The 68,680-nt window shown below is 57.2% G+C and overlaps 3 protein-coding genes across 3 annotated transcripts; 1 reads left to right on the top strand and 2 right to left on the bottom strand.

The window, feature by feature from the left end:
* The first annotated feature begins 8,872 nt into the window (after positions 1-8,872).
* Positions 8,873-29,122, top strand: AGRN (agrin). Its single transcript, XM_042781579.1, has 36 exons — positions 8,873-9,020; positions 9,894-9,941; positions 15,502-15,717; positions 16,139-16,363; positions 16,467-16,691; positions 16,838-17,044; positions 18,063-18,281; positions 18,356-18,550; positions 18,627-18,827; positions 18,911-19,059; positions 19,134-19,239; positions 20,077-20,193; positions 20,272-20,436; positions 20,600-20,743; positions 20,851-20,975; positions 21,060-21,165; positions 21,257-21,577; positions 21,651-21,788; positions 22,190-22,317; positions 22,468-22,582; positions 22,668-22,787; positions 22,868-23,212; positions 23,379-23,571; positions 23,707-23,922; positions 24,386-24,612; positions 24,690-24,824; positions 25,074-25,170; positions 25,270-25,434; positions 25,508-25,619; positions 25,800-25,811; positions 26,006-26,122; positions 26,461-26,653; positions 26,735-26,822; positions 28,126-28,350; positions 28,624-28,727; positions 28,965-29,122. The coding sequence occupies exons 1-36, from the start codon at positions 8,873-8,875 to the stop codon at positions 29,120-29,122; spliced, it is 5,805 nt and encodes a 1,934-aa protein (XP_042637513.1).
* Positions 29,123-49,737: 20,615 nt separating this feature from the next.
* Positions 49,738-50,604, bottom strand: RNF223 (ring finger protein 223). The gene is made up of 2 exons (XM_007945496.1): positions 50,559-50,604; positions 49,738-50,450 (listed from the first exon to the last, which is right to left on the bottom strand). The coding sequence occupies exons 1-2, from the start codon at positions 50,602-50,604 to the stop codon at positions 49,738-49,740; spliced, it is 759 nt and encodes a 252-aa protein (XP_007943687.1).
* Positions 50,605-61,011: 10,407 nt separating this feature from the next.
* Positions 61,012-65,132, bottom strand: CUNH1orf159 (chromosome unknown C1orf159 homolog). The gene is made up of 8 exons (XM_007945498.1): positions 65,061-65,132; positions 64,180-64,255; positions 63,331-63,432; positions 63,088-63,153; positions 62,731-62,865; positions 62,579-62,604; positions 62,459-62,489; positions 61,012-61,109 (listed from the first exon to the last, which is right to left on the bottom strand). Exons 1-8 carry the CDS (start codon positions 65,130-65,132, stop codon positions 61,012-61,014), a joined length of 606 nt encoding a protein of 201 aa, XP_007943689.1.
* Positions 65,133-68,680: the final 3,548 nt, after the last annotated feature.

The following is a 68,680-nucleotide window of genomic DNA, read 5'->3' on the forward strand; positions in this document are numbered from 1 at the left end:
TCCTGGTAGGAAGTGAGATGAGGCACTCCCCACGAACAGGAATGGACTTGTCGGCCTTTTGCTCAGCTCAGGCCTTTTGCTCAGCTGGGCTCGCCCGGCCTGGGAGTTGCTGGGGCAGCCTCAGTTTGAAACCACAGGGGTACAGTGGTGGCCAGGGTGGAGATCCTGCTTCCCCCAGTAATTCTCTTTTATGCAGGGAAAAGTGGGCGGGGCTGAGTTGGTGGAAACTGCTCTAGGCTTTTTCCAGACTCCCCTACCCTACCCCCATGGTGGAAGAGAGGGGGCACCTCCATTCTCCCCTGCTCCTGGGCAAATGGAAACAAAGAAAGTGTCCCACCCTCCTCTGTCTACACTGGCTGCCCCCCTCAGCCTCCTGCCCCCTACCTTATGAAGGGCATAAGTGTACTCTGTGGGACTTGCCTATACCCTCAAAGCATCCATGGAGGGAGACTGGGTTGAGTGGAGGTGCCTCTGTCTATAAGGTCACCTCTGGCCATCCCCTTGCTGCTGTGGGCCTGCTGCCTCCCTTCCTTCCTGAAGGATTAACCCCCCAAGCCCCTGAGAATCAAAGTTTGCTATCACAAGCCCCTCAAGGTGGAAAACAGCTGCAAAAGAAGCTGTCCCTCCGCCTGTCCCTTGCCTCCACCTGTGGGAACCTGGCTACCTGTCTCAGTTCAGAGGCTGTGGCTCTCCCCACCCCCACTCTGGGTTCTGATAACTGGTGGGTGTTGACCCCACAGAAACAGTCGTCAGGCCTGGGTGGGGCTGGAACCCTGGCTGGGAACTACTCCCCTTCCTGCCCTGCCCTCCCGCCAAGGACCCCTGTTGGGATGGTAGAATAAGGGAGGGCGTGGGCTCTGAGTACTGCTGAGTCTGGAGGTCTGCCTGGCATAGGCACCATCTGTCGAGTAACCACTGAGGTCCCAGGGGGTGAGCTGATAGTCCAGGTGCACCCCACCTTGGCTCAGGGAGAGGTCACTTTAGAGTCCCAGGCTAGGCTGGACTGCCTGCTTGGCTGAAGGGAACTAGGCCCAGTGGCAGTCTCCAGTGGGGAAGGAAGCTCCTCAAGGGCCTCCCTCCAGCACAGATCCTGAGAACTTCCTCTGAGGAAGGCCCCCTGCCAAGAGCTGCTTACAGCTGGGACCTGGGAAGGGGGAAACCGGCCCCTCCCATCCCCATCCCTAGCCTCTAACTCCCTCCCCCGCCCCCCATGGAGTGGAGGCGTGGGAGAAGGGGGAGTTCTGTCCTCACAGGCAGCCAGCTGTTTCCATCTGTGAGTGGCTGTGTGTGTGTGCCTGTGCTGTGTATATGTGCATGGGTGTACTGGGTGCACCTGCACTGTGCACTTGCATGTATGTGCATGTGTACACTGCATGCTTGCACTGTGCACGTGTTTGTGTGTGCCTGTGATGTCTGTGTATACATGTATCTCCACTGTATGTGCGTATATATGTGTGTGTGCGTGCTTGCACTATGCATGTGCAGATACCTGTGTGTGTGTGCCTGTGCTGTGTGTGTACGTGTCTGCTGGTATATGCGTGGGTATCTGTGATGTGTGCATGTATGTGCGGCTCTGGGGAGGAACTCATCTGTGCACATGTGACTTCTGGTTGGAGCGCAGACTTGTGGAGTCCAGGTCCTGGCTGGCTCTTATTTTCTGGCTTGGGTGGGGTAACAGTAGGCCAGTGGGCTACTGCAGGCAGGATGAGTCTCAAGGGTCAGTGTCCAAGGCCTGTTTTACTGTTGGACTCAAGCCTCCTGGTCCGGCTACGTCCCCTCATTGGACTGTTCCCGTGGTCCCGCTGTGGGCCCTGGTCTGGCTGTGCCTCTGCTTGGTGAGGAGCTGGGCAGGTGTGGGGGCAGCTCCACCTCTGGGAGTGACTGTGGCAGTTTTTCAGTGTCCAGCCAGGGTGATCCTATCTGTGAGTTACAATGATGATAACACATGCTGAGTGAAGCTGTTTGGGGACAGGAGTGCCCTGGGCAGAGCCCACTTGGGTCCACCCCTCATGTGCCTGCTGGACCCTGAGCTGGGCAGGAGGCAGGGCAGCTCAGGAGTGAGGCTGTGCAGGGGAGGGAGCACATCTGGAGATGGCCGAGGTAGGTGTCAATGCCTGGGCCTCCCCCAGCAGCCCCCTCCTCCGCCCTCCACACGGAGAGAATCAGGGAGCTTGGGGTGCCCTCCGGAGCACCTGTCCCTCTGCCCACGTGTCAGATGCGGTGTCCATCTGGGCTGAGTTGGGATGGGGAGTGGGTGTGTGCCCCACTGCTTTCCTGGGGGAGCTGTGAGGCTCAGGCATGGGGGCTTTTCTGTGTCCATTTTCCCATCCACAGGTCCAAGTGCTCAAACGTTAGCAGGGTTTTTTGAGGTCCTGGATGGGGTGGGCCGGGCCTTCCCAAGAGGCCCTGTCTGAGTTGTGTTTTGAAGGTGAAGTGAGAGGCAATGAGTGTAGGGAGCCTTAGGGACTAGAGGCCTGTGTGAGGGTGGGTGGCTTTGGGTGTGCTATAGGGGAAGGTAAGGAGCTCTGGTGGTGTAGTGCCTAAGGCATATGACTACTAACCAGAAGGTTGGTGGTTCAAACCCACCAGCCACTCCAGAGAAGGAAGACTGGGCTTCTGTAGAGATTTACCACCTCAGAAACCCAAAGGGGGTCCCTATGAGTCGAATCCACTCGATGGCTGTGAGTTTTGTTTTGTTTTTGGTATAGGGGAGGGTGCTGGGACCTTGCTGGGGCTGGCTTCCCCTTGGAAACATGGGGACACTTGTCCAATGGCTCCGAAAGGCACCCAGCTGCCTTCCCCACGGTGCCACTGTCACTGCTGCACTCTGCTCTGCTGTGTTTTTTTCCTGCTCTGGAAGCTCCCCACCACCACCACCCACATACACTTTGGTTCCCCTGCTTTCTATGACTCCTGGTTGCAGTGGGTGTCTGTGGGCACTGCCCCCCCCCCTGCCGTGACCCTGGCACTCCTATGCAGCCTCTCAGCAGAGCCACCAGCTCTCCTGAGTCACCAGGCACTGACCTCACCTAGCCCACACCCTGCTGCCCAAAGGGAGCTTTCCTTTTCCTCTTGGTCAAACGTGGCCAGTCTGGAGCTCAAGGTTGGCCCCACCCCCTCTTTTCTCAGGTGCTCTTCTATCCACCTCCAAACAGCTGGGACTGACCAGCTGGCACCATCTGGTGGCTGCACCAGCGTCCTGGTGGCATCCACTTTCCCAACCCCCCACAGATCTACTCACTTGTCCTGTGCCTACTTACCACCTGCCCCTTGCCTCTGTCACTCCCTGGATTCACCATGAAGTCCTCTCCCGCCTCCTGCAGCTTCCTGGGCCCTTCACATCTGCTGTTGCCCTGGATAGTAGATCTTTTCTCCTTGTCTATGCATGAGCTCCCACTGCCCCCTATCTTTTAGATCTTCTGAGTTGTTACCTCTTAGACCCTCTAGGCTGCACGTCACCCAGGCCACGCCTATCCTTGCTTTGTCTGATATTGCTATAGTGTCACCAGTTTGTAACCTTGAGGGTGGAGAGATTAAGGGGCATAGACACAGGTCCCGCACAGTCTAGGGAGTACTCAGTGATGCTGGTGGATAAATGTGGAGGGCCCTGGCTGTGGGGAGCTCATCCAGGCTGGTGAATGAACATGTGGCCAGGCAGGTGGCCTTTCTATCCAGCATGTGGCTGCCCCAGGCAGCCCTGCTGAGCCCCTTCCCACTGTCCTGTTTAATCTAAAGACCCTGCAGAGCAGGTTTTGCCACCAGGGATTAGGGCCACACCAAGACCAAGTGGCAAATCTGGGATTCAAACCTGGGTAGGCCACTGGGCCTCAGGAGTGGGCAGGGCAGGGGTGGCCCAAAGGAAGGCACGTACTGCCCATGGGGTCTGACATGGACACCAGCCCAGCCTTACCTGAGGATGGTGGGCAGTTGTGGTGCCCCAGGCCACTGGGGAAGGCACAGCCCCAAAAGCCAGCCTTCCTCTGGCAGCTAGCCGGGCCCAGCAAGGCCTCCCTGCTGTGAAATGCCCATTGTCCACTGAGGGGGAGGGGATGCCACAGCATGAGACCGGACAACGGGAGGCCTCGGATAGGGGAGTGGGGGTGGGGGTGGGGGTGGAGGTGGGGGTGCTACTGTTCTGCTGGCCCTTCCTCTCCCCTGCCCCCACCCAGGCGGCCAGACACCTGTGGCTTTGGGTAGCTTCCAGGTCCTGTGGAGAAGTGCAGTGGGGGGATGGCAGCTAGACTCCAAGCTTGGCCAGACCAAAGGCCAGCCAGGGTGTGGGGGAGCATGGGGGTGAAGAGCATGGGGGTGAGGCATAGACCCCATGTTAAGTGGGGTGTGTGTGTGTGCATATATGTAGAGGGGGCAGCCTCTCCTCTGGGACCCCTGTGGGGCAAATCTGAAAAATCTAGAGCCCTCCTTAGCCCCCATCCCAACCTTTCAGAAAGAGGGGTAGGAGGGACATCTGCATGAGAAAGGGACCCTTGGTTGCCTGGGGACTTTGCTCCCCACCTCTGTAGTCCCTATCCCTCACTCCCTTCTCAGGTCCCAAGAAATACCTGGTGGTGGCTGTGCACACCCTGTGTGTGTGTGTGTATGTGTGTACCTTGTGTTCTTGGGGGATGATGGATATGCTGTGTATCTGCTAGCAAATGTGTGTGTGTTTGTGAGGGACACCCTGTGTGTACTATGTACACACAGAGGACTAACATGCAGCATGTATGTGACCCTGTGTGTGTGTCCATGGGGAGGAAAGTGACACCCTACACCCAGTGTGTGTGTGTGTGTGTGTGAGCAACAGGGGAATGCTGTGTGTGTGTACCAGGTGAGAGAGAGAGTATGTATATGTATGAGTGAGAGAGAAAGACCCTGTTTGTGGACCCATGTGTCCATAGGGAGGGGAGTGACACCTGACACCAAGTGAGTGTATGTGAGAGGGCCAGGGGCATACTGTGTGTGTGCACCCAGGTCTCCACAGGAAAGGGACGACTACTGACACCCTGTGTGTGTGTGTGTGTGTGTGTGTGTGAGAGAGAGAGAGAGAGAGAGACTATGTGTGTACCCAGGTGTCCAGGGGGAGGAGACTGACGTCCAACATCCAGTGTGTGTATATATGGAGGGGGGAGAGAAAGAGTGTGCTATTTGTGTACACCAAGTGAGTGTGTGAGACCCTGTGTGTGCACTAAGTGTACATGGGGGGACCAACACCCAGTGTGTGGTATGGGGGATTAAAGAACATGCTGTGTGTGTGTGTGTGTGTATTTGCAGATATGTGTGAAGCACATCCTGTGCGTGTGCACGCAGGTATGTGTGTGAGGGCCCATGCCTACGCAGGGGGTGTATCGACACCTAGCATTGTGTGTATGGGGTAAGGGACACTGTATATACACCATGTGGAACACCCAGCATGTGTGTGGGAAAATTGGGCCATGCTTGTGTGTGGACATAGTAGGCAGGTGTGTGTGCCTGCAAGTGAGTCTGTGTGAATGCAAGTGAGTGTGTGTATGAGGAGTAACCCAGTGCTTGTGCAAACCCCAGGTGAGCAGGTGTACGTAAGTGTATGTATGTTGCAGTGAGCATATGCCCACAGACCAGGCTGATCCTAGCTCAGAGCATCCTGTTTGGTCAGGGCTAAGTGATTTGGGATCTGAAGATCCCAAAATAGCCCTAGTAGTCTGAGCTCCCCTCCCCCACGGGGCCTGGGGCTCAATGGCCCTTTGTCTTCCAGAAGGTCCCCGCCCCTGTGGGGGGCTCAGACACTGACTGGAGCTGGGCGGGCTAGGCTGCTGCCACTTCCCCTCCACCGTCCTCACCCTGCCTGCCTGACCCTACCCCAGTGGTGGCCTTAGCCAGCTGGGCTTCCCAACCAGAGCACCCAGGGCTGGCAGACTCCCCCACTCCCACCCCACACATACCCTGGTTCTTCCAGAATCCCCACCCAGAGCAGCCGGGCTGGCAGACCCCCCAGTGCATGCCCTGTTTGTGTTTCCTCTACTGCGGGGTCACCCTCAAAGTCCCACAGCGCTGGTGGCAGCAGCAGATGAGGGACCAGTGTGCAGGGTCAGAGGTACAGGGCCCCTACGGCCAGCGACACTACTGGGCTTGGAGCCAGGAGATCCCTGTCTGCGGGGCCTGTCTCAGGCAGCACCTCTGACCCCCCCCATGTTGGCGAGGCGTGCCTGGAGAGGTGCCAGGGAGGCAGTGCCCCTTTCCCACGATGGAATCAGAAGGCCCAGGTGGCCTGGCAACAGCAGTTTGGCTGGAAGAGAGACCTCCTGATCCCATATGGCGACCCTTCCTCAGAGGCCTGTGTTTAGAGTGTGCAAGTGAATGTATGAGTGTGCATGGAATGTATGTATGTGTACACGCAACTGTGAGTGAGAGCATGTGTGAATGTGAGGATGAGGGTGCAAGTGTGTGAATGGATGTGAGGGTGCAAATGTGTGTGTATATGAGTCAGTGAGTGTGTAAGAGTGAATATATGAGCAAGACTGCACATGTGAATGTAAGAATGTGTGTGTATGTATGAATGTGTGCGTATGCATGTGTGCAGCTAGAATGACAGGTCAGCAACCATGCAGGAGACTAACGCCAGGGGTCTTGGAATGGAGGGGCCTTGGGATGGGTCAGGGTGCAGTCTGGCCCCAGGAGCCCTGGGAAGCTCTAGGTCAGGCTGCACCTGAGGGCAAGAGGATGGTGGGATCAGCGGGAGCAGGGGTCATGTGGGCAGAGGTTGCAAGGTGGAGGATCCAGGTAGGAGGGGCTGCCCTGCCAGGGAGAGGCTATGGGTGCTGGGATCCTCCTGGAGGCCTGTGGGCTGTGTTGGGCTGGTTTGCAGGTGGGGAAATGGGGATAGAGTGGGGGGGTCAATCAAGTCGAAGGTGTTGGTCTTGAAGGTGGTCCCTTAAGGATCCCAGCTAGGGTCATTAGGGCCGTTTGTGAGCGGGATGTGACTGGAGTGGGCTCTGGGTACAGGGTGGAGAATGGGGCGGGAGCTGCAGAGGTGGGTCCTAGCCAGGCTCGCAGGGAAGGGAATGGGGGGTTGCCCTCGTGGGACGCAAGTGGCTAAGCAGGACAATGGGCCGGGGCTCCCAGATGCACCCTGCGCCCCCGCCCCGCTGTGACGTCTTGTTGGTGACATTTCCAGGAGGCCTCTGGGGGGCACTCCAGGCTCGCGGGACCTTGACAGCTATTTACATATCGTTTGTTTGCATGAAACTCATTTGCATGCTTATCTGGCCGGCAGTTGGGGAGTGGTTTGAGATGTTGCTGTCAGTCTCTAGGGGAGAAGGGTGGGCAACGCGATTTCTGGGATTATCCTACTCCACTCTCTGGCTTCGACCCCTTTGGTTATTGTTTGTGACCCAGCCCACTCCCCACCTGTATGCACTTGCAACCCCCCAACACACACTGACAGGGTGGGACCAACAGGAGGGGAACACTCGCAAGCACATAGAGTGACTTGCTGTGCACACACACAGCCTGCCGCCCAGAACTGGGCTCCTTGTGCAGGCCCTAGCCCGTGGGGGGCCTGAAAGACCCTCCAAGACCCTGAGTTTAGACCCTGCCGGCCTCCAGGCCTGCTCACACACTGCCAAGACCAGAGAGGCTGGAGAGGAGACGTTCCCCCACAACTCTGCCCCCTACCTCTGCAGCCCCAACCCCCTTTCCAGTCAGTGTCCAATTACCCACTAAGCGAGGTAAACATGGATTTACTTGTGCTTGTTTAGTAATCTGTAGTGAACAATTTCACATTTTTTCTACACATCAAAGATTCTATTTCTAGATATGGCTGGCATCTGTCTCCCCCAACCTCACAGCACTTTCCTACAGAATCAAAGCCCCTTTTCAATTTTACAGTCCCTGGCAGGGATTGAGTATCCAGTACTAATCTGTAGTGAACAGTTTCATGTTTGTGGTCAAACCCATACGAAATTGTTCACAACAGATTAGTAAGTAAGCACAAGTAAATCCATGCTTACCTTGCTTATTGGATAATCTGCCCCTGTTCCCAGTCCTCACCTCTGACCTCCCAGCCCCAGGGTTCCTGCTTCCCCCACTCCCAGCCCTCACCTGTGACCCCTCCAGCCTCCTTCTTCCCCAGCCCCTACCTCTCCCCGACACACCCGCCTTCCTCTTTGTGCCCCGCCGCCCTTTGCCTGGCGCTCCATCCTTTTTGCTCCTTGCGCTGCGACTCCCCGCGGACACCAGGGTCCCCGGAGGCACCCTTCCTTTGTCTCTGCTCCCCGCTGCCGCCCTCAGCGCCCCGCTCCCCTCACTCACCGCCGCGCCTGGCTTGGAGAGGCCGCGCTGCTGCCTGGGCGGGAGTCGGCGGCCTCCGCGCGCGGCCGACTCTTTATTCCTCCTCCTGACGCGCGTTACCCCTCCCGCCGCTGCCATCGCCGCGCCGCCTCTGCCGGGACTGGAGCCGCCGCGGGAGCACCGCCCGCCGCCGGACCGCCGCCTCCCTCAGAGCCTGCTCGTCCACCCCGAGCGCGAGGAGGGGCCTCCCCACCCTCTCCAAGGGGCCGGCTGCCGGGGCAGGGTCGCGGGACTGTTGGTGATCCCAGACCAAGCAGAGGGGCCAAGCAGAAGCAGGGAGGGTCGCGCACAGCAGGGTTGGCCACTGGCCCTCAACCCCCTTCTGCCTCCCTCTGAGCCCAAATTTGGGATTTTGGCTCCAGGAGAATCAGCTCCTCCCATTACAGAGCTGGAGGCTGGGGAGGGCCCTGTACCCCCAGTGTGAGCACAGCTGCTGGCCACGCCCCACCTGGGGGTCCCAGCATGGGGAGGTTAGCCCCACAGAGGCCCAAGGGCGCCCCCTGAGAACATTCCAGCCCGCGGGGGCCACCCGCCTGTGGCTTCCCAGGCCATGCCTCCGCTGCCGCTGGAGCGGGACCCCCGGCAGCAGCGCCGCGTCTCACTGGTGGTACGCTACTTCATGGTCCCCTGCAACGTCTGCCTGATCCTGCTGGCCACCGCCACACTGGGTTTCGCCGTCCTGCTCTTTCTCAGCAACTGTACGTGGCCCCTCGGGTGGCCCCGGGCTGGCATAATGGCCTACTTCCACCGGCTGAGCCTCTGGCCCCCCAGGGGTCAGAGGGCAGGCTGGGTCCCCATCATCTTCTGGGGACAGGATTCCAGGCCCCTGAGGTCTGCTCTGGGCTGATGGGGACTGCCTCTCTGGTGGCAGGAGCAACTTTCTACTGCAATTGGGGAGGGAGGGGCCCGGGCTGCACTGGGGTGGGGGGTGGGGGATCGAGTCATGCACCTACTGGTCTAGCAAGTGTCAGGCTGTGACACTACAGTTGGAGAGGCAGAGAAAAGCAAGGGCCTCCCTGTCAGTGAGGGTCAGGTCCTGGCCCGTGTGGCTTCCCAGCCTCCGCAGTCTGGACCTCTGTAGGTGGGGCTGGAGAAAGGGGAATACTGGACCAGGCAGGGGCATAGAGGGCATGGGGGTGTATGGAGAGGCTGTGGGGGGTGGGGTGGGGTATAGAGGGTGGGGTGTGGGGGGCTGTGGGAGTAGGGATTTGGAGGGTAGCGTGTGAGTGCCTACGATTGGAGAAGTACAGTGTGTGATGGCAGGGGCTGGAGGGTAGGGTGTGGATGATAGGGGCTGAAAGGCGGATTGCGAGTGGCTGGGACTAGAGGGTAGGAGGGGGGCGGGGGGAACTGTGGGGATGGGGGCGTGGAAGTGGGGTATGGATGGGCTGAAGCTGGAGAGTAGGGTGTTGAGTGAGGTGGGGATGGGGCATGGAAGGCAGGGTATGGGTAGCCAGGGCTGGAAGGCTGTGTGGCCAATGGCATGAGGGGTCCATGCCATGACTGGGCAAGCAAAGGAGTCTGGAAGGTCTTTATTTGTGGATCCTAACTTGGAGATTTGTTTCTTCTAGATAAACCTGGGACCCACTTCACACCAGTGCCCCCAACACCTCTGGATGGTAAGTAGGAACTTCAGCTAAGCTGGGGAGTTCTGTGTCTGTAGGGGAAGTGGTCAATCTTGAGGCATGTTGGATGTGTCTGGAGGTGGGGCCAATGGAAGGGGGAGCCAGGGTCCTCCTGGGGGTCCCCAGCTGAAGGGCAATAGAAGGAGCCTGGGGCCAGGAGTCCCTTGGGCTATACCCCTTGGTCCACTGGCCGTGACTGCTAACTTCTCTGGACTTCAGCCTCCATATGGTGAAATTGGGACCAAGTCCCTGGAACCCACAGGCTGTGAGAGGACATCAGACTGTGCAGATGAAGATAAGACTAGGCAGAGATGGAGACGGACAGACGCTGAGGGTGGAGTCTTAGCAGTATGGCCAGCTGTCTAGGGAGGTGCCTGGCTAGCTTAGGGTCTGTCCCTGGGACTGAGCAGTTCTTGGCTGGGGCAGGGGTTGGGTGGGGTGGGATGGTGAAGAACGGGGTGTGGCTGGCCTTCTTGACCTGCTTTGTGGGGTGGGACTGGCTTTCCTGGGATCTGCTGTGTGTGGGCCACTGCCATTAAGCTAATGTGGAAGGGAAGAAAAGAAGCTGTTCGTGGTGCTATTGGGGTGACAGGAGGGGAGTGGAGGCAAGGGTGGGGCCAGTGGGTCCTAGGGTTGGGGAGGGGGGTTCTTGCCTTGTCCCAGCCCATCCCCTGGAAGCTTCTCAGTTTGCCCTCAGGATCTGCCCCCCACAGGGGCACTTTGCTAGGCAGCAGGTGGGTTCTGCCCAGGTATACAGACTTCATGGGGATGTGGGTCTCACCCTGGTCATGGGAGCCCTGGGCTCTCCTCCCTGGTTTGCATAATCAGTCAGGGTCACTTCTTGGGTCTTGGGATTGGGGGACTTGAGGCTGGCTGGGCCAGGGCCTCCCTCCCTCTGTCCTTTGGTCCAGCCAGGGGCTTCTCTTGCATCCTCTATCTGTCCCCCTGTAGCCCTACAACATCCCCCCCCAGAATCCCTTGAGTTACCCCCACAAGCCCCTGTGGACCCCTCAGAGCTCCAAGGTCAGCCTGTGAGGAGGTACCTGTTTCCAGGGCCAGAGTCACATGGCCAGGATGGAGGGGCTTATGACCTCTGGGGGTCTCCACCTGGGGGGCATTGTCCCCCTCCCCTGCATAGACCTTCCAACTTGCTACCATGGTACACGAGGAGGGTGCAGAGAACAAGGACCCTCCCTTGGCCCAGACACCCCTTCCCTCTTGTAGCCCCAGCACTGGGGGCAGGAGGGTGTGGCTCAGGCAAGTCTGACCACTTGCAGGGCAGTGGAAGGTAGTGTTATTGGTCCCAGGGATAGGGAAGTAGGGCTGAGCTAGTTCCCATAGCCTGTGGGCAAGAAGCCTGGTGAGTTCTAGACTTAGCATTGGGCCCAGGAGCAAGGCTGCCCTCCCCTTTCCTAACACCCACAGCCACCAGAGGCTGGTGGGCCTCTCCTGTCCTTTACATGTACCCCCGCCCCACAGCAACACACCCTCCCATAACGCACATGTGGACTGCTACGTGCCATGGTGTCACCATGCACACCAGCACACCACACGCTCGTGGCCAACGCAGGACTGGGGCATCCTGCTCCATCCTCTCCCCACCGAGACCAGGAGGCAGTTAAATATAGCCCACGCCAACGGGCCGGCTATAAAAAGCCACTGCTTCCTCCTGCATTGTGAGGGAGGCCTTAGCACATGGGCACATGGGGAGCAGGACGGCAGGGGCTGAGTGGCCAGACTGGGGGTCTGCAGGAGGCTGCACTGGGGAGGCCATGCTGGGGCCTAGAGGTGACCTCATAGCTCACAGGTGCCTGGCACACCTCTTGCGTTTACGAGGGCAGTGTGGGCCGTGAATTGGTGTGCGGCCAGAGTGGCTCTGACATTTACCACAATGTGATTGTGTCTGGTGACCTCACTTGTGTGCAAAATGAGCATGAAGGGGCGTGTGTGTATGTGTAAGTGACACATAGTCAATTATGGTATGACATGTAGAACAATGCCTGGCATGTGCAGAGCATTGTTGCTATGATGATCTGTGCTTGTGTGTATACATACATCTGTGCATGTGTGTGGACATGTGCGTATGTGTTTATATGTGTGAACGTGTAAATGTCCATACACATGTTTTTGTGTGTAGGTGTGTCCAGGTATGAGTGTTTATGTGATTATATGTTTGCACATGTATGTGAGTACATGAATACATGTGTACATGCTTTCCCTTGTGTGTATCTGTCTATGTGTGGTCTCAGTGTGCACGTTTTCACGTTCCTTCAGGAAAACTTGTGCCTTTGTGACTCTAGCCTGCAGGGGAGGCAGGCATTGGTGAATAGCCTAGCATAGGAGTGGGGAAGCTTCCTGGAGGCAGTGACTTCTGAGCTGAATTTTGGGAAGGAGGAGATGCTGTTTGGCACAGGGAAGGGGTAGAGTATTCCAGTGTAGGGCAGCATCCCTCTGGATGGCCAAGGAAACTGCTGCCTTAGTTGGGAAGGCAAAGAACCAGAACCCACCCCCACCCATCTGACACCAGGGTTAGTGCTTGAGCTCTGGCTTTCTGTCCCACTGGGCACTCTGGGCCACTCTTTCCTCTCAACTATGTCCAGTCCAGCAGCAACTCCCTCAGAGTCCACTCCCAGGATATCTCTGGCCTCCTACCCCCAGCTCCACCCTCCACATGGGGCCTGGAGACTCACCTGGCCTAGTACGTTTCGCTTCTGCCACCTCCCAGTCACACCCAGCTCAGATGCCTGGTCCATGGCTCCCTTGTTCTCTAGAAGGTCTGCCACAGACAAGCCATGCCCAGCCTTGGCTAAGACAAGTGTGCTCATCACAAGCTGGCTACCGCCATCACAGTTGGCCTTCATTCCCAGGGCTGTCTTGGAGGAGCCACCTCTGAGCAGGGACGTGGGGAATGTGGGTGAGGAGCACACTGGTCATCAGGAGCTGGTGTCCTCAGCCATGAGCTTGGGTATGGGGAGAGAGGTCTGGCTGGGCCTCTGTGTAGCTAGCACTGGAGCCTTGGTGGAGGGCAAGGTGACCAGAAGGAGAGATGGGGCCAGAACAGGGGGACCCACTTGGGGAGCACGGTAGCCCCCGGGGAGCCTGGGCCATGGAGGAGGACTGGCTAATTCGGTGATGGGGCAGCATGGTGACTAGGAGGGTGCGGTCACCAGGTGGCATGGTGACTGGGCAGCATGATGACTAGTGTGGTGACCAGAGGAGGGCTCAGTGACCAAGAGAACATGGTTATCAGGAGGGTGTGGTGACTAAGAAAATATCATGATTGGGTAGTATAGTGTAGTAACTGGGTAGTGTGGTGACTAGGCAGCATAGTTACTGGGTGGCATGGTGATGGGAGATATGGTGACCAGGTATGTGGTAACTAGTGGCATGGTGACCACGAGAACATGGTTACTGGGCAGCATGGTGACTAGGTGGTGTGGTGACTGGTAGTATGGTGACCAGAGAGCATGGTGACCAGCAGGATACTGAAGTCAAATGGAGTGGCCAGCAGGGCATCAGCAAGTGCCTGTTGGATGGTTCTGGGAGGTGCCAGGGGCCTGGAGAGGGAAGACTGGGCAGGAAGAAATGCTTGGAGAAGGGTCAAGGGTGGACACAGCTTTGAGCTTGATCTTTGAGTTTGATCTGAGGTAGGATGGAGGGGGTGATAATGGGGACAGCGGCTCATGTCACTATAGTAGCAATCATTAGTCACTGCCACTGCATCTAAAGCTACATTCTGGGCACCTGGGTGCTTTGCGGATACCAGCTTATTTCACCTCAGCAGCTGTGCAGGTATATCCTGTTGTCCCTGTTTACAGATGGGGAAACTGAGGCACAGTGAGGCATTAATTTCAAATGATGCAGAGGTGGGGTAGCCTGGCAGCCTTGGGCAGGTGGGGAAGGCAGACAGGAGTGTGGAGGGGAGGGGCTGGGCATAGGGGGAAAATCCACCTCGTCCTGCCAGTGGTCCGGTCTCGGTGACCGTCAGGTTATTGCAGGACTTGGAGTAGGGGGTCAGCACGGGCCCCACCCTGTATACATCACCCAGCCTGTGCTGGTGGGGGCGGGGATGCTTAGACAGACGCAGCTGCCAGCTCCAGGCGGGCTGTTACTATGGCAACCACTGGCTCCTGGGCCCGTACAGCCCTCCTCTCCTGGAGATGGGGGTGGAGGCGCCTCTTCCTGCCCTGTTTCCCAAGCTATCTGGGAGGTGATGGGTGGATGGAGAGCCACACCCTACTCCCCATGACTTATTAATGATAATTAGACTCAATTGAACATTTATTGGATCCAGACAGCTGCAGCCCCTAATGGGCCTGCCCCACCTGCCCAAGGGTGGTGGTCAAGCAGGCGCCAGTACCAGGTGGGAGGGGCTGGCACTCAGGCCTATGCACTTAAATATCCGCCCAAGTTCTTTGTCTCGTACTGTTTTTTCTGGTGGCAGAGGTAGCTCATAGGCTCAGTGGGCTTGGCCTCTCAGCCTGGGGACCTACAGCTTAACCTTAGATGCCTTAACCTCACTGAGCCCCCTTCCTCTGCTGACAGATGAGGGTCAGGTGCAGCCCCACTGGCTTGGTGTGGAGGTCAGCAATGGGCCATGGTCAGGTCCTGCCTGTGCCAGCACACTGTCAGCTCTCAGATGATGCCATCTGTTGTCGTCCTACAATGTTAATTAAAATATTCAGAAAGTAGACTGGTAATCAAAGCCCCAGCGTTTGACTCTGCCCCCAAAGGTCACCATGGATGGGTTGGGTTTTGAGTGCTGAGTACCCAGGTAGAGGCAGCAGGACCAGGGAGTTGGCAAGAAGGGGGCTCTGGGCTCCAGGGCTTGGGCTGGGGAGGAGGAGGCCACTGTCATTCTACGGCTGGGGAGGTCTGAGAAGGCTAGAGGGCCAGTTTGGCTACCTGGGAGGGTCCATACCAGATGGCCGGGAAGTCAGAGGAGGGTGGAGACCTGGTGGAGGGTGGCTGGGAGCACAAGGGGAGCACACAGACCTGGGGGAGGCTGGCTGGCTGGTGGGGGGCAGGAGAGGACAAGGATGGCTATTCCTAGTTTAGGGAAGAAGGAAAGAGAACAGAGGCATGGTCCACATGGAGCCAGGGCCAGGGAAGATGCTTCCAGAGGAGAGGCACCTAGAGAAGCAGGCAAGGGTGGGAAAGGGAGGATTCAGGAAGAAAGGGGCTTGCAGAGGGGACAGCAAGGCCCTGTGAGCATGTGCAGCAGTAAGAGCAGTGTGAGTGTGTGCACAGCTGCAGGTCGTGTGAGGGATGTGAGGAGGAGTAGAGGCATGTATAGATGTGTGTTTGACATGCATGCAGGTGAGCACCATGTGCTGTGTGTGGAACATGTCAGTGAATGCATGCATGGTGGTGATGAGCACATACGTGCTCCTTGTGAGCATGTGTGGCCATGAGTGTACATGTATACAAATGTCCCTGGCGTTTATGTGATTGGACTTCATGTAGTGATGTGCTCGGCAGGTGTGTGGACGTGAAAGTGTCCCCTCACATCTGGCAGGGTCTGGCCCTGACCCTTCCCTCCCTAACTCTTCAGTGTGCCGGGGGATGCTGTGTGGCTTCGGTGCCGTATGTGAGCCAAGTGCAGAAGGCCCGGGCCGAGCCTCCTGTGTGTGCAAGAAGAGTGCCTGCCCCAGTGTGGTGGCACCCGTGTGTGGCTCCGACGCCTCCACCTACAGCAACGAGTGTGAGCTACAGCGGGCACAGTGCAGCCAACAGCGTCGTATCCGCCTGCTCAGCCGCGGCCCCTGCGGTGAGTGGGGGGAGAGGCCCAGCATGTGTGGGCGGGCTCAGGGGGCAAGGCCCAATGAAGGTAGGGCTTGGTGAAGGGGCGGGGCCTAGGGGAGGGAAGGCAGGGCTAGGGGCAGGCTTGCAGTGGGGTTTGAGCCCGGTGAATGGGAGGTGGGGCCTAATGAGGGGCTGGCAAGGAGGCCAGGCTGGGGAGGCAGGGCTCAGTGGAAGAGTGTCACCTAGTGATTGGCGGTAGGGCCTGATGAGTTGGGGGGCCAGGGGCCTGGTGTGGATGGATGGGTCCAGTAAGAGGCAGGACCCAGTGAGGGGCCCAATGGCAAAGGTGGAGCTCTGTGAAGGGGTAGGGCCTGGCAAGTGGGGACAGAGTTCAATGCTGGGTGAGGGATGGGCAAGCCTAGACCCCCACCCATCTCTGCCCACAGGGTCCCGGGACCCCTGCTCCAACGTGACCTGCAGCTTTGGCAGCACCTGTACCCGTTCTGCTGATGGGCAGACTGCCGTGTGCCTGTGCCCCACCTCCTGCCCAGGGCCCTCTCGGGGCACTGTTTGTGGCAGCGATGGGGCCGACTACCCTAGTGAGTGCCAGCTCCTGCGCCGTGCCTGTGCCCGCCAGGAGAACCTCTTCAAGAAGTTTGATGGCCCTTGTGGTGAGCACTGCTTCTGTGTGTGGTGTGTGCCTGGCTTGTGAGCACAGCATGTACGGTGTGCAGAGTCATGGTGCAGTGCTCTGACGCTACCCGCTGCCTTCAGACCCCTGCCAGGGCACCCCTGATGACTTGAGCCGTATATGCCGTGTGAACCCTCGCACACGGCGGCCTGAGATGCTTCTGCGGCCGGAGAGCTGCCCCTCTCGGCAGGAACCTGTGTGCGGTGACGATGGCATCACCTATGACAGTGACTGTGTGATGGGCCGTACCGGGGCTGCCCGTGGCATCCTTCTCCAGAAAGTTCGCTCTGGCCAGTGCCTTCCACGAGGTGGGTATGGTTCTGGTGGGGGACCATGGGCCTGCCTGTCCCAACTGCCACATGTTACACGTCCCCAGGCCCACACTACCCCCTCCCCCTGTGTCCGAAATTCAGCTACTCAGTGGTGTCCTTGCCCCGCCCACTCCTGACTGCAGACCAGTGCCTGGAGCCCTGCCAGTTCCACGCTGTGTGCCTGTCCCGCCGGGGCCGGCCCCGCTGCTCCTGCGACCGTGTCACATGTGATGGTGCCTACAGGCCTGTGTGCACCCAGAATGGGCACACATATGACAATGAGTGCTGGCTCCACCAAGCTGAGTGTCAACAGCAGCGTGCCATCCCTGTGAGGCACCGGGGCCCATGTGGTGAGCACCTGCCCTGCCTGCACCCTTCTGGGACCACATCTGTCCCTGTCTTCTCCCATCACATGCCATCTGCATCCACTTCACACCCTCCTTGGGCCCTAGTTGTGGGGTGGGCCACTGGGGGCTGGGGCAGGGAGAGGCTATGAATGGGGTGCCTGGGATGCTAGCGAGGCTGGGAAGGGGTAGGGGCAGGGGTCCTCTTACAGGCTCCTGCTGCCTTCAAGTTCTCTGGTCAGTCTGTCTGTCTACCTTGTGCTGCAGCCTCAAGAGAGTGGGTGGGGGTGGATGGGACAGGGCCTTGCCCTCTTAGGAGAAGAGTCTGGGGTTGGGCTTGCAGCGTTTCCTCGTGGGCCGGGGGAGGGGCATCTCTGCCCACCGCCCCTTTCCTCTGTCTTGGGCGGTCTGTCCTTTCCTGTCTTTCTCTGTGTCCGTTTGTCTCCGCCCCGTGGGCCTTCCTCCCCTCTTGGCTCCGCCTCTTGTGTCTTCCAGCCGACCTACTGGCAGGAGGAGGTGCTGCACCTGCACCCCGGAGCCTGCAGCCCGAGGTCGGCCCCTGGTGCGGCAGGGGGGAGGGGTGCTCGCTGCTGCCTGGCCTTGCAGTCCCCAGAGCAAGTTGACAGACATGCCCCCTCCCCATGTGGCCCTGGGTGTGACTCGGGCTGTGGCCTACCCCCACACAACAAAGAGCCCCTCTGCAGTGAGTGTCAGGGGCTGAGGGCAGGGCCATCTAGGCCCCTCTCTGTGGCCCAGATGGGTAGTCAGAAAGTTCTCTGTTTCTGGGTGCAGCTGCCTACACCTCACGCCCAGGGCTGCGGCTGGTGATGCTTAGGTCTGTGTCCCTGTACTTCTTTGTTTGTCATGTGTCTGTCCCTCTCTCTGCTGTATCCTATGCATTTGGCCCCTCCCCTTGGCCCACGCTCGTCTGCTGCCGTCCCCCAGCCGGAAGGGTCTGCTGCGTGGGAGGGCTTTCTCCCTAGCTAGGGGCAGGAGTCACTAAGTGGCCACATCCACCCCCCAGGCCAGCCCCCATCTCCCTGCCGCGGGGTGCAGTGCCCGTTTGGGGCAACATGCGCGGTGAAGAACGGTGAGGCCGCATGTGAGTGCCCGCAGGCGTGTCCAGGCGTCTATGACCCAGTGTGTGGCAGTGATGGCATCACGTATGGCAGTGCATGCGAGTTGGCAGCCACGGCCTGCGCCCTTGGACGAGAGACTCATGTGGCACGAAGAGGGCCCTGTGGTCAGTGGTGGGCAGGGGGCCTGGCGGGGGGGCGGGGAGCTCCTGGCCATGTGGTGATGGAGCCCCCTCTCCAGACCGCTGTGGGCAGTGCCACTTTGGGGCCCTGTGTGAGGCCGAGACAGGACGCTGCGTGTGCCCCTCCGAGTGTGTGGCCTCAGCCCAGCCTGTGTGCGGCTCTGATGGGCGCACCTACGCCAGTGAGTGTGAGCTGCACGTGGCCGCCTGCACCCGCCAGATCAGCCTTCATGTGGTTTCAGCTGGACACTGCCGTGAGTGGGCAGGGCAGCTGGGCGGTGGATCCCCTCCCGGCCCAGTGACCCTGCTGACCCACATCCTTGCCTGTAGAAACCTGTGGCGACATAGTGTGTGCCTTCGGGGCTGTGTGCTCGGCGGGGCAGTGTGTGTGTCCACAGTGTGAGCACCCCCCACCTGGCCCGGTGTGTGGCAGTGATGGCATCACCTACCGCAGTGCATGCGAGCTCCGCGAGGCATCCTGCCAGCAGCAGACACACATCGAAGAGGCCCGGGCAGGGCCCTGTGAGCTGGGTAGGTTCTGGGGGCCGCTGGTGGGCGCTGCGTGCCCCAGCGAGGACCACTTCGTGACTCAGCTGCTCCCTCCCTGTCCATAGCTGAGTGCGGTTCAGGAGGCTCTGGCTCCGGGGAGGATGGTGAGTGTGAGCCTGAGCTTTGCCGACATCGTGGTGGTGTCTGGGACGAGGACTCAGAGGATGGGCCGTGCGTCTGCGACTTTAACTGTCAGAGTGTTCTGCGGAGCCCGGTGAGGCCCCTCCCCTGGCTCTGGGCGGCCGCAAGAAAGGGCCACGGCTGCCCTCACTGAGTTCCCCCCTCCAGGTTTGTGGCTCTGATGGGGTCACCTATGGCACCGAGTGTGAGCTGAAGAAGGCCAAGTGCGAGTCACAGCGAGAATTGTACGTTGCAGCTCAGGGATCCTGCAGAGGTGAGTGGATGCAGTTGAGGGTGTGTTCCAGGTCCATGTGTGGGCATGCAGGTGTATGTATATGTTTCCTGTGAGTGAATGCTCCAGGGTGCATGTACACACGAGTATGTGTGTCTTGTGCATAATGTGTGCACACGTTGACATGCTTATGTATTTGTGCAGCTGCACCATGTCCACCATGTCCACCAGCTGCTAAGTTTACAGAGCATACATCCAGGCTGGGCCCAGCCTCAGGGCAGTGAACCAAGCAAGGCCTTGCCTCCTTGTGCTGCTCCTCATGGGTGATTACAGAGTGACAGTGACTTGAATAATGTTAATATACACACAAGTGCACATGGTTGTGTGTGTGTGTAGAAGTGTGTGTGTGAATATGCATGGTTTTAGAGGTATGTGAGTAAGTGCTTGTGCATGTATTTTTATGTGTATGCCAGTACACTTATTTGTATATGTGTATATTTGGTTATATGTATGTGCACAGGGCCATGTCAGTCATCCCTGTGTATTCAGTGTGCACAGGATACTGTGTATCCTGTGTATACATGGTCATGTGTTTTCTATATGCATATGGTCCTACATGTTCGTGGTCCTGTGTGTTCTCTGTACACATGACCACATGTGTTCTATATATGTGATCCTATGCGTTCTGCGTGTGGTTCCGTACATGCTGTGTGGACATAGTCCTGTGTATACAGACATGTCTTCCTAGGTGATGTAAAGTCTTCCCCTGGGACACTAGCCCCAAGGTCCCCAGGTTTGCTTGGGAGTTGGCATCAGGAGGGTGCAGGGTGGTTGAGGTAGGGCCAAAGCCCCAGTTTGAACCTTGTGATCCTCCCACAGGTCCTACTGCTGCCCCATTGCCACCCATGGCTCCCCTCCACTGTGCCCAGACCCCCTATGGCTGCTGCCAGGATAATATCACTGCTGCCCGGGGTGTGGGCCTGGCTGGCTGCCCCAGTAAGTACCTGGCCTGGCCCGAACCCAGCCCTGGAGGAGCACGTGGGCATGTGGCCATGTCCTTACCTGGCCTTGCAGGCGTGTGCCAGTGCAACCCGCATGGTGCCTACGGTGGATCCTGCGACCCAGCCTCAGGCCAGTGCTCCTGCCGCCCAGGTGTGGGGGGCATCAAGTGTGACCGCTGTGAGCCCGGCTTCTGGAACTTCCGTGGCATAGTAACCGACGGCCGAAGCGGCTGTACTCGTGAGTGACTGAGGCCAGTCATGCACTTTATGTGTCTACCCTCACTGTGTGTCCTGGGCCAAGGGTCTCTGTCCCACACCTGGCACGGGTTGGGCAGGCACCTAATAGCAGATGGAGACCCATCAATGCTTGGACGTCAGGTGGCTCCCCCACCCCCTCCTAGCCTGCAGCTGTGACCCTCAAGGCGCTGTACGGGATGACTGTGAACAGATGAGTGGGCTATGCTCCTGTAAGCCCGGGGTGGCAGGTCCCAAGTGTGGGCAGTGTCCAGACGGCCGGGCCCTGGGCCCCACTGGCTGTGAAGCAGGTGAGGGCAAGGTCGGGTACTGCCTGGGATCCCTGTGCTGGGGTGGTCCTGGTGTTGGGGTTGGGGTGCCTCAGCCAGTGGGGGGGCTCCTGAATCTGTACCCCCAGACTCTGCAGCACCTGTGACTTGTGCGGAGATACGCTGTGAGTTTGGTGCCTCCTGCATAGAGGAAGCTGGCTCTGCCCACTGTGTGTGCCCGATGCCCACATGTTCAGAGGCCAATGCAACCAAGGTGAGGGTGGGGAGACTTGGGTGAGGGTGGTGGGTAGGGGACAGGTACAATCCCTCTGAGCCTCCTTGGCCTGTGCCACCACAGGTCTGTGGTTCAGATGGTATCACCTATGGTGATGAATGTCAGCTGAGGACCATCGCCTGCCGCCAGGGCCTAGACATCTCCGTCCAAAGCTTCGGGCCCTGCCAGGGTAAGGCCCCATGTCCACCATACTGGTACCAACCAGAGAGGCCTACCCCTGCCCTGACCTCCTGCCCCAACCCCTACTTTGCTCCTTGCAGACTCCATTGCTCCCAGCGCCCAACCAACACCTGCAGCCACCTCTGGGCCTGTCTCACATGGGGCACTGCCAGCGCCCCCTAGTATCCTCCCCCTGGCTCCTAGCAGTAGACCCCACAGCCAACCCACACCTCAACCCTCATTGCGACCATGGACCACAGCCAGCGTGCCTAGGACCACAGGAAGGCTGGCACTGACCGTGCCCCCCACAGCTCCCCCAACGGTGGCCAGCCTGGCCTTTGGTGAATCAGGCAGTGCCGACGGTGGGAGTGGAGACGAGGACCTGAGTGGGGACCTGGAAGCCAGCGGAGCCGGCTCTGGGGGTGCGCAAGGACATGGGACACGGGTGGGTCCTTAGGGTACTGCTAGGGCTTGGCTCACACTGTGTCTCCCCAGGACTTGAGCTCCTGGAGGATGGTGGCTCTTTGACCCCTGGACCACCCATTGAGAGGGCTTCCTGCTACAACTCGCCTCTGGGCTGCTGCTCAGATGGCACAACAGCCTCGCTGGACGCAGAGGGCTCCAACTGCCCTGGTGAGTGGGTAGCCGCGGGGCTGGGGAGCTGGGCGACTCGCTGGACAGTGGTCTGGGCGTGGCTGGTCCACGTCTGCTGATGGTCTTCTGACCTTTGCATATGTGTGAGCATGGTCTTGGCCTCTGCACACATGTGTGTGGTCTTAGCCTCCACACACGTGTGTACCTAAGACTCTGGCTAACACGTCTCTCTCGTCATCAGCCGGCCTAGGGTGTTGCCCTGAGGAGTCTGTGTGGTAACTGTCGCCAGCCCCCACACAGGGGTCCCCACTAACCTCATCACCATCTGACTAACCTCCATACACCCCCTACCCCCATGTGGCTTTTTTCCCACTGTGCCTAAGGCTGGCTGGGAGGCCAGGCAGGTGCTGGGCAGGGCCTCACTCCCCCATCCCCTGCAGCCACCAAGGCGTTCCAGGGTGTGCTGGAGCTTGAAGGAGTTGAGGGGCAGGAGCTGTTCTACACACCCGAGATGGCTGACCCCAAGTCAGAGCTGTTTGGGGAGACAGCACGGAGTATTGAGAGTGCGGTGAGGATGGCGTGGGGTTGCACAAGTTCTCAGGTAGAAGACAGACCCATGGAAGCATAGGGGGTGGGAGGTATGGCAAGACAGCCTAGGGGCAGCTCTCAGACAGGCTGGGGCACCCCCAAAAGCTACGTACCCACTCCCTGTCCACAGTTGGATGACCTCTTCCGGAACTCAGATGTCAAGAAGGACTTCCGGAGTGTGCGCCTGCGGGACCTGGGGCCCGGCAGCTCCGTCCGCGCCATTGTTGAGGCCCACTTTGACCCCAGTGAGCCCCTGGGTCCCAGGGTCCCTCCCAGGAGGCAGTGGGGCTCTGTACCCATTCTGCTCTACTCAGCACCTCTCTTTCTCAGCCACGGCCTTTAGGGCACAAGACGTGGGCCGGGCCTTGCTCAGGCAAATCCAGGCTTCCCGCCGCAGGGCCCTAGTGGTGAAGCGGCCGCTGCAGGAACATGTGCGCTTCATGGACTTCGGTGAGCACTGCCAAGCCCCGCCCCTACCCTACTCACCCAGGCCCCACCTCCTCCATACCCATGTTCCTTTCTCCCCCCAGACTGGTTTCCTGCAATATTCACCCCGGGAGCCACCACTGCCATGGCCGGTGCGACCACCGCTGCCCACCAACCTTCCACCTCCATGACCCCTCAGGCCCTCTACCCTACACACACAAGCCGGCCACTCAGCAGAACCACAGCTCCCCACACCACCCGCCGACCTCCCACTACTGCCCCAAGCCGTGTGCCTGGACGCCGGCCCCTGCTCCCCAGCACCCTGAGGCCCCTGCGGCCCTGTGACTCGCAGCCCTGTCTTCACGGCGGGACCTGCCAGGACCGGGATGCCAGCCAGGCCTTCAGCTGCAGCTGCCCTGCGGGCAGGGGGGGCACTGTCTGCGAGATGGGTAGGAGAGCGGGTCAGGAACTTAGAGGGATGGGTCAGGACGAAGGGTGGGGCACAGTTCGGGTAGGGGGAGTTGTGGGCCTGAAGGCTGGGCAGGGCAGAGTGGGGGACGTGCTGGGCAGGTTCCTCTGCCTGCCCCTGGTCTGACCCTTCCCACCTACTGGCAGTCCTGCGTCCTGTGGTGCCAGCCTTTGGGGGCCACTCCTTCCTGGTCTTCCCCACACTTCGTGCCTACCACACATTGCGCCTGGCACTCGAGTTTCGGGCTCTGGAGCCACAGGGGTTGCTGCTCTACAATGGCAATGCCCGTGGCAAGGACTTCTTGGCCCTGACTCTGCTGGAAGGCCGTGTGCAGCTCAGGTGGGTGGGATAGATGGGGCAGGACAGGGCTCAGGAGCGGCAGCTTGGGAGGGTGGAGCTAGGGCAGGGGAGGGGGCCATGGGGCAGAGGGATGGGGCCAGTGGTCATCCAGAGTACTATCCCATGCTCTCCCAGGTTCGACACTGGCTCTGGGCCTGCTGTGCTAACCAGCTCAGTGCCCATTGAGCTGGGCCGCTGGCACCGCCTGGAGCTATCACGGCACTGGCGCCAGGGGACACTCTCAGTGGACGGCGAGACCCCCGTACTTGGTGAAAGCCCCAGTGGCACCGATGGCCTCAACCTGGACACAGATCTCTTTGTGGGTGGTGTCCCTGAGGACCAGGCCACTGTGTGAGTACCAAGGGGGTAACCCTGACCCCTGACCCTCTCTTGTGGACTTGTGGGTGGTGTCCAAGAGGTCCAAGCTACCCTTGGGATAGCAAAGGAGTGGGGATTGTGTGTGGAAGATGCTGTGAACCTGTGACCTTGATCCCTAGTCATTGACCCTTATCCTATCTATGGGTGGTGTACCTGAGAACCAGGTTGCTGTGTTACCGCTGAGTAGGGGCTAGGCTAGCCCTCACCTTCAGTCTCGACCCTTCACCTTCAAGACCTCACCTTCTGATTCTGTCTTGTTTGTGACACTGGCCACCTTGTGAGCACTAAGGAGGAGTGGGGGATGGAATGGGTGCAGCCTAGACCCTGACCTCTGATCCTGGCTTACTGAGGGTTATTGGGTTGAAGCTGGCTGCAAGAGAGGATGCCTCTAGATTTTGGCCTCTGACCTCTGACCTCTTCTCTTCCTGGATGGCAGGGTGCTAGAGCGGACCTCAGTCAGCGTTGGCCTGCGGGGCTGCATCCGCCTGCTGGACATCAACAACCAGCAGCTGGAGCTGAGTAGTCAGGAGGCTGCAGCCCGCGGTGCTGGTGTGGGCGAGTGTGGGGGAGACCCCTGCTTGCCCAACCCCTGTCACGGTGGTGCCCCATGCCAGACCCTGGAGGATGACATGTTCCTCTGCCAGTGCCCGCCCGGCCGCTTCGGTGAGGATGGTGGAGGGGGCTGGGAGTCTGGGGCGGGGGCTTAAGCCTCATGGGATGCCCCCCATCCATCCCTGTAGGCCGCACCTGCACTGATGAAAAGAGCCCCTGCCTGCCCAACCCCTGCCATGGAGCAGCTCCTTGCCATGTGCTGCCTGAGGGTGGAGCCAAGTGCGAGTGTCCCCTGGGACGTGGAGGCACCCTCTGCCAAACAGGTGAGAGTAGGTCAGGGACAAAGGTCAGATTAAGATAGAGGGTTCACATTCTGGTTCAAGATTGGCTTTGGGTTTGGGTTCATATTTGGATCAGGGTTGGAATTCAGGTTCAGATCTGGGCCAGAATTGGGTGTTGTGGTAGGTTGGCACAGGATCACAGAGTAGGTGGGAGATTGTGGGGGATCTGGGTCAGGCACAAGGGATTGGAGCCCCTGTATCCTGTGTGACCCTGTCTTCTGCCCTTCACAGTCTTGGAGCGGGATGACTCCTTGCCCTTTCTGGCCGACTTCAATGGCTTCTCCTACCTGGAGCTGAAAGGCCTCCAAACCTTCGAACGGGACCTGGGGTCAGTGGGCTATGGGGGTGGGGGTGGGGGAAGCAGCCAACTTGTCTTCCCATGGGGGGGATGGTGAGAGGACCCCTGCGTGACCTTGTGTGACCCCAGGGAGAAGATGGCGCTGGAGGTGGTATTCCTGGCCCGTGGCCCCAATGGCCTGCTCCTCTACAATGGGCAGAAAACGGATGGCCGAGGAGACTTCGTGTCACTGGCGCTACACAGCCGCCACCTGGAGTTCCGATATGACCTGGGCAAGGGAGCAGCGGTCATCAGGTGGGTGGCCGTAGGGACACTGGGGTGGGTGGCAGGCAGGCAGGACCTGCTTACGGTGTCCCCTCCCCACTAGGAGCAAGGAGCCAGTGGCCCTGGGCACATGGACCCGGGTCTCATTGGAGCGCAGCGGCCGCAAGGGTGCACTGCGTGTTGGCGATGGGCCACGAGTGCTGGGAGAATCTCCGGTGAGTCCCCGCCCTTCTGTGTCTGGCCCCTCTTGGGCGTGCGCAGTCTCGCCCCTCCAGCTCTTACTGAACTGTTTTCTTTCTCCCTGTCTGTGCCCTGCCTGGTCTGTTGGTCTCTCTCTCTGCTCCCTGCTCTCTGGCTCTCGCTCTGCAATCCCCACCCCGCTCTTCGGATCTCAGAAATCCCGCAAGGTACTGTCCACTGCCTCCTCCTCCCTAGAGTAGCCTCCACCCAACTAAGGAGCCCAGTGGCTGTTCTTTTGACTAACAATCTCCCAGAAAGGCGGGCCAAGCGTATGGCCAGAAGGTGGCGCCCTGAGTGGGCTCGCCTGGCCGAGCATCCATGGCTAGGCCCTACAAGGCCCCTCACCTAGTGTCTCCCCCAGGTGCCGCACACAGTCCTCAACCTGAAGGAGCCACTCTACGTTGGAGGGGCCCCTGATTTCAGCAAGCTGGCCCGGGCTGCCGCTGTGTCCACTGGCTTTGATGGCGCCATCCAGATGGTACCTAGGGGACAAGGCTTGTGGTGGGGGCCTGCCCCGGGGGGGTTCTGTCCTAGTAAGGGTTCTCTCTCCAGGGGGTGAGGGCACTGCCTGTGTGGGAAGGCTCTTCAGGGGGCGAGCAGGGGTATCTGTCCGGTGGGGGCCTTTTCAGAGTGCCCTGTCCCAGCAGGGAGCTCTCTAGGGGAGTTGGGGCCTATGGAGGGAGCGTTTCCAGGGTACAGGGGTAAGGGTTCTGAGGCCTCTTGGGGATCCTATCCTCCCGGGATTCTTTCCTAGGGTAGGGCTACATGCAGAGTAGGTGTCAGCACAGAGCCTCTCCACGCCCCCCATCCCTGTAGGTCTCCCTGAAGGGCCGACAGCTGCTGACGGAGGAGAACTTGCTGCGGATGGTGGATGTCTCGTCCTTTGCAGACCACCCCTGCACCCGGCCCTCAGGCCACCCCTGCCTCAATGGGGCCTCCTGTATCCCACGGGAGGCTGCCTATGAGTGTCTGTGTCCTGGGGGCTTCTCAGGGCCACACTGCGAGAAGGGTGAGCATGTGGGGACACAGGGACGTGGAGCCTGGGGATGGAAAGCCCTGCCGAGGCTCCCCCTCACCTGATGTGTCTCAGGGCTGATCGAGAAGTCAGCAGGGGACCTGGACGCACTGGCCTTTGATGGGCGGACCTTCATCGAGTACCTCAACGCTGTGACTGAGAGGTAACACCCCGCCCTCTGTTGTCTGCCTGGTCCTATCTGCCGCACAGGTGCTCACACGGTCAGGCTCCTTGGCCCGTGGCCATGAGGGAAGGCCTGGCACTGCCCACCACCACACCACCTCTGCTCCCCTCTCACTGTCTATCTCTTTGTTTCCAAGCGAACTGACCAATGAGATCCCAGCGTAAGTAGATCCAAGCCTACCTGCACTTCCACATTCACTTTCATCCATCTGTCTCTTCTCCCTTGCCCACCCAGCATCTCTGTCCTGAGCCCCCATCCCAGATAGAGGAGAGGAGGATGGGCCGGGAGCCAGTGTTTGTGCTTCTGTAAGGCTCTGTCTTCCACCTTGGAAGTGGGCAGTCACCCCCTCTAAGGATTCATGCCACAAGATGCCCATGAGACCCAGAAGGCCCTTCACCTATGGTCAGGGCACTTTATCCACTCTTGCAGCCATTCCCCTTACTGTGGAGGTGCCAGCATGAGTGTGCACGTGTGTGTGTGTGTGTGTGTTGTGTGTACAGTGCATATACCTGTGTGTGCTATTGTGTGTGTACATATGCACTGTGTGTTTATGTCCTATGTCTGTATATGCACACAGGTATGTAAATTTGTGAGTACTGTGCACATGTATGTGACTGTTCAGGCATTTCTGGGCCTCTTCAGGGCTGGTGTCCCCTCAGCTCCATTCCATGTCACCCCCATGCATCACCCCTTGAGCTCTGTGCTGGGCATAGGCCCTGCCCATTTGCTGTATGTTGCATGTGTGTCGTGTGTGTCACCGTTAAGGGTCTTTAGGAGGTAGAGCCAGTGCCCAAGGTCCTGCGTGTCTCCTATGGACGTTGGCTCCTCCCGCTGTCCAGCGTTCACAGCAGGGCATGGGGAGGGTGGTAGCCAGGCTTCTCCCCTGCGCTTTAGCCTTGTCTGTCCCCTGCTTACCTGCCTCCCTCTCTTCCTACTTCTAAGCCCTGAAGCTCCGGATCCCGGGGCCTCTCACAGGTGAGCACGTGGCAGTGCCCAGGGGTCCTGACTGCCGCTCCCTGCCACCCATCACTACCCTCTCATCTCTGTCCAGCCATCATGCTTGCTACCCCTCCACCAGCCACCTGATCTCCCCCTACCCTCTGCATCTGTCTGTCCATCCATGTCTGTTCATCTCCCTGTGTCACTGTCCATGTCCTTTTATCTGCCCATCCACACCTCCCTGAATTGCCCTCCCCAGCCTGGTAGCCTTGGCATTCGTGGCCCTGAGGCTTGGGGATGGTAGTCTCTTTCCCTCTTGAGATTCTGTCCGCTTCTCCCCTAGCGAGAAAGCGCTGCAAAGCAACCACTTTGAGCTGAGCCTGCGCACGGAGGCCACGCAGGGGCTGGTGCTCTGGAGTGGCAAGGCCACAGAGCGGGCAGACTACATGGCTTTAGCCATCGTGGACGGGCACCTGCAGATGACTTATGACCTGGGCTCCCAGCCTGTGGTGCTTCGCTCCACTGTACCCGTCAACACCAACCACTGGCTTCGGGTCAAGGCGCACAGGTAGGCAGGGTCCACGCTGGCTGGTAGAGAGGAGGTGGGGACAGGAAGACCCAGCAGCAGTGGGCCGAGGGGTCCTGTCTGGAAGAGGAGACCCTGCCCTGCTAGGTGCTGGTTGAGAATGCTCCTTGGGACCATTCTGTGCCCCCGGCCACTAGGCCCTTTCCTGGGAGTCATTGTGGCCTCCCAGGGCATCTCACTTGCAAGGTGTCAGGTCTGGATCTAAAGGTGGTAGAGGGACCCTTAGGCCACCTGATGGTTTCTCCCCCACCCCAGGGCACAGAGGGAAGGCTCCCTTCAAGTGGGCAATGAGGCCCCCGTGACTGGCTCCTCCCCGCTGGGCGCCTCACAGCTAGACACAGATGGAACCCTGTGGCTGGGTGAGTGTTGGGGTGGCCAGGGGCCAGCCAAGCACCCCCGGGTCTTGGAGGGACAGACCCTAGCCCCTAGGTCAAGCTGCTGAGGGCAGAGCTAACAGCAGAGCTGGGTGGGTTTGGGCAGGGCTCCGCCCTTACCCACCTCAGGATCCTGCCAGGCAGTGTTGGGTGGATCATTGCAAGTCCGTGACCTGCCCTGTAGGGTTTCGGCAGGTGACTCTCCCTCTGTCTGGGCTGCAGGGGGCCTGGAGAAGCTGCCCATAGTCCAGGGGCTGCCCAAGGCCTACAGCACCGGCTTCGTGGGCTGCCTGCGGGATGTGGTAGTGGGCCAACGCCCACTGCACCTGCTGGAGGATGCTGTCACCAAGCCCCGGCTGAGGCCGTGCCCCGCCCCCTGAGCCGGTTGGGCCAGGAGCCCCCGCACCACTACCACCCACCTGCTGTAATTATTTTCTATTTTTGTAAACTCGTTGCTTTTTGATATGATTTTCTTGCCTGTGTGCTGGCCGGAGGGACTGCTGGCCCGGCCTCCCTTCTGCCAGACAGCCACACTGCAGACAAAACCCAGAGCCAGGACTTTTGGGGCAGAGGCAGCAGGAGGACGGGCTCAGCCAGATGCTGCAGATACACTCCTGCCTTGCCCCCTGCGTCCCACCATGGTCCCTAGTGGCCGTGCAGACTGTCCCTCTGTGTGCATTTCACGTGTTTTCCTGTGCCCCCTGTCCCCAGGCCCATTGGCAGGTCCCTGCACATGTCACTCGTGCCCTCTGGCAGGGGCCTGTGTTCCTGGAGCGGATGGGCCACCGACCTTGCCAGGAAGGTGCTGGGGCTTGAGGTGGGCCCTTTCCTCCAGCCCTACAGGACCTTTCTGGGGATTCCCTCTGAGTTACTCCCCACAGGAGTGCATTGTGGGTTGGGGATAGTCTCACCCTAGGGCCCAGCCCTGCCCTGGGTCTCATGGGCCAATACTGTGACTTAGAAATGTTGTTCCTGTCAGGGCCACACACCGTGCCCCAGAGGCTGTGTCTGCCAGGCCCAGGCCATTCTGGGTGCCCTGACCCTTGCAGGCCCTGCCCTTCCACCTGGTGGATGCACTGGACGTGGCCAGGCTCCCCGCCCCCCAGTCCAGGTCCTAGGATGGAGCATGGCCAACATGGGCGTGAAGTGGTTGACCTCTTGCCTGCCTGCCTGGGCCCATAGCATGTTCCCTTCTGAGGGACTAGGGGTCCAGACCTGGCCACCAATCAGAGTGCTTCATGTATGATGTTATTTAACACTTTGGGGGATGCGTGCTCGGCCCCCTTCTCCTGGTCAAGGGCAGCTGTGGACACCATGGACACCACCTTGTGGCAAACCTTCCAGTTCAAGTGTGAGACAAGGTGCGCTTGTCCAGGAATGCGTGTGAAGGGGCCCAGGCTGTGGTGGTGCTGGGGAGGCAGAGGCAGCCGCAGAGCCAGAACTGCCTTAAACTGCAGCATTGCGTCCATCCTGTCCCCCTACCCCGTGTCCGTCCTCCTGGTGGAGGCTGTGGCCCAGACATCCTCCCTGTAGCTGAGCCGCCCTCAGGCTCAGGGCCCAGAGGGGCAGGGAGTCGCCTGGTGTAAACATTACTAACCCAGTGCTGTCTGCTGGTCACCGTGAAATAAAGTCTAAACACTTCAAGAGAGATGTTCCTGTCTGTCCTCACTGAACCCCTCTCCTCAGCCCCGCCTGCTGCCCACCTGACAGCCTCATGGTGGGGGCTCTGGGTGGAGGGGCTGGGCCTGCACTCTGGGTGGGGATGGAGTTGGGGGTGGCTCCTTTTGACTGAGGATTCCCCGCGGGGCAAGATGACACACACCAGCTGGAACATTGCTGGGTGGGGCGCCATGGGCCAGACCTTTAGGTGGGTTCCCTGGAGGTGACCAGGCTATGGCAAGTCCTGCTGGCTGGCCTCCACTTCATGTGTGTGTGTATATTGGTGAGAGTGGGCAGAGCAGGTCACTAGGAGCCTCGTAGGCAGTGGGAAACGTAGCATAGTGGCTAAGACACTTGCCTGCTAACCAGACGGCTAGTGATACTGCCTTGGAAACCCAAGGAGGGGTCGCTGAGTCAGGTCTGACTCCATGGCACATAACAACCACCACCACCACCACCTCTGGCTGTCTCAGATAAGAACTGTGAGGAGCAGGCCGGCTGGCCAGTGGGTGCAGAATGTGGGTGGAGAGGCAGAGGGTCACAGAGAACTTTGGGGTAACACGACAGACAAGTGCCTGGTTGGAGATTGGACAGAATTGGGAGACAGAGTGGGGGAGCTCCGGAGACCGTGTGGAGGGATGGGCTTGGCCACCTGTGGTACCGGATGGGTGAGTGGAGGACTGCATGTGTGGGAACGGGTGTGCCCCACTGGGAGGAGAGGATGAGGGCTGCAGAGGAGGTGGGGGAGTCTGAGCATGTGCCCAGTGCCTGCAGGCTGAAGCCTCCGGAAGGAAGAGAGGCTCTGGCTGGCAACGGGGCTGAAGGTGAAGGCATCTGAAGACTCAAGGTAGCAGGAGCAGGGTGTGACTGGTGACCTGGACTGAGCAGTGAGTCCCAGGATGGGAGGGGCAGTGATAACCCCGACAAGAGGGCTTGGGCTGGGAGAGGGCCTCACTGAGAGTGGGGAGGCAGCCTTTTCTCTCCCGCCTCTCCCTGGGTCAGTTTCATGCTTTGCTGGTGGGGATAGGGGGAACAGAGTAGAACCAGAGTTTAGGGTGTCAGCAAGAACCCTGAAATGGCCGTGGGTCCGGGAGAGATGGGGACTTCAGTTTCTTGGGGGGGTGGCTAAGGTGCAACAGCAGCGGTCAGAGGGAGTGGACGTGGTCCAGTGGGGGGGGTTGTTACCACAGCAGACCACCACGTCCATCCTCCTCCGCCCCAGCTCAGAGAGCTCAGTCCCTCCTCGCCAGCTGCCGACCTTAGGAGGTTCTCAGGAAAGGGCCTAGACGCGCAGCACAGCGCGGCCTGGGATGATCCACAACCAATCATGTTTAGGCGCGAGACACGCAGGGCTCGGGGCCGCTCCGGACTCGGCCGCTCTGGACTCTGGGCCGCGCCGAGCTCGCCCTCTGGCGTCTTTGAATTCTTTGGCGTCTTGGAAAACTTGTGCTTGGAACCAGATTTCCCTGGCTCTGAGACCAGCAGGCGGGCCCCGTAACGGAAACTCGGGGCGGGGCATCGAGGGGCGGGGCCGGACTTTCTCCTGAGCAGCCTGAGGGCGCCTCTGCCCTATACGCGGACCCAGGAGCACCCCGAGAGCGCGACACGACCTCGCGCTGGTGAGCACTGCCGCCTGGTATCTCCGATACCGTGGCTCAGGGAGATGCACTTCGGCTCGGGAGGGAGTCTAGAAGGGCAGCAGGTGTCAAGACGGGACACCTCATTACCTCCCCGGTGGAAGGGGTTCCATGGGACCTTCCTACACCCCTTGCTCGGCTCCAGGCCACGTGCGGTCCAGTCCGTGGTTGGCCACTCTCCTAACTCCTTCTGAAACTGTGGGCAGCAGCACTGGGATTGCCCCTGAGGGTCATGTCCTTCCGAACCTACCTGCAAGGATCAGCCATTGTTGCAGACTCCCTGGTTCCAGGCTCCTGGGGACCCCTTTGGGGAACCCTTGAGAGGGGTCACAGGTTGGGCCAGCTTCCTACCTCCATAAAGAGGGGAAGTGGGACGAGTATCAGATACTCCTTGTCCTTCCTGCCCACATCCCTGCTCCCTGTGTGTGTGCTAGCATGCATATAGCTGGCAGCAGGGAGTCATACAGGTGTGAACCTTATGACTGAGGCCATGAGTCACCCCAGTCCAGGGTGGGACTGGATAGGGTCTGATCTGTGGGGCCCACCTGGCACCTCCCTGCTCGAACTCAAGTACTTCAGTCCCAGGCAGACACACTCCTGTCCTACCTCTCATCAGCCACCCTGCAGTGCCTGTGAGATGAGGGTCCCCAGGACCCCTAGACCAGGGGAGGCATGGGGTGAGGGGACAGACAGACAGCCTAGCTGAGCAGCCCCTAGCTGCATTTTGGACCCTCAACTTCTCATAGAAAGTACGCAACACAAACTCAATGCACTGCCGATGAATTGCATCTGACTCATAGTGACCCCTCCTTAGGTTTCCAAGGCGGTATCACTACGGAAGTAGATTGCCTAACCTTCCTTCTGAGGAGTGGCTGGTGGGTTTGAACGGCCAGCCTTCTGGTTAGCAGTCAAGTGCCTTAGGCACTATGCTACCAGAGCTCCCTCATAGAAAGTAGAAGTGGGTTTATCTCTAAGAATGTGTCACCCTCCAAGCTCTTGAGTTCCAGATTTAAAATCCAGCTTGAGGGCTGGGACCCAGGGGGGTCTACATCACAGGAAGGGGCCTGATAGACATGATCCCTTGGGGATCCCCCCTCAGTCTCACTCTTATCTGTCCCCTGACCAATTGCCAGTGCTGTTGGTGCTCAGTTAGGAGAATCCCTGTCATTTGCCTTTGTCACTGGCTCTCAGGCCCCACTGCTTGCTGGAAAACTCTGGCTAGGCTGGCCTGACCCTCACTCCCAGGCCCCACCCTGTGATGACCATCTGGCTTGGGCAGGCCCAACTGAACCCCAGCCCCCACTCAATGTCCCCTTCCTGCTGCCTCTAAGCCCTGTGGTTTGTGGGTTGGCAATAGCCACTACCCGTCAGGCTGAGCAGTCCCCACCCTGTCTCTGTAGTTTGATGCTCTGATACTGGTCCCGTCTGGGCGGTGGGGCTAGGCCTGCTGAGCCCCTTTAGGGCCCCTCATGTGCCAGGGGTTGAGATGAAAGACATATTTCTGGTTAATATGATTCTGTCTAGTCAGGATGGACACTGGTTGGTGGGCTCTCTGGGTCTAGGAGGCCGTGAGTGATAGTGAGGCTGGGGAAAGACCTCCAGGTCCTAGGCAGGGAGATGGGAGGGAGAGCTGCCTGGCCTCTGGGGTTCCCCAGCCCTGGAATTCCATCCCAGGACTCCTTCACTGCAGGTATGTCTGGCCCCTGTATCAGGTGTGTGTAGGTGTGGCTGCTACTGGGGTGAGGTCCCAGGGACCCAGAGTTGGAGCTGTGCCTGCTATAGATGGGACACCAGGGCCAAGGCCAGGAAGCTGGACTGGCATGCAGCCATTCTTGGTTCAGGCTGATCTCTTGGGTGACTTTGGCTGCTCCCAGGCTCCTGAGCACTAGGCTGAAGCCCAGCCTTGAGCAGTCCTGGTGCTCTGCGGCCTACCTGCATCTGCCCTTCCTGGGCCTGAGGAGCCTTCAGCCTCTTGACTCTGTCACCAGGGCAGAGCTGAATCACTGACTGCTGTTGGAGCAGGGCACCCTTTGGCACGGAGGTGACCCTGGGCCCTCTGGAGTGGGCCAGGCCTTGCTGAAGCCCTTTCCTGCCCTGAGAGAGAAGTGGGAAGCCTGTACCTCCCTACTCCCTCCCATTCCCATGCCCCACCCCTGGCAAGGTGGTGACACTGGTAGCTGGGCACCTGGCTTCTCTTCCAGGCATGTGTAGAGGGTGGGGCCTGAGTCAGGTGGCCTTGCCTTGGCCTGGGATCTAGATGGTCTAGGGAGGGAAGAACAGTGGTGTGGGGGCAGGGAGGGGCTGTATTAGAGTTTAAACTCCCAACACTTGGTTAAGGGAAGGCTGTGGTCTACAGTCCTAACTCCATTTTGAGTTAAGAGTTTGGAGTTAGGAGTCCTAACTTCATTTTGAATCTTGACATAAGTTCAAACGCCATTTCAGTTCTTCAGTTCTTTCTGACCTTCAAACCAAGCTGTGGCTATGCTTAGACAAGTGCTAGGGTAAACCTGGGGAGGGCCAGCTTGCCCTCAGGAGGAGTGTGGTTGAAAGTAGATTATACTCACACAGAGAACTAGGGAACTTGCCTGGGTGTGTCCTTATCTAATTTAAATTAAGGTTGGGGGTCCTGGTATTGTTTAGTAGCCACTTTGTGGCTATGACTCAGGCCACATGGTCATGAGTCATACTGGACCACCATGTAGGTAGGTAGTCAGGCCCCAGAACCAATCCTGTAACCCCACTCCCCTCTTTTTTTTTCCTGTAACCCTTTTTAATCTTCACATTATTTATGTATCTCAATTATGGTCCTTTCTCCGCTTCTGTACTTCTGCTTCCAACAGTGATGAGTCAATCTCCCAGCAATCATCATTTTGTGATGATTTCCTTTATTTTCAATCATATTTGAATAGCCCATGGCCGTGACTCAGTGGACTCCGTTCAGCTCTCTGTACTGTGTACATGCTGATGGTTTCCCTCATCCTGGATGATTGTCTTTGTCCTGTCTAAGGCTTAATAAAAGTGTTTCTATTGAACCTGTTTGAATGTGGGGTCTCTTTTGCCCTAGCATAGGGGTAACAGTGGCCAAGCAGCTGAATCCTTTCAGCCGTGAGTGGCCCCACCCCTGGAGTTGCCATCCATGAGATTCAGTAGCATCTTGAGGGAGTATCAAGGAAAGTATGCTGGAGGCCCCCTGAGAGGGCAAAAAGTTGTTCCTCACCCTTCCTGAGGTTTTGAGACTTGGTCCCAACTCCCAGTCCTGACCCTACCCTCCAAGGGCTTGTCCAGGTATCCTTGCCTGGCCACTGCCCATCTCAGGCCAAGAGTGCAGGCTTCTGGGAGTCAGTGGAGGGGGCACCTGGGCACAGGATGTGGTTCAGCAGAGTTTTTCAGGCTGAAGTGTGGCCACTCCTCCTCCAGGAAGTGCTCCTGGTTGCCTCATCCTGAATGAATAGCTGGACAATTTAGCTGTAATGACCTCCAGGTCTGACTGACTCCTCTGCCTACCAGGAAGGGAGGGAGCTAGGGTCTGTCTGGTGAATCCCTCTCTTCTTCCCAGGGTCCTGTGTGGAGGAGCCATCCCTCCCTGCTGGGTGGCCTGGGGCAGGTCATGTAAATTGGGCTAGGGAGGACTCTCTGAAGCTTGACCTCCAGAGCCTGTCCTCAGGGAGATCACATCTGGTAGTGACAAATAAACATGGAGCATGGACTCAGCTCCACAGGGGCCAGCTACAGGTCAGGAGACAGAAGTGAAGTGGAGAGCCACAATGTCTGTGTCGATTGGGAGGGAGGGTCCTGAATGTGCTGGTGGCTTAGGTGTGGGCACAGTGAGGACAGCAGCGAGTGGCCCTCAGGGTAGGCCTGAGTACCTGGGAAAATGTCAGTGCTGGAAAAATGTAGGATGGGGGCTTGGGGCTGTTCCTGGGAATTTTGAGTCTTGCAAATATTAAGATAGAGGTGCTGGTATCTTTCCAAATGGGGATGCTGAGAAGAGTTGGGTCTGTGAGTTCGAAGCTCAGAATCAAGTTGGACTGGAGGTGGAAAGCTCACAGGATGTTGCTACAACCCCACGGGGCTGGCTGAGTGTAGGTGACAGGGAGAGGAGATAGGGCTGGGGGCAGTGACGTCCCAAGGGTTGTGTCACCAGTGTGGTAACTTATGGTGTTACACCACCACCACCACCCCCGTGAACCTTCTCCCATACCAGACCATACAGAATTCTTACTAACGTTTATTATTAATTTTAATCATAGAACAATATGGGGTAAATATAGTTGTAAATTGCTTAAATGTACTATTTCTTAGATTTTATGAATACTAACAAAATTGTTTTGTAAAATCTTTCTAAATTGAGTTACAACATTATTAAAAAAACAAAACAAAACTCACTGCCGTCAAGTTGGATCTGACTCATAGTGACCCCTCTTCGGGTTTCTGAGGCAGTGTGACTATGGAAGTAGATTGCCCAACCTTCCTTCTGAGGAGTGGCTGGTGGGTTTGAACTGCCAGCCTTTTGGTTAGCAGTCAAATGCCTTAGGCACTATACCACTAGGGCTCCCACAACATTATTAGTAATTGTTGTTGTTGTTGTATGCCATCGAGTCAGACCCGACTCATAGCGACCCCTCCTTGGGTTTCTGAGGCAGTATCACTATGGAAGTAGATTGTCCCATCTTCCTTCCGAGGAGTGGCTGGTGGGTTTGAACCGCCAGCCTTCTGGTTAGCAGTCGAGTGCTTTAGGCACTATGCTACCAGAGCTCCCTATTAGTAATTAGTAATTTAAAATTTTTTCTCCTTGTAGCTCAATCATGGGAAAATAGAAGGGCTGTGTATGCACAGGGAGACAGCTGGGAGGGCAGAGGGAAGGACACGGAAGAGGTGGCCATGGGAGGAAGTGGGAGGAGAGTTGTTGCATTGTGGTGAATTGTGGTCAATGTCATGAGACAAAGTGTATGTGAACAGCTGTACGGAAGATGAATTTGCTCTGTAAACTTTCACCCAAATCACAATAAAATTTTTATTCTCTACAAAATTCTGGATATAGGTTCACAAATACTAATTACCACAATATTGCAGCTAAAACAGCAGAACATTTTAAAAAATCAGCAACTATAAAAACACCTGTATCAACAAAAACCCGTGGTTTTAGCATATGCAGACAAAACCATGAGATTAAAAGCTTTGTTATAATTGGATAATAGTGACAGCTCAGATCAGCACATTAAACAAACCCACTGCTATCGAGTGGATTCCGACTCATAGTGACCCTATGTTGCTGTTGTTGTTAGGTGCCATTGAGTCAGCTCTGACTCATAGTGACTCTATATACAACAGAACGAAACACTGCCTGGTCCTGTGCAAGCCTCACGATCCTTGTTATATGTGAGCCCATCATTGCAGCCACTGTTAATCCATCTCACTGAGGGCCTTCCCCTTTTTTGTTGACCCTCCACTTTACCAAGCATGACATCCTTCTCCAGGGAATGGTCCCTTCTGACAACATGATCAAAGTAAGTGAGATGAAGTCTGGCCATTTTTGCTTCCAAGGAGCATTCCGGCTGTACTTCTTCCAGGACAGATTTTTCAGTTCTTCTGGCAGTCCATGGTACTTTCAATATTCTTTGCCAAAACCACAACTCAAGAGCATCAACTTTTCTTTGGTCTTCCTTATTCATTGGCCACCTCTCACATACATATGAGGCATTTGAAAATACTATGGCAGGAGCTCTGGTAGAGTAGTGCCTAAGGCACTTGACTGCTAATCAGAAGGTTGGTGGTTCAAACCCACCAGCCACTCCTCGGAAGGAAGGTTGGGCAATCTACTTCCATAGTCACACTGCCTCGGAAACCCAAGGAGGGGTCGCTATGAGTTAGGTCTGACTCGACAGCACATAACCACAACCACAACAACAGGGTTAAGTGCACCTTAGTCTTCAAAGAGACATTGCTCTTCAGCACTTTAAAGAGGGCTTTTGCAGCAGATTTACCCAGTGCAATACGTTGTCTGATTTCTTGACTGCTGCTTCCATTGGTATTGACCATGGAACCAAGTAATATGAAATCTTTGACAACTTCAATCTTTTCTCCTGGGACAGAGTAAAACTGCCCCATAGGGTTTCCAAGGCTGTAAATCTTTATGGAAGCAGACTGCCTCATCTTTCTCCTGAGGAATGAGTGAGTGGCTTGTGGGTTGGAACTGCTGACTTTTTGGTTAACCACTGTGCCACCAGAACTCCTGACAGCACATTTGAAGGTTCAGAAAGTAAATTAGCATAGAGCTTTACCCTTGTAGATATATTGATGCATGTAAGCTAGGCTTGAGGAGCTCTGGTGGAATTGTGGTTAAGGCATTGGCTGCTAACCAAAAGGTCAGCAGTTTGAACCCATCAGCTGCTCCATAGGAGAAAGATGATAGATAGCTATTGCAGTGTCATTGAGGTTGCAGCTAGTGGACCAGGTCTGAGGGGACAAGGAACAATGTGTCCAGAGCAGTGAGGCCAGAGGGCCTTCTGTGGGAAGGAGTGGTCTCCACCTGTCCTATACAATCCAGCTGACCACCACACGGCTATGAGATTTTATTGAATTTTAATTCCCTTGTATGATCAGGAAGATGGCTCCTTTCAGGGGTTACGTGGGGTAGTGGTGTGGGGCAAAGCTGAAAGATGAGGGCAAAGGGGGCACAGAGGAAGAGAAGGAGCAAGAACTGGGGGATCCTGGGCCTGTGAGGGGCCAGGCCAGTGGGAAGTGGGGTGGGGGAGAGGTTGATTGGGCGGGGTACTTTCAGCTCCATTCTCAGGAAGGTGGGAAGCCACAGAGACGTAAACACAGGGATGGATGGGATTTGACTTGCGTTCTCGAAGGATTTCTCTGGCTGTCCTGTGGGGTGGGTGGAAGGGCAGGAATGTCTTTGCTTCATCTCTGGGGACAGCTGTGCTTCTGTAGGGTGGGGGTGGAGTTGGGGGAAGACACCCCGCCCCGTGCACAGCAGCCCCAACCCAGATTGGTGGCTCCACTGTGGGGCTGGGAAGGGGATGGGGGCTGTCCCAAGGCCCTTGGTCTGGGAGCATCTGACTCAACACTGGAGGTCCTCATCTGTGCAGTGTGACAGGGGAGACACTTCAGATGGAGAGGTACGGGAAGCCCCTCCTGTGGGACCCGAGGGGTCTTGTGGAGATGTGGTGTTGCTGATGCTGAGAGAAGACCAGCTACAGTGTTACTGCGGAGGGGCAGGGGGAGAAGGAGCCTTGACTCCCTCAGTCCTTCACTCATTGACTTACTCACCCTCTCTCACTCATTCATTCACTCCCTCCCTCACTCTCTGTGGTGCAGTGAATTACTTGGTATGGCTCTTCTAGCCAAGGTCTTTGTGACTCCCACCAGATGACCGGATGGGGCTATGCAAATGAGAGCTGCTTGTGGCTCATCAAGGGAATTGGATAGCTTGTTAATAATGTAAATAAGGTATGTGGTGCCCTTGTGGTGAAGGGACCATGGAAATTACGGTGCATGGAAGCCTAAAGTAGGCATTGGTCAGTTTTGGTTTTCTGCTAGACTTAAAATAAGCCCACCCAGAGATGGATAGGTAGGGGAGGGGGAAATCTCACTGCTATCAAGAAAGAAAAGCCAGGAGTGGAGTGTGTCTTTGATTTTAAACCAGGCAGTATCCCCTTTGTCTGTCTGAATGATGTGTTCAAAATGCAAACTCAGTTCCGTCCCGCCTTCCACCCATTTCCCCACTTTGGGTGACCCTCAGCCGTGTTCCACTGCTTCCAGGTGACTGGCACCACTGAGTGTGGCCCCTGTCCTCTCATCCCCACCTTGTACCCCACCCATCCCCAGTCTCCGCCGCCAAGCCACCTGCTCCTTCTTTCCCACAACTGAGCCAGGCTTTTGCTGCCACTGGGCCTTTGCACAAGCCTCAGCTGCCCCTCAGTTCACCTCCCTGGCAGAACTCCTATGCTTAAGGACCCCTCCCCAGCCACCCTGACCGCCCAGAGCTGGCTGCAGCTTGAGGTCTCACATCTGCTATGCTCCCCATCACAGGCCCCTCCCTCACTCCCCCTCACAAATGCTCCACTTCCACTTCTTTGGTGGTTTGACTCACACTGGTCTCTGACCCTCACCCTGCCCTTGGCTAAAAGGTCCTATGGTCAGAGGTGCATTACTTGCTCCTCTCCTCTGTCCTTTCTGGACTCTCACCCCTGCCTCTGCCCAGTGCTCTCTCCAGCTTATCCCTCCCCTGCCCTCATTCCTACTCCTTGCTCCCATCTGCACCCCTCCTTCAGCCTTTGCCAGGAGTGCGCCACCCCCCCCCCACTTTCCTCACCAGGTAAATTCTTACCTGTCTAGCCAGCCCTTGGAAGCCCTTGCTGTCCCCTCAGGTGGGGCTGGCTCCACTTTGAACACCTCGGCCTCCTCCCTGGAGAAGGATATCATGCTTGGTAAAGTGGAGGGTAGGTGAAACAGAGGAAGACCCTCAATGAGATGGACTGACACAGTGACTGCAACGATGGGCTCAAGCACAGCCAGGATTGAGAGGCTGGCCCAGGACCAGGCAGGGTTTCGTTCTGTTGTACATGGGGTCGCTGTGAGTGGGAACCGACTTGATGGCACCTAAAAACAACATTTGGCCTGAGGGTCCAGATGGCAACAGGGAGGGGGATGGGAGGTAGAGCTGTGAGGGGTTCACTGGTGGGAGAGCATGCTTGGGTTCTGCTTGGGGGTGATTTGGAATGACGTCTGGGGGAAGGGCAGAAGCAGGGTCCACTACAGCTGGATGGGGGAGGGGCTGTGGTTATATTGCTAAAAACAGTCATTCCTGGGACCCTTGGGAAAAAGGCCTGAAGAATCAATGTCTTGAAACAAAATGTGTATGAACTGTTGTACGGAAAATGAATTTGCTCTGTAAAGTTATGCCCAAATCACAATTGAAAAAAAAAAAAAAGGCCTGCAGAGGTGAATGGTCATGGAAGGAAGAGAGGGGTCACAGGATGGCAGGAGGACAATGTTACCTGCCCATCTGGGTCCTGGGCTGTCCCCGAATATGACCCAGGGAGGTGGTTTGGGGGAGGAAGGCTTGCCCCTGTTGTTGTTGCCATGGAGTGAGCTCTGACTCACAGCAACCTTGTGCACAACAGAATCAAACACTGCTGGTCATGTGCCAGCCTCACAATCCTTGCTATACCTGAGCCCATCGTTGCAGCCACTGTGTCAGTCTATCTCATTGAGGGTCTTCCCCTTTCTCATTGACCCTCCACTTTACCAAGCATGATATCCTTCTCTAGAGACTAGCCCCTTTTGACAACATGACCAAAGTAGGTGAGACGAAGTCTGGCCATTCTCTCTAGGCCTTTGCCAACATCTCCCTTCATCTCTATCAGATCCCACTGCCTGAAGAACAAAGAGCATGACAAGCCCTGCCAGACCTGCCCACCCCCTCACCACCCATCTACACACCTGCTTACCTATTCATCTACCTACCCATCCACCCACCTATATTCTTACTTAGCTAAGGGTCACTATGAGTCAGAATCAACTCAGTGGCAGTGTTTTTTTTTTATCCATCTATCCACCCACCCATCTACTTATACACGTGCTTACCTATTCACCCATCTACCCACCCATCCATTCATTTCTTAATTCTAACACATAAGTAACTGCTGGACACCATTTTGGGCCCTGGGGTATAGCTGTGCACAGGTGTTTCTGCCTGTGGAACTTGAATCCCTGGTGGGAGCTGGACAATTAGCCTACAACCACATAGTTTATGTCAAGTTGGTAATCAGTGGTGTGCAGAATAAAGCAGAATGAGGAATGGAGAGTGACAGAAATCAGGGGGGCCTCTGGGTCAGATCAGAGGGCTCAAGGAGATCCTTAGAGCAGAAACCTGAATAAATCTCAATTGTTGTTGTTATGTGCCTTCAAGTAGGACCCTCTCATAGCAACCCCTCCTTGGGTTTCCGAGGTGGTATCACTATGGAAGTAGATTGCCCCATCTTCCTTCTGAGGAGTGGCTGGTGGGTTTGAACCACCAGCCTTCTGGTTAGCAGTCAAATGCCTTAGATTCTATGCTACCAGAGCTCCTAATAATCTCAGAGCTGGTCACAAGGATGGGGGCATTCTAGGCAGGGGACAGCTGGTGCAAAGGGCTGGCAAGATGATCAGAACATGATCAGAAGAGACTGTTCCTAAGCGAGGGTGGATGCGGGGCCTGTAGGCTGTGCTGTGATCCTGGGTGTGGTGGGGTTCTAAGCAAGGAGTCTCTGGCTGGGACAGGTGCCCTGTGGGAGATCAGAGAGAAAGCACTGGTGTGTGGGGGAATTTGATAGTAGAGCCCACAGGGTTTGCTGGTGGATGAGCTCTGGGGGATGAGAGGAAGAGGGAGCCACAGATGACCCTGCCCCTGCCCTGAGCCCTGCCTCTAGCAGCTGGGGATCCTGAGGAAGCACAGGTGGAGGGAGCTAAGGGGCATCTGTGAGGGGAGGTGCCATGGGACTCAGTGGGTGTTTGCTCCCAAAATAACAGCGGAGCTGGGATGTGCACAGGACTCCCACTGGGATCCCCACAGTTGCCTGTGTTACCTATTGCTGCTTGTTCCAAGTGGTCCCACCCCCACATCAGAGATAGAGAAACCGCTCCTGTTCTGGGGCCAGCAGAGTAGCTTCCTGACACAGCCCAAAAAGAGTAGCCCTGGCCACTTCATGCTGTGGCCTGGGGATGAGCCCCCCACTGGGGGTAGGGCAGGGGCTGGAGAGAGCCTGAGTGGGCTTGGTGCTGTGGGGAGGGGAAGCAGGCCTTTGGGCAAGAGAGAATAATTTAGAGGGGCTTCTAGGGAGCTCTGGTAGTGTAGTGCCTAAGGCACTTGACTGCTAACCAGAAGGCTGGTGGTTCAAACCCACCAGCCACTCCTCAGAAGGAAGATGGGGCAATCTACTTTCATAGTGATACTGCCTCGGAAACCCAAGGAGGGGTCACTATGAGTGGGGTCCAACTCGACTCGAGGGCACATAACAACAACAACAACAACACTTCCATAGAGATACTGCCTTGGAAACCGAAGGAGGGGTCGCTTTGTGAGCTCTGGTGGCCTAGTGCCTAAGGCATTTGACTGCTACCAGAAGGCTGGTGGTTCAAACCCATCAGCCACTCCTTGGAAGGAAGATTGGGCGATCTACTTCCGTACCACCTCGGAAACCCAAGGAGGGGTCGCTATGAGTCCGATGCGACTTGACATCAGTGAGTTTGAGTTTTTAGTTTTCTAGTGAGGGGCTGAGTGAGGTGGGAACATCAACGGACATGCGAGGGCCCTCTGGGGACCTGGGGGTGGGGACAGGGGCCTCAATAACTTTGATTGTGCTCCCCAACCCCTTTGGGGCACACTGCTGCCCCCTGGGGGTCTAGCTGGAGCCCATGAAAGGGCCATTGTGTGGGAAGGAGGGGATGGGATAGTGGCTGTAACCAACAGAGAGTGGACAGCTGGAACCATGTCCCCTGGGGAGGAAAAGGGGTGGCCCAGGTCATTCTAGCTTCTCTCCTGAACTCAAGGCAGCAGGTAAGATTGAGGTTTGCTCTCAGGATGGACTTCCCTCAAGCTGGAGAAATAGGATTTCCTTCTCTGGGGCTTCCCATGCTGGCCTGGGAGATCTGGGGCATCTGTGAGGGGAGGTGCCATGGGACTCAGTGGGTGTTTGGTCCCAAAATAACAGCAGAGCTGGGATGTGCACGGGACTCCCACTGGGGTCCCCACAGCTGCCTGTGTTACCTATCGCTGCTTGTTCCAAGTGGTCCCACCCCCACATCAGAGATAGAGAAACCGCTCCTGTTCCTAGGAGCTGTCCTAGGGTCCCTGTCCCCTGTTGTCTAGAGACCCCTTGGGCAGGTGGTTTGCTGAGAAGCCAGTTAATCAGACCCCCAGGCCGAGGTGGGCATGGAGGACACCCCTCCTGTGTCAGTGGAGGCAGAGCTGGCCCCCAGACCCAGAGGGAGTGAAGTCACAGGGCCCAGTCCTGGCTGCCAGGGCAGCTGGGGCTATAGCTACAAACTTAGGGAAGGGCTGGGCCTTCCTGGAACAGCAGCGGCCAAAACCTCAGAGCAGGAAAAAGCCCAGGGAACGTTCCGGAAGCTGAGGGCGGTGATGGACCTCGCCCTTGCAGGCACCATGAGGCAGTGACCCATATCAGGATCCAAAACAAGGGCGACTTCTAAGACCTGTACTGTGGGGAGAAGTTCGCGACACTGGCTGCATTAGTGCAGCGCTACACAGGCCAACATGGAGGACTGCTTCGTGGTGAAGTGGAGTCCCCACTGAGCTCTAGCACCTGTGGGGTGGGCAGGAGCCCTCATCAGAGTGGTGACCAGTGGGTACCTGGGCCAGGCATCTGTCTGCATGCATTGCACATATTTTCTTGCACGTGCTGTGTGTGTGTGCCTGCATGGGTCTACATATGCATCTGTGCTTGCATATATGTACATGTGTACACACATGCACCTGCCCGTGTGTGTGTGTGTGTCTGTACGTGTGAGTGTGCTTGCATGTGTGTGCGTATCACCAAGGGGCAGGGGCTTCTGGGCGTGGCCTGTGGCTATCATATACCTCTGCCCTACACTCAGTGGTCAGACTTGGGGGCCTCAGGCCTGGCACAGCTTTTCCAAAGTTCAGGATGTGTCTTGCACCCCTTGTCCCTCCCCAGTTCTGGGCTCTACTTCCTCCAGGTTTAAGCCAGACAGGATGAGTGTAGAGGGAGCAGGAGTCCTGAGGCCAGTGCAACCCCTGCCCCTCCTGGCTGGTGACACAGAGTGGGCTGGCTCCTCCCGCAGCCTAGGTTTCCCTATCTGCACTAGAACCCGGAGGCTCCTCCCTTCAGGGAGTTGCATCTTCTTTGCTAGGGTATGGCTGGTCTGGGGAGGCCTCCCTGCACTACCTGCTGAGGACCTGCTGCCCCCTGGTGGCTGTCTTGAGCCCTGCAAAGCCTGCCCTCTCCTTCCATCCCCTCAGCCTCTGCCCCCACTCCCTCAGCAGGTGACTGGGTGGGAGCAAGGAGTCAAAGCAGGGGCAGGACACAAACTGGGGGGCTTGGAGGAAGCTGGGGGGGGCAGGGCAGAGGGCAGGGCCTAGGCCCCAATCTGCATCCATCTGTCTCTAGGGCATCTTGGTATTTGTGCCAATATCTGTTGCCCCTCCCTGCCCCCCCCATCACAAGATGGCTGGGGCAAGGGTCAGCCAAGGGGTGTCAGGTCAAGGGAGGGGCCTGGGCCCCCACTCCCCAGATGTCCCCACCTCCCAGGTGCTCCAGCAGCAGGAATGTTGGCTTCTGTACTCCTAGAAGGAGGGACATCGGCTGGAGAAAAAGCCCAAGAATCACTATAAGAACATCCTTCCCTGTAGGGACCTGGGGGCAGGACTTGCCAGGAAAGGGGGGAAGGTATGCAAAGGGGAAAGGAAAACCTGCTGGGGGAGGGCCTGTGAGGGAAGGAGGGCAGGGGTGTACTTCCCACCACTGCTGTGAGGCTCCCTCTTGCACACACTGGATCTCTGAGACCCCTTCCTCCCCCATCTATACTCAGCATGGGGTCAGAGTCAAGGAGGCAGGGTGATGGCCTGAGTGTCCTTCTCTCTGGAGTGGCCCCTTCCCCCTTCCCAGCTGACATTACCCATATGGCTATGATGTAAACATTAGCATGCTTGGAGCTGACTACATCAACGCCAACTACATCAGGGTGGGTATGCGGAGGTAGGGCACATAGATCTAACATAGCTGGCCACATGCCTAGAGTCATCCCTCTCAGAGTCCACCAGGACTCCAAGGGGCCAGTGGAGCAAAGAATGGGTGGGCCCTGAAGACCTCAGAGCGGTCTGGTCTGATCACTGGTCATAAGACCCTGCAGCTGCTTTGCATACCATTTGTAGAGTCAAGTGTGTTTATCCCCTAGGATTTTATCCTCTGGAAACAGCAGGCAATTGACCTCCACCTCTTTCAGAGTGACCCTGAAGAGAAACCAGGCCAAGCACTGGCCAAGCTGTCTGCAGAAGGGCTGTCTGCAGACCACAGTGGCTGCCTTCTGGTCCATGGTGCACCAGGGGAACACATGTATCATCGTCATGACCACCAAGGAGGTGAAGTGCTGCCAGGTGAGGCTGGCCCCACATGCTTCTCCATCAGCTAGTAGAGGAATAGCCTGTTTCGCTGCCTTGACCAAGGAGCCTTCCAGGACAAGGATGCCGTCTCCCACAATCTGCCCTCAACTTCCCTCCCCCAGGCACCTGGGCCATCTGAGGGCCACCTCCATGTCCACACCTCGTGCTAGGCATGCCCCTCACCCTTCTCCTCAGTCTTCCCAGTAGGTCCCTTCTCGCACACCCGGCCTCACCAGGGGCCTGCCCCCTCTTGGCCCAGCGCATCCTCACACCCCTCCATCGAGGTTGCAAAAGCGCTAGCTCAGAGTCCGCACCCTGACCCCGTCTTGGGGGTGCGGACCGCGTTTGGGTACGCGCTCACTGCCCTGACCCTCCCAGGAGGAGCTGCCGCGCTGTGCGCCGTGAAGCAATACCAGTACTTCGGCAGGCCGGACCACGGAACCTGCCGGCGCCCTAACGCATGAGGTTGGTCCCAGAGCAGCGCACCGGGGACTAGACCCATGGTCTTGCCTTGCTGGTATGGCCGGGGGCAGAATCACCGGGTGTGGGCGCTGCCCGGCCCTGGTTCCATGAAACACATCACAGGCAGCCTGGTCAGTACCCACAGCGATGATATCAGCAGCACCTGCAGCGTCATCGTGATTGATATCCTGGTTGACGTCATCCATAGACAAGGTGAGCCAGCCCCCCCCTCCCCGCTCCCTCCCGGTGGTGCTGCCCTTGATCCCGTCCCTTCCTTCCCTTGGCGGTGGCTTTGCCCCTCCCAGTTCCCTGCCCCATGCCCCCATAGCCCACCCCAAGGACACGCCCTTCCCTGAGCCTGCCTCCCCCGGCTCCGCCCCAGAAGCCCCGCCCCTCGCCGCCGGCTCCGCCCCTCTGGCCTCTCCTCCAGCCCCTCAGCTTTCCTCTTGGCCCACCCTTCCTGTAAACTCGCCCCGCCTACCTTGTGGGCCCGCCCCTCCTGTGGCCCCGCCCCGCCCTCTGGGCCCCGTTCAGTCCCCGCCTCCAGGTCCACCGTTCCTCCCGTGGCCCCGCCCCTCCATGAGCGTGCCTCTCTGTGACCCACTCCTCTGAACTCTTCTGCCTCCAGAGCTGGATTGCGACAGCGGCGACTCGAAGACGATCTAGCTAGTACGGCGGTAGCGCTTAGGCATGGTGCAGACTGAGGCGCAGTAAAAGCTTGTGTATCTGGAATTGCTGCGGTATATTCGGGACGAGCAGCTGCGCCTGCGCCAGCAGGTGGGGGCCGGGCCGGTTGGGGTGGGGCGGGGCCTGCGCGGGCAAGATCAAGGTAACCCGCAGCGCTAGCAGCCGAAGGAACGCGAGTGTCTGAATTTGGGCACAGCGCCCAAGACCCCTACCTCAGTCTCCAACCTTCCAGGTCGCAGGCGCCGGCGGCGTGAGTGAAGAGGCTTCAGAGGCCAGAAAGTGACCCAGTCCGGGAGAGGGCGGCCATGGGGAGTGGCTCCAAGCGCGCAGGGCGGGAGCGTGCCGGAGAGCCCGGCCACGCCCTCCTCCTCTGGCAGGACCCTGGAGAACTTGGAGTACATCGGGCAGTGACCTAGGGCCGGAGGTCCCTGGCCTGCTTTTTTCCCGCCGGGAGCCGCTGGCTCTCGCCTTTCTAAAGGGGCTCGCTCTTAACACAAAGTCTTGCCTTTGCCTCTTAAGGAGGGGATCTGAGCCTGCCCCGCAGACCCCACCCCCAGCAGGGCTAAAAAAAAACTAAACCTAGACTCAGTGCCATTGAGTTGATTCCGACTCATAGCGATCCCCATTGGGTTTCGAAGGCGGTAAAGCTTTACGGAAATAGATTGCCCAGTCTTCCTTCTGCGTAGCCAGTGGTGGGTTTGAACGGCCAGCCTTCTGGTTAGCAGTCAAATGCCTTAGGCCCTGCACCACCAGAGCTCCTTCTAGCAGGCCTGGGCCCCCAGAAATGGGAAAAGCAAACGGTACCCCAGAGGGATGGAGGAAAGGGAGGCAGGGCTGCAGCACAGTGACTGGTTTCAGGGTGAGGGATGACTGATGACCACTTTGTAGTGGGGTGACCACGTGGGGCACTGTGCAATGTGCAGAGCCAAAGTGTGTACCACATGAGTAACCAGTGAAACGAGTGGCCAGTCTTGGCTTGCCTGCCAGGCATTTGTGTGCTCTGTGTCCCACAGACCCCCCCCCCCAGAGCCACACAGCAGCTTGGCCAGGCGTGTCTTGGTCCATGCGTGTCCAGAACTACCCCAGGCAGGCATGTCACAGTCACGCAGTGGCAAATGCTTGTGGAGTGAGTAATGTGTGGAGCTCTTGTGACCGTCCCCATATGAATGTGCATGACAGGTGTGACCTCACTGGTAGGGTAGCCTAGGCAGCCCCCTCACAGAACAGCCATGGTGCCTGTGTGTCCTAAGTGAAGTGTCATGTTCTCAGTTCTTTGTCCCAGCTCTGTTGTGGCCTGGGCCCCCTCCCTAACCTGGCTGGAAGCGATGCTGGTTGGAGCAGGAAGTTCCTGCTCAGGCTTTGGGATGAGGAAGCTGGGACCTGCCTGAGCCAGAACCACCTCAGCTTCTCTTCCCATGCCTACCTTGTGGGGCCAGATTCTTGGGGTTGCGAGCAGTGGGGTGGACGTCAGCCCCACCCTCCAGACTGTGTACTTTTCTGTTCACCAGCCATGCTTGGCCTAGGGGAGCCCTGAGGGTCTGTCGGTGGCCTCTTGGGTCTGTGGGTCTTCACGCCTTACCCCCTAGGGCTTGCTGGTCAACACCACCAACCCCATTGTGGACCCAAGGAGGGGCATAGGGATCTTGGGGCTTGGTTCTCAGCTTGGGCACAGTGGAAATGGGAGAGGGGAAGGGCTACCCTTAGAGCCTCCTGGGCTCTGGACCAGGGCAAGGCCCACACTTTGTACGCCCTCCCCTAGGTATAGGGAGACTCCTCTGGATGGAGCTAGGGAACTTGTGGGCTAAGTGAGTGCAGAACAGGGCTGCTGTAGGAGAGGAGTGAGGACCACTTACCAAACTGGGATACAAAATAATTTATTCCAAAAATGTACACTTTGTAAGGTGGGAGGGGGAGCTTCTAGGGGGATGCTCCCTGCTGCCCACCCTCCAGTTGCTGCCCCTGTCTCCCCTGGTCAGAGGGACCAGAGGGATAAGACTCCTATCCAAAGGCTAGGACCAGCCTTGCCTGGGAAGGGTCTTGGGGAGGAACCTTGAGTGAAATGTTAAAATTGGGGGAGGATGAGCCACCTCTGCTGGAGGTTCACATTGTGCAGGGAGAGGGGGCCTCCAGGCTGGCTCACTTGGGCCCTAGTTTCCCCATCAGCATGATAGCATTAGAGGGGTGGTCCCTGGAGCTGGTAGGAGCCAGAGATTCTTGGAGGCTTTGGGGACCCTTTGTCCACCCTGCCAAGACACAGCCCCCGAAAGCCCTGGGGCTGTGGGGAACAGGGGTCTCTGGTGACCTCGAGGCCTAGGAGGGGGTCCTCACTTTCTCCTTTGGACCAGCAACTCCAGCTGTTGGTTGGGCTCACATGCAGAAGCTGGGGGTCATTGTGGCATAGGCAGGGCCATTGGGGGTCCTAGTTGTCAGCCAGGGACCCGAGGGGGAGCATAGTGGTAGCACTGGCGGTGGCTGCAGGGGGCCGGGGGAAGCAGCGCAGGTTCCCCGTTTTAAGTGCACACTGCACGGGCCACAGCACTACACAGAAGAGCACCAGCAGCAGCGTCGAGACCAGGGCCACTCGCCTCCAGTCCCTGCAGCTGGCCCAGCAGCGGGCCAGGCGGTCCACGCGGCGCACAGGCCCTGGGGGAGACGGGGGTGGCACAGGCTCGGGCGGCTTGCTCAGGCCCACATCTACGCACACGAAGCTGGGTGAGGCGTGGCCGGGCGCAGAGGGTGGCGGGCGGCAGCAGAGCTTGGTGCCCTCCAGCCATACGCACTCCTCCTGCCGCAAGTGGGCTGGCATCTTGGCCAGCAGCTGGTGGCTAGTGCGCAGGGCAGGAGCCCCAGCAGGGGGCACGGCTGTGGGCTGCCGGCAGAATGGGCAGGGTACAGCTTCACTGCCAGGGCGGCCCATGGGCTGAGCGGCTGCCAACCGCGCCAGGCACTCGAGGCAGAAGACATGGGTGCAGGAGAGCTCCTTGGGTGTCTTGAAGATGTTGTCATAGCCAGAGAAGCAGATGGAGCACTCTAGTGGAGAGGCCACCTTCTCAGATCCTGGGGTGCTGGGGGACCTGGGGTTGCTGGCGGAGCTGGGGGACCTGGGGTTGCTGGCGGAGCTGGGGGACCTGGGGTTGCTGGCGGAGCTGGGGGACCTGGGGTTGCTGGTGGAGCTGGGGGACCTGGGGTTGCTGGTGGAGTGGGGACTCCCAGGCACCCTGGCTATGGGGCTGCTCCAGCTGGGGGGTGGCACAGCCGTGTGCCACACCTGTTGGTCTGATGACATGGCTTCGATCTATGGGATAAACAGAGACCTTATGAGTAATCTCATGCTCCCCTTTCCCAAGAGGTTAGTCTGTCACTCTCCCTCCCTTCTTCTCTTTCTGTTGGCCAGCACCAGCCCCTAGGATCCCAGGGAAGGACAGGACCCAGCCTACGGCACCTCTAGAAAGTTCTTCCTATACTTCCCGCCCCGCTGCCTTGCTTCAAGGAGGGTGCAGGTGGTGTGCTCAGGGAGAGGGGAGGTTGTGCTAACCTGCTGGCCTGGTCCCCACCTTCTAGCCATCATACCAGGCATAGGTAACAGAGGAGGTGACAGTGGCCCCATGGTGGTAACTATGCCCAGGCCTTGCAGGGCCCATGCCACTGACGCTCATGTGCCACCATGGGGAACCTGTAGCTTAGAGTGGGGTCAGTCAGGGTCGCTGGCTAAGAGATCACTTGTACTCTCATGGGACAGGCTCTGGGACGGGGAGGTGGGTTTGAATGTGGCTCCCAGCCAGGCCTGGCAGTGACTGGCCTCTTAGTTGCTGGCAGTGGGTCAGGGGGGCACTGGGTCAGGGGGGCACTGGGACTGGGGGTCATGGCCTGGAAGGCGGGGCATGGGGGTCAGTCTCTGGGCCTGTGGGTCTGGGCTTGGTCCTGGGTGTCAGGGCCTGGGCCTTGGTGTTGCTCTCTGGAGCTGGAGGTCAAAGCCTGGGCTGAACTATCCCAGCCAGGGGAGATCAGGGCCTGAGAGGGTAGGCAAAGCCCAATGGTCTTTATGGGGTTTGTGTCCCATCCTTGTCTGGAACCTGCCAGGCCAGCTTGTCAGGCTGGTGACCAGGGTCTGGTGCCAGTGAGGGTGCTGGAATGTAGACGCTGGCTGTTCCCTCTGGTCCACCTGGGTTTGCACACCAACTCGCTGGCCACCAAGGAAGGAATGTCCTCAGAGACTCTCCCTCCCACACCAGAGACACCTCTCTAGTTAAACATCACGGCTGCTGACCTGGGGCCTGTTGGGACCCCCTCTGGACCCAGGCCCCAGTCCCACCTCTCCACCTTACTCTCTAGAGAGTAACAGGCAGTCCTTGGATGACAAAGGCTATACCAGTCCTGCCTGGAGGAGGGCAGGTGAGAAGGTGACTCACCTGTCACCTTCTTAAGGGCAGGGTCAGCCAGGGCCCCAGGAAGACCTGGCCAGGTGACCCCTGGAGCCCAGGAGGACTCGCCAGCGAAGCGGAGCTGAAAGGCCCTTCCAGCCCTGCAACTGCTGTCCTAATCCTGACCTCAGGGCTACCCTGGGTCCCAGGCAGCCAGGTGGCGATGATGCTTGGTGACGGGCTAGGAAGGCTCGAGAGCTGCAGCCTCGTCATTGCCCACCCGCTGTGACTCATGATGACATCGTGGTGAGGCTGCAGGTGCCCATGACATGAGTTCACAGACATCACGTGCCCAGGCATGGCAGCTGGGCATTGGGCCAAGCAGTGGCCTTGGCAGGTGGGGGCGTGCCCAGTGCACCCCACACAGCCCCTCCATGGAACAGCCACACCTGAGCTCTGGGTGCAGTTGAGTGGTGAATGGTGTGTGCTGGCCTTACCTGATGACTGGGTGTCAGCGGGGCCTGGGCATGGTCCTCTTCAGCGGCCACAGTGGGCCTGGTTCCAGAGCCTCCTGAGGCACTCAGTGCCCCCTCCTTGGGGCGGCTTGCTTCCACCTCACAGCTATCTCTTCTCGGCCAACCGCCAACAGCTGTCCTGGTGGCTGGTTCCGGCAGGCGCGGCCTCTGCACAGTCAGGGCAGTGGGGGTGGCAGGCAGTGTCTTCCAGGTGTGTGGAGGTTTGATCTGGCAGGCGTGTGTGTGCTCCAGGTGTTCCAGCAGGTGTATTTATACCCTCCAGCCTCTACTGGTCAGGGGTGTGGCCTGAGGCCTTGGGATTGGCTGGCTCAGTCCTCTCCCTGGCAGGTTGGGCGGGGAGTCGGGTAAAGGGTCAGACCCTGAGCCAGGCTGTGCTGGGAGGGGATGTTTGACAAAGTGCCTCCCTCATCCCTCACCCCCCACCCTGTCATCCCCAGGATGCCGCAGCAGCCCCTTGGTCTCACTGTCACTTTGTGTTGTCAAAGTCCCAAGCTCTGGGGTGGGCTTCCTGGAAGGGGCCACCCACCATACACCCCAGTGAGCCCCCAGCTCTTGCACTCACAGTCTCATACAGCCTGTCACACCTACCTGCTTGCTCACCTGACTCATCCACTCCCCTTGCCCCCTCATGTGCACACACATGTGCATGCTGCCACCTTGGCCTTCAGCCAAGCACTTCAGAAGTGCTGCTCTGGAGTCCAGGGAGGGAGGCTGGGGGTGCTGGGCAGGGGCTCCTCGAGAGGTGCAGTGAGTCTGTAAGGGACCCAGGCTGGCAGGACTGGTTGGGATTAGTGCCAGCCAGTTACTCCTCCCGGGAGGTGCCCTGGGAGAGAGGGCAAGGTGAAGGCCAACAAGTGGCCTGGCAGGGGTGTGGGGGAGATGTGCCAGGGGGTGGAGCTGAGGAGAGTCCTCCACCCATCCTCCCATCCTGCGCTGGCACCTAGCCCCTTCCCACTCCCTGCTGTTCCTGTCTCATCTCACCTCCGGCCCCGCCCCTGGCCTCAGGGCAGAGGTGGCCTCTCAGTGTCATTTCCAAGGCCAGACTCCTTCCTGGGTTAGGGGTGACTTCAGGGGCTGAAGGCACAGAACTTCATCTGGAAGAGGAGGGGAAGGGGCTTGAGGAGGAGGTAGGCCCCAGATAAGGGGTGGGGGCTCAGAGAGGGGGTGGGGGCTCAGAGAGGGAGGTAGGGCTCATAGAGGGGAGAGGGGCTCCAGATAGGGGTGGGGGGTTCAGAAAGGGGGTGGGGTCCCAGAGAGGGGGTGGGGGCTCAGGAAGGGGGTTTGAGGAGGAGGTGGGGGCCCAGAGAGGGGGGTGGAGGCTCAGTGACCATGGGGGCGAGTGGGTTAGAAAGGGGCAGTGGGCTAGGCTAGCTGAGGGGCTGGCTAGGCTAGGCTCCATGACTGCAGGTTCCTGTTTCTATGGGGAACATGATGTGTGGGGTCACCACCTCCTCCAGGAAGTATCTGAGAACACTCTTCCCAAGGTCTCTTGGGAATGTCTGGGCTCTGAAGTCACACTGAGGCTCAGTGGACAGTCAGTAGCCTGGAGGCACAGGTGACTGGATGCCTGTCAGTCCATGGAATTTGCCAGCGTGGGTGGTGCCAGGCTCCACTGCCTAGGGAGGTGGGACCTAGATGGGAGGTAGAGGGGGGTCATTGATGCTGACTGAGTAGAGGGAATGGAAGAACTGGCCACCTGGCCTTCACCCTACCTACTCAATCCTCATCCTGGCCCTGGGCAGCTGCAAGCATTGAGACCGGGTGTGTTGGTCAAAGCATGTGGATTGTGTATGTTGCTCTGTGTAAGTGGGTGATGTATGTGTGCACCAACAGGTTAACATGGGTGAGTGTACAAATATGCATGAGTCTGCACATGTAAGGGCATGTGCTTGTATGTCAGGTGTCTGCATATGTGTTGTGCACATGTGCCTGTGTGCATGTGTGAAGGGAACCCGGACACTCACGAGGGCCCCTGTACCTCTGTGGGCCATGTCTGCATGCACTGTGTCACCTCATTGTTGTCACTGCAGCACTGGAGGAGAGGTCAAGACCCTCAGGGGGATCCCACTGCCCCCTAGATGTGGCTTTATGAGGATGGGAGGGTCTGAGCACTAAAGCCACCTGGGCTGGAGACAGAAGGTTTCTTTAGTGGGTTGAACAGAGGAGGGAGTGGCATCTCCCAGGAAAGACATGCCCTCTGTAGTCCTCTGGCCAAGATACTGCCCCCAAGTCGGAGGGAACCAGCCTCAAGCCCCTGAGGCTCCACATCCTGGGGGCATGAGATGTGGCCTGTGTGGGGAGAGGTTCTCCAGGCCCAGGTCATCTGGGGGTTGGGATGCATTGGGGACCTCTGGCCACCTACAAGTTGCTGGGCAAGGGGCCAGGGTCCTCGGGGCAGGGGAAGCTGGGTGCTGCCACACCCAACACGGTTGGGACTCTTGGATTGTTTGGGGAAGTGCTGATCTGAGCATCTATCTCTGTTGGTTCCAAGCAGTAATCCCTCTCCACTGGCCCAGCTGTGGGAGGGATGGGCTGGGTAGCCCCAGGAGATCCAGAGGCTGGCTGAGGAAGATGGGCTGTAGATTTGAGTCTAACCTTGCCTTAGCCTCTGATGCCTGGAGAGACTCGAGCCAGCACTATCCCTGCCCACACCCAGCCAACCCCCAAAGGGGGGTTGACCCCAAAGGTCAACCTGATGGCCTCTCCTCTGAGCCTGCCACCTCCTCACCTCTACCCCCAATCCCACTGTAGCTCTTTCTATGGCTCAGTGCCCCAGGCAGCCCTGGCCCACTGGCTAGGACCCTTGCCCTGACCTTACCTTCAGACCATGTGCACCCTGCTCTGTCCACCCACCTCTTCCCACTCGCCTCTCCCTAATATTGCTGCGGACACTTTTCTGTCACTGATCAACTCATGCTCTGTGGGTGTCTCTGTACCCAGGGACCCAGTGGATGCCACAGAATGAATGAGTAAATGAATGAATGCACTAAATCCCTCTCCCCAGCACCTCCCACACAATGTGCTCACCCCCTGGGAGCTAGCACCCCAGAGCTCTCAACCAAAGCTGATACAGTGAGGGGAATCAGGAGGGAGCCAAGTGCCCCTACATGCCTGCCTTAGCCTGAGCTGCTCACCCCACGGGGGCCCTGTCTGATCTCTGGTCAGGATCTGAGATCTGGAGTCCAGGTGAAGGTGTGAATGAGGGGCTCAGGATGGAGAGAAACCCAGGGGAAGGGTTGTCAAAGGATGTCCTGGGTGAGGACTGCCTTGTGAGGAGAGGAGGGATCCCACCAATGATGTCCTGCCCCATTACTCCACTCACATAAGGTACTGGGAATTACCAAAGATGCCCCACCAACCATCACATAAGCCCTACCCACTTCTATCCCAGCCACCTCAGATGCTGCACCCCCACCAAGGACGCCCCACCTACACACCACCATACCCCATTATAAAGCCCACCCCATTGAATCTTTCCCACCTACTGCCACACCCCCACCAAAGAAGTCCTGTCCATATATACTTTTTGCATATGGCCTGCAGGGCCCTGGGGAGATCTGGTGGTGTAGTGTCTAAGGCATTTGACTGCTAACCAGAAGGCTGGCAGTTCAAACCACTGGCCACTCCTCAGAAGGAAGATTGGACAATCTACTTCTGTAGTGATAACCCCTCGGAAACCCAAGAAGGGTCACTATGAACACGTGGCCCATAGCATCCCTGGAATCTTCCAGCCCTCATGCCCCTCACCCACCCATTCCACTGCTCCTGCACCCATCTCTGTCTTGGGCATCAAATGTGAGTGAGGTGGGGCTGCTGTGAAGTAGACACAGGCCTACCCAAGCACTTCTACTGCACAGCCTTGGCCTTTTCCTGTTGTCTTTGGGGGCAGGGTTGTCTAAGGACAAAGGAGGGGCAGCCAGTGTGGCTGGCGTGCTGCAAGCGGGTTTGGATACAGGTAGGGAGGGGTGCCACGCGCGTCTGTCACTTTGTCAGACTGTGGAGGCTTGCATGTTGCTGTGATGCTGGAAGGTATGTCACTGGTATTCAAATACCAGCAGGGTCACCATGGTGCACAGGTTTCAGCAGAGCTTCCAGACTAAGACTCGGAAGGACCTGGTGGTCTACTTCTGAAAAAACTGGCCAGTGAAAACCTAACGAATAGAAGGGAAACATTGTCTGATGTAGGGCTGGAAGATGAGCCCCTCAGGTTGGAAGGCACACGAATACGACTGAGAAGAGCTGCCTCCTCAGAGTAAAAAAACCAAAACCTAACTTATTGCCGTCGAGTTGGATCCGACTCATAGCGACCCCTCCTTGGGTTTCCGAAGCGGTATCACTGTGGAAGTAGATTGCCCAACATTCCTTCTGGGGAGTGGCTGGTGGCTTTGAACTGCCACCCTTCTGGTTAGCTGTCAAGTGCCTTAGGCACTATGCCACCAGAGCTCCCCCTCAAAGTAAAGTTGACCTTAATGATGTGGATGGAGTAGAGCTTTCAGAACTTTATTTGCTGATGTGGCATGACTCAAAAAGGGAAGAAACAGCTGCAAACACCCATTAATAATTGGAACGTGGAGTGTACAAAGTATGAATCTAGGAAAATTAGAAGTCGTCAAATATGAAATGGATTGCATAAAGATTGATAACCTAGGCATTAGTGAACTGACATGGACTAGCATTGGCCATTTTGAATTAGACGGACATATATATGGTTTACTGTGCCAGGTATGACAAATTGAAGAGGAATGGTGTCATGTTCATTGTCAAAAACAACATTTCAAGATCTATCCTGAAGCACAGTGGTAGAATTAACAACCTACGATTTTCAGATGATACAACCTTGTTTACTGAAAGCAAAAAGGATTTGAAGCACTTACTGATGAAGATCAAAAACTACAGCCACCACTATGGATTACACCTCAACGTAAAACAAAAATCCTCACAACTGGACTAATAAGCAACTTTGTGGTAATGCAGAAAATATTGAAGTTGTCAAGGATTTCATTTTACTTGGATCCACAGTCAACACCCATGGAAGCAGCAGTCAAGAAATCAGATGTATGCACTGGGCAAGTCTGCTGCAAAAGACCTCTCAAAAGTATTAAGAAGCAAAGATGTCACTTTGAAGACTAAGGTGTGCCTAACCCAAGCCATGGTTTTTTCACTAGCCTCACATTCATGTAGAAGCTGGACGATGAATAAGGAAGTCTGAAGAAGAACTAATGCCTTTCGACTGTGGTGTCAAAGAATAGTGAAAATATCATGGACTGACAGTAGAATGAACAAATCTGTCCTGTGGATCCAACAAATCAAATGATTTATTGCATTGGGTAAATCTGTGCAAAAAAAAAAGTGTTAAAGAGCAAAGATGTCACTCTGAGGACTAAAGTGACCCAAGCCATGGTATTTTCAATCACCTTTCATGGGAAAGCTGGAGAATGAATAAGGAAGGGTGAAGAATCAATGCCTCTGAGTTATGGTAACTATTAGAGACTATTGAATGCACCATGGAATAATGAAAAAAATCTGTCTTGGAGGAAGTACAGCCAGAATGCTCCTTAGCAGTGAGGATGGCTACTTTGTCTCACGTACTTTGGACATAGTCACTGGAGAAGGATGTCATGCTTGGTCAGTGAAAGATATGTCCCTAAAGGAGATGGATTGCCACAGTGGCTGCAGCAGCAGGCTTAAACAGAACATAGCGAGGCTTGTGAGGATGGCACGGGACTAGGCAGTGTTTCCTGTTGTACACGGGGTCTCTCGGAGTCTGCACTGACTGGAGGGCACCTAACCACTAAGAGGGAGGCGTAGGGAGCGTCCTGAGAGTGGCAGGCGCCGGAAGAAGGGCTTCACCTCAGACGCAGGCCAGATGCGGGGCGGAGGCTCTGCCACTGCACGGATAGAGGAAGGGGGAGGCTGCAGTTGGGGCGAGCGACCGCGCGTTCTGGAAGGGATGGCGAGGTGGGCCAAACGCCAAGAGGGTGGGAAAGGGGCGTGGGTCAGGGGGACACGAGTCTGGCTTGCTTTTCAGATGGAATCGGCCATCACGTAGGGCCCAAGGATAGGCTTTTTCCCAGGGAGAGAGACGCAGGGACTTATCGGCGCTGTGGGGCGGCCAAATACGATTTTGCATTTTCTCTCCCACATAACGAGCTGGTTTGGTGCGCACGCGGGATTGAGGCTGTCTCTCCCCTTTCCCGCCGCCTTCCCACAGCCGAGCCACTGGTGGGACGTATGCGCCGCCCTTTGCCCCAGGCTGCTTAGGACGACAGGTTACGATGCTGATGTGTCAAAGGGGTCCGCGTCAAGGCCAACCATTGCCGGAGGAGCCGAGCTCACTCGAAGGCGGGGACCCCGCGGGTCGAGTGGCCTCCGGGGTGGGGGCGGGGGCAGCGCCGAGTCATGCCCAGTGAGGGAGGGAGGGCGGTGCGCAGCTCTGAGGACACTCCCAGCCCGGAGCCAGGTCTGTGTAGTCTCAACAGCCACCCCGAGTGTTTGTTCCCCTCTTCCCCGTGGTCAATGAAGACATGGGCCCCACGGCGGCTACTCCTATCCCCGTCACTTTTCATTGTTCAGGAGAGGCTCCGCATGCAAAGGGGTCAGAAGGGTGTCACAGTGCAAAGGACTCCGAGCTTCCCCGCCGCGAAGCCCAGGGTGGGCAAAGATCTGGCGGGCGGCGCTTCAGTGGGGACCCTGCGCTTCCTTGGAGCGCCAAGTGGCGTGAATCGGACTACTGTGACCTTCCCAGGGTGAGGATTCCTCAGGTAGAGAGGGACAGAGGCCCTGCACCGACGCAACCCGGCCATTCTGGCGCCGCCTTCTCCCTCCACACTGAGCTACAACCTGGGCTGGGCTGGCGGCTTCCTCTTCTGGGCCACTCTGGGGGGGTCTGTCCCTCTCCTGATTCAGCCTGGTCTCTGGCAGGCTCGGGGCTCCTGGCCCAGCCCAACCGAACTTGAGGCGGAGGCGGCCTTGGGGGTGGGGACAGGAGCGCGGGGCAGGAGCTTGAGTCTTGGGAAGAGTGGGAAAGGGAGCTGCTGGGGGGTGGGGGTGGGGGTCCCCGTCTGCACCAATCCCCAGCCCCACACCCTAGAGGGCCTTGGCATCAGCAGGAAAGCCACCAGTGCGTGAGGACCCCATAAGCCTCCCCTCTCAGGTGCTCCAGAAGGGCTCTAAAGCTGAGGGTTGTGGACAAGCCCCCCAGCTTCCAGAGATAACACTATGTCCTGGGGGGGGGGGAGCGCTGGACAAGGCCTCAAGAAACCCTCTAGGATCCCAGTCTCCAGCATTTTGGGTGGGTCCCTGGGCGGTGGGTAGGACTGAGGTTGGGCCAGAGGTTTCCAGGTTTCACCCTCTGATTTCGTGACCATGTGTGCAGACCAGAACTGCTCCCTAGGGATTTCAAGACTGTGGTCTTTGGGAAGCAGATCACCAGGCCTGTCTTCCTAGGTGCCTTTGGGTGATTCAAACGCTCACCTTTCAACCAACCACTTAACTGTTTTTACCACCTGTGGTGACCATGGAGCCACCATCCTTCGGAATAGACTCAACAGCAACTAACAACAGCAACAGCCCCCTCATTTAAAGACAGAAAAGCTCCAAATAGTTTTGACACTGGTTTTAAAATGGCATGCCTGTTCTCTGCACCTGGACGACCCACAGTTCAAGTCTCGGGAAACAAGTATGGAACAAAGTAGATGATATAAAAATAAAACTCTCTAGACGGTGTCACAGTGTGGAGGACTCTGATGCTGAGGGACACCAAAAGTCCTTGGACTCCCAAGTGCTGGCTTTGAGGTGACCAGGGAGCCCCAAGGGCCCAGAGATCAGGCAGGGGCTTTTCCACCAAGGCCTGGCAGGCTGTTGGCAGCCTCCAAGGCCTTGAGGCATTCCCCCAGCAGGACAGGCATCTACTAGTTTGAGGACTTGCAGCCACCACAGGCCTTTGGAGGCTAGCCCCATGTACTCTACCCAGGAAGAGTCCAGAAAACCAGGCAGTCCACACAGTGGACACAGTGAAAGTGGCCATGGGATTTCAGGTGCAGGGGTGCTGGGGTGGGGACACTGTACTCACCCCTTTCCCAGGCAGATGAGGGACCCAGGCCCAAGGGGGGGCAGAGCAGAGGGAAGGGGTCTGACACATCTTTCAGGAATTTGTTTCTACAAATGCATGTCTGCTGAAGGGCAGAGGAAGTGTAACACTGACACACAGCACTGTGGTGTCTCATTGTCCCCTGGGCCCCATCCCTCCCTGGCAGCCATGGCTAGCGAGGCTGGGGCCTCACTTCTCAGAGCAAGGCTGGGATGGGGGCTCATGCTCCTTAGGGCATAAATGAGACACCTGGGCATGGGTCAGGTGGCCCCTCAGGCCTAGTGGCTAGGGTGTGAGTAGGGATAGTGTGTGTGTGTGTGTGTGTGTGTGTGTGTGTGGAGGCTGCCTATCACCAACTCCAGCCCTCCCACCTGGCTCGCAGCTGCCCCTGGTGGGCGGCCCTGGACCTGGCCCACCTGTGTCCCTCAGGCTGTCCTCCCAGGGCCTTTCTCCACCCTCCAGGCCACAATCTGGCTGTTGCAGTGATGTCTACTCCCAGTCATTCCAACCCAATAGCAGTGAACGGGAAAGATGGATTCCAGGGGAGTTGGGCACAGCTGGTTTCCCTCGTGGTGTCTGCTGCTGAGATGCAGATGAGGCGCAGGCCCGGCTGGCAGTACCAGCTCTGTGTGCAGGACACAGGGCGCAGTCTGGGCCCTCCCAGACCTCAGGGCTTGTCCTGGTCCAGTCGCAGGCGGACCTCTGGTTTAGACGCTGCTGACTCGAGCCTCCACTGAGGGGATGGCTGCGGCACCAAGGGGCCTTTCCGGGGGTCGCTCACGCCTCACATAGCGCGGCTTCCGCACTGAAATGGGCCAGAGAGGGTGCAGGTCAGGGCCAGTCTAGGTGGGGCAGCAGGGCCAGAGGTGAGGTGGGCAAGTTTCCTACTCTCTCTCACTTGGAGGAGCAGACCTCCCCTCCTAAAGCCCCAACTGAGCTCACTTATGAGCAGGCCCATTCCTCCCAAGGCAGTAGTGACCTGACAGCAACTCATGGCTCAGCCTCCTTGGCTCATTCACCCCAGTCCCCCCAACACAGAGAACACTGCAGTGGGCTAGACGGCCCCAAGCGATGCGCCCACCTTCTGACCCTGGACCTGTGAGGGTGACCTTGTTTGGAAAAAGGGTCTTTGCAGGTGTAAGGATCTTGAAGTGAGAGGGTCATCCCAGATTATCCAGTGGACCCTATATCCAATGACCAGGGTCCTTAGGAGAGACACAGAGGAGAAACGGAGAGGAGGAAGTCATGTGGCCACAGGGGCAGAGATGGAGCCATGTGGCCACCAGAAACTGGAAGAGGCAGGGAAGGATCTCCCCCTAGAGCCTCCAGAAGGACAGGGTCCTGCCGACACTGATTTTGACTCCTGGCCTCTAGACTGCGATACCTTAAGCACACGGTGTGTAGGGTGTGTATGGGCAGCCTCAGGGAACTCATGTGCATCTTAAATTAAAGGTGCTCCAGGCCGGGCAGTTTTGAGAAGTTGAAAGAGTGGTTACAGGATGGTCCTGACTTGAAGGCATCAGAGCTGACACCCAGTGGGGCCTCCGCTCACTCTGGGGGAGCCTTGTTGAGTGGGTGGTGGTAGTGGGCTGCTCCCAGGGTTGATGCAAGCAGGCCTGACTCCCTGAGAAATGCCTGCTGCTGTTTGAAACCCCCACACCTACTATACATACTGCTGACCTGCTACCTCTGTTCCCAGAGAACTTTTCTGTTCATCTCCCAAACCCAGCCCACTCCACAAGGGCTGAGAACTTGGTCTCTGGGGGCCTGGTCTGAACCTTGTCTGTGGCTGGTGCTCAGTGACTGTGGTGTGGGCAGGTCAGTGTCCTTACTGTGTTCCTGACCCCTTTGTAGGTGCCTGGGGGTGGGCCCCATGGTGGCCAGAAGGACAAATGACCCTGGGGAGCCGGTGGGCTCCACGTGGGGATTTCCCTTCTCTTGTCACAGGAACAACCGGGAGGCACACAAAAGCTCTTTCATTGATCATGGAAAGGGCCCGGGGATGAGCGAGGATTTGGCCTTGAGGGATGTCGGGGGGCCAGAGAGGGGATGATGCCCTGAGGGGACCTGTATGTTTTGGGGAAGACTGTCTGCCTCTGGGCCTGGTGTGGTTCCCAGAGATGGGACGGGCAGGGCAGAGCCGTGCAGTGTTACCTGAGGACTGTGGCGGGAGGATCATCGCAGCCTTGAGGAGAGAGAAAGGTATAGTGAGCAGCAGGGCTGGCCCGGGGGGTGGGCACAGGCATGGGTGGCGGCAGTTGGGCGGCTACTTACGGCTTCGCCAGGCTGCTGGGCCGGGGCTGCAGAGGGAGATAGTGCATGGTCCACAAGGTGGTCTTCCAGGCCACCCCACATTCCTCCCGGCAGCACCCTTGGCTAATCACCCTCCTCCCGCCTCAGTTCAGCTAGCCCCATGAAGGACACACCTTTGTTCCTTCCATAGCAGATGGCAGGGAGTTTACTGGTGCGTTTGAGGTAGAAGAACATGGCCACAGAGAGGATGAGGCCGGAACTGACGAAGAGCGTCCCCAGAAAAAGCGAAGCAACCACTCGGGGACCCCCTGCAGCAGAGCGACGGCCAGTTTCCTCAGCCTGGGACCCCACTGGCTCCCTACCTCCCTCAGGGCTGGGTCTGCACCCCACCCCACACACAGGAGTTCCACGAGGATGTTAGTGGCACTGGCCCATGCCACTGATGCCCTTGGGCCCCCACAATCCTCCCCACACCCTGCACCCCAAGTAGGGCTGGAGGTGTGGGCTCCTGTCTGTGCCAGGCAACTCACCAGAACCTGGCAGCCCAGGTGTCCCTGTACTCCTATTCACGGGGAAGGGATCGCCCCGGCCGGAGGCTGTGGGGAGAGTGGAAGCGTCAGAGCCCCCATTGCCAGAAGTGAGGGGCAGGGCCTTGAATGGAAGTCAGAAGCTTTGGGGACCAGACGCCCTGAGGATAGACTCCAGTCACACCACAGCAGGAACAGGGCTGGGGGCTGCGGGGCAGGAGGCTTGGGGGCCTGGTAGCGACTTACAGCTTTTGCACTCGGAGCCATTGGTGGCGGTGGCTGGGAAGGTGGTGTTGTGGCACTGGAGGCAGCTGACACTCCCGTCCTCGGCCCTGTGCCGGTAGCAGCCTGTGCCGGGAGGGGGCAGGGCCCGCTGGGGTGTCTCAGTCCCTCTCTTGGGCCTTCTCCAAGTTCTGAGTATGTAGGGACTGTGGACACCTCCACTGCCACCCAACAGGCCCTACCCAGCACCCTCCACTTGACCTCACCCCACGCGGCCGCTTCACAGTATTGCACCCTCACACAGCTGCGGAGGAACAAGTCCTGCCCTGTATTCTGTGCCTCTGCCTTCCACGGATGCTCCTTGAGCTCAAACTGCACCTGCTCCCAGACTGCTGTGCCTGCTCCTGCTGGTGGCTCTGTGGCAGGAACATCTGACTTCCAGTGTCATTCCTGCATCAGCACAGCTGAGCAGACACTGGCTCAGGAGGGCCAATTGCTGGTGTGAGAGCTAAGCGCCGCAGCCCTTCAGCCCCAGGCCCTTCCTAATGCCCTTTGCTGTTTGGTCCCCATGCGGACACCATCAGAAGGCCTGACAGCTCGGGCACACTGGCCTCTGGCTTGTCCTACCCCTTCCTGCAGACCCCTCACCTGGCAGCCCCCTCCCTGGCATGCTCACTCCTCTCCACTTTGTGTGGCTTCCCAAGTCTACTGTCACTTGCACCATGAAGCCCCATGAAGGGAATCCAACATCCCTCTTCCTTGGAGACTTCACTTGTCTCACTGCAGACCCATACCAGCTCCCCCTCCTCCCAAGTGCCTGGGTGCAGCATGGGGAGGCCCCCCTGGACAAACAGGCTTACAGGGGCTGCTTACCTGGACCACACAGGCCTGTGCCAGGGCAGGTGGCATTGGCATCTGCCACCTCCACACAACACTTGGGCTGCTGGACCTGGGAAGGTGAGTGAGCAGTTAGTTCCTGGCCACACTGGGGGCACCTTGCAGCCACACTGCACCGCATCAGAGCCATGGCCCTTCCTCCATGTAGTCTCTCTGGCTTGAGAGGGCATGGGGGGTATTTCAGTTGCTACCCCGACTGGCTGTTGTGTTTAGTGCCCAGACTTGGAGACCAGTTAGGGAGCAGTGAGGCGCAGAGGAGCCATGTCTGTGTGACAGAGCCCTGACCAGGGCATGGCAGAGCCCTAGCCAACCAAGGTAGGGAAGGCCCCCACCCCAGGCTTGCAGCTGGCCAGCTGGTAGACAGTGGAGGTGCTGCCACAAGACATGTGTCAGTGCTGGAGCTGGGAGCAGGGATGGCAGGAACAGGGACAATGGGAGGTGCACTGAAGCCCACTCTGGAAGCCAAGGCTGAGTGCATAGTGATGTCACCAGCCTGGACAGCCATCTTGCAAAGACCCTACCCAATGCCAGTGTCCCTCAGGGCAAATGGTCTCTGGGTCCTGGCAAGTGGCAGGGCTCCCGTCAGCCTGAGGGTCAGCTCTATCATCCCATGTTGGTTATAGCAAAGGTCCAGCTTGGAGGAGAGAGGGAAGGTTCGAGGCCAGAAAAGGGTCATGCCAAGTGCTGTGTCCCATACTCACGTGATGCCTGGCCCAGATGCCAAGGCAAACTTGAGGCAGCATCTTGGGCCTCTGAGGACTGACTCAGTGACTGTCAGGGTGAGGGTCAGACACTGTGGGTGAGGCCCTGAACCCCAGGCTGTGCACCTGGGCCTGCTGCCATGCAGGCTCACCTACCGTACTTTCTGTGGATGTGCCAGTAACTTCTGCCAGGACTCCCACCAGCAGGATAACGTGAGGGAGCGCCATGTCCCAACACAGCGTCTGCAATACAGAGGGGTGCTATGGCATGGGGTGCCTGTAGGGACCCTACCTGTCCCTCCAGGGGTGGACTGCACCCTCAGTCAGTTGCTGCCCTGGGTGACTGGCTGGTCCACAGTTGGGGCCTCTGGTGACTAGGAGTTGTGTCCACTTGGGCTCCACTGGGCCCTGGACACTACGGTGCAAGGCCTGCAAGTGAACATGGTCAGGTGAGGCCTCCTAGGGCTGATGAGGGGTAGCTGGGCGCTGCCATCACTCTACCAGTCACCAGACGCAGGACAGAATTCACTCCCTTCTCCAGCAGCTTTTAGCTCATCTTCCGCGATATGAAAGTAGGGCTGAGCAGAGAAGTAAGTGGGTTGGGCACTGGGCTTATTTCCTAGTGAGCCAGTTCAGTAGTTAAACTCAGTGTTATGGTGCAATTGTATCCCCAAAAACACACGTTCAAGTCCCAACCCTGGCACCTGTGAATATGACTCTGTTTGGAAACAGGGTCTTTGAAGATGTCATCAGTTAACAAATGTTAACTGTTAAAAAGAGTTAACTATTATTAACATCAGTTAACAAGATTTAACCTTACTAGGGTTGTGTGAGCTCTGGTAGCATAGTGCCTAAGGCACTTGACTGCTAACCAGAAGGCTGGTGGTTCAAACCCGCCAGCCACTCCCTGGAAGGAAGACGGGGCAATCTACTTCCATAGCGATACTACCTCGGAAACCCAAGGAGGGGTCGCTATGAGTCAGGTCCGACTCGACAGCATGTACTAACAACAACAATAACAACAGGGTTGTGTGGGTTCTAATCCCATCTGAGTGGTGTCTTTATAAAAGAAGAGAAAAGACAGAGGCTGACAGAGGGAAGACAGCCATGTGACGACAGAGGCAGAGACTGGAGTGATGTACCCACAAGCCATGGATTGCCAGCTGTCACCAAAAGCGTGGGAGAAGCCTGGAATAAATTCTCCTCAGAGCCTTGGAAGGAATCAACAAGGATGACACCCTGATTGCAGGATCCCAGCCTCCAAGACTATGAGAGAATGAGCTTCTGTTCTTTGAAACCCCCATGGTGGTACCTGTCATGGCCACCCAAGAACCCACATCTACTTTATAAGAGCAACACTGAGCTGCTCAACCACTTGAAGTACTGTACTAGGGAATATTTCAGCAAGCTTCTATTAACTGACAAGGTGGTAACCCTAATTATAATCAGTCCCAAACACGGCTGGAGCAGTACTCTGACACATGCATAATGGTTACCTCCAAAGAGGCTTTCTGGGGTGAAATTTCCAACCCGCCAAGAAGCATGCAGAGCAGAATAGTGCCTGTGGGAAGCATTCTGGCCAGGCCCGCAGCACACCAAGAAGCTGCAGTCTGGGGTGGTAGATGTCTCCATGTGCTGGTGTGCCCATGAGCTGCCAGCAGCAGGGCTCCCGGGTGGGAAGATAAAGGCAAGGGGGACAGTTTCTGCCCTGTAACAGGCAGGTGGAGTCTAATTCACTTTCCACCAAACTCAGTCCAGCCTGGTGGCAAACTGGGCACTGTGTGGGCCAAGGGATACCTAGGCCCAAGGGAGACCAGAACCGTCTCCTCCTAAGCCTTGGGAGGCCCCCCACCCCCAGCCCACATACACCTTATTAAAAATGATTTAATGCTATCAGGAAAAATGCACCATTTCTCTGATTTACCTTTTCTTTTCAATTATGCCCACTACCCGTCTGTCAATTTGCATTTTTGCGTGTTGCTATGATACGAGACACCATGCCACTGGTATTTCAATTACCAGCAGGGTCAACCATGGTGGACAAGCTTCAGTGGAGCTTCCAGACTAAGACAGAAAGAGAAGAATGGCCTAGTGATCCCACAGAGTATGGAGATTATCAAACAACATCAAGATCACACAAGTAAAATCTTACTGAAGATAATTCAAAAACGGCTGCAGCAGTATATTGACAGAGAACTTCCAGAAATTCAAGCTGGATTCAGAAGAGGATATGGAATGAGGGACATAACTGCTGAGGTCAGATGGGTCTTGGCTGAAAGCAGAGAATACCAGAAAGATGTTGACCTGTGTTTCATTGACTATGCAGGGGCATTTAACTGTGTGGATCATAACAAATTATGGATAACATTGAGAAGAATGGGAATTCCAGAACACTTGATTGTACTCATGAGGAACCTGCATATTGACTAAGATGCTACCATTCAAACTGAACAAGGAGATACTGCATGGTTAAAATCAGGAAGGGTGTGCGTCAAGAGTTATATGCTTTCGCCATACTTATTCAATCTATATGCTGAGCAAATAATCCAAGAGGCTGGACTATATGAAGAAGAACACAGCATTAGGATTGGAGAAAGACTCAGTAACAACCTGTGATATGCAGATGACATGACCTTGCTTGCTGAAAGTGAAGATGACTTAAAGCACTTACTGATGAAGATCAAAGACTACCAGTCTTCAGTATGGATTACACCTCAACATAAAGAAAACAAAAATCCTTAGTACTGGACCAATAAGCAACATCACAATAAGTGGAGAAAAAATTGAGGTTGTCAGGGATTTCATTTTACTTAGATCCACAATCAACACCCATGGAAGCAGCAGTCAAGAAATCAGAAGTTGCACTATAAAATCTGCTGTAAAAGACTTCTTGAAAGTGTTAAGAAGCAAAAATGTCACTTTGAAGACGCAGTGCCTAAGGCATTTGACTGCTAACCAGAAGGCTGGCGGTTCAAACCCACCAGCCACTCCTCAGAAGGAAGATGGGGCAATCTACTTCCGTAGTGATACCGCCTCGGAAACCCAAGGAGGGGTCGCTATGATTCGGGTCCAACTTGATGGCACATAACAACCACCACAACCCCAGCCATGGTATTTTCCAATCACTTCATATGCATATGAAAGCTGGACAATGACTAAGGAAGACCAAAGGAGAGCTGATACCTTTGAACTGTGATGTTGGTGAAGAATAATGAAAATACCGTGGACTGCTAGAAGAACAAACAAATCTGTCCTGGAAGAAGTGAAGCCAGAATGTTCTTTAGAAGCAAGAATGGGCAGACTTCATTTCACCTACTCTGGTCATGGTATCAGAAGGGACTATTCTCTGGAGAAAGATATCATGCTTGGTAAAGTAACAGTCCAGTGAAAAAAGAGAAGACCCTCAAAGAGATGGACTGACACAATGGCTGCGATGATGGTGGGCTCAAGCATGGCAAGGATTGTGAGGAAGGTGCAGGCAATGTTTCCTTCTGTTGTACACAGGGTCGCTGAGTCACAGCTGACTCGACAGCATCTAACAACAAAGAGGTCTTTTTCACCAGCTTTGCCCAATGTAATACATCCTTTGATTTCTTGACTGCTGCTTCCATGAGCACTGTGGGTCCAAGTAAATGAAAGCCATGACAATTTCAATATTTTGTCCATTTACCATGATCTTGCTTATTGGTTCAGGTCTGAGGATTTTTGTTTAAGAAAACAATTACATTCTGGTGTAATCCATACTGAAGGCTGTAGTCTTTGACTTTCATTGTAAA

This window comes from Orycteropus afer, unplaced genomic scaffold (assembly GCF_000298275.1).
Source record: "Orycteropus afer afer isolate SDZICR_OR568_19922 unplaced genomic scaffold, OryAfe1.0 scaffold00136, whole genome shotgun sequence".
Lineage (NCBI taxonomy): Eukaryota > Metazoa > Chordata > Mammalia > Tubulidentata > Orycteropodidae > Orycteropus > Orycteropus afer.

Bases quoted from the DNA above. Each gene is read 5' to 3' on its own strand.
- AGRN (XM_042781579.1), top strand. From the start codon at position 8,873: ATGCCTCCGCTGCCGCTGGAGCGGGACCCCCGGCAGCAGCGCCGCGTC. The intron at 9,021-9,893 runs GTACGTGGCCCC...TGTTTCTTCTAG, and splicing joins CCTGCTCTTTCTCAGCAACT to ATAAACCTGGGACCCACTTC. The intron at 20,194-20,271 runs GTAAGTACCTGG...CTGGCCTTGCAG, and splicing joins GGGCCTGGCTGGCTGCCCCA to GCGTGTGCCAGTGCAACCCG.
- RNF223 (XM_007945496.1), bottom strand. From the start codon at position 50,604: ATGTCATCAGACCAACAGGTGTGGCACACGGCTGTGCCACCCCCCA. The intron at 50,451-50,558 runs GCTGGAGCAGCC...CCGCCAGCAACC, and splicing joins CACGGCTGTGCCACCCCCCA to CCAGGTCCCCCAGCTCCGCC.
- CUNH1orf159 (XM_007945498.1), bottom strand. From the start codon at position 65,132: ATGGCGCTCCCTCACGTTATCCTGCTGGTGGGAGTCCTGGCAGAAGTT. The intron at 62,866-63,087 runs GTGAGTTGCCTG...GCTCTGCTGCAG, and splicing joins ACCTGGGCTGCCAGGTTCTG to GGGGTCCCCGAGTGGTTGCT. The intron at 61,110-62,458 runs GTAACACTGCAC...GGCCCATTTCAG, and splicing joins CCTCCCGCCACAGTCCTCAG to TGCGGAAGCCGCGCTATGTG.